Source organism: Sapajus apella, unplaced genomic scaffold (assembly GCF_009761245.1).
Source record: "Sapajus apella isolate SASKATOON/1434 unplaced genomic scaffold, GSC_monkey_1.0 scaffold14, whole genome shotgun sequence".
Taxonomy (NCBI): Eukaryota; Metazoa; Chordata; class Mammalia; order Primates; family Cebidae; genus Sapajus; species Sapajus apella.
In genome coordinates, this window is record NW_022436954.1 from 6095187 (window position 1) to 6160847 (window position 65661).

The 65661-nt window shown below is 52.0% G+C and overlaps 5 protein-coding genes across 9 annotated transcripts in view; 2 read left to right on the forward strand and 3 right to left on the reverse strand.

Moving 5' to 3' along the window:
* The window catches only part of CDCA5 (cell division cycle associated 5), a 6808-nt gene extending 6107 nt beyond the window's left edge, over positions 1-701 (forward strand). Inside the window, exon 6 of the mRNA XM_032282885.1 lies at positions 1-701. This exon is cut by the window's left edge and continues 1064 nt beyond it. The gene's annotated coding sequence lies outside the window, so the exon portion shown is untranslated.
* A 16693-nt stretch (positions 702-17394) lies between these two features.
* Positions 17395-28502, forward strand: NAALADL1 (N-acetylated alpha-linked acidic dipeptidase like 1). The gene is made up of 18 exons (XM_032282888.1): positions 17395-17602; positions 17689-17861; positions 17955-18076; positions 18452-18574; positions 21088-21371; positions 21473-21577; positions 22237-22322; positions 22482-22601; positions 24939-25024; positions 25109-25172; positions 25276-25343; positions 25617-25708; positions 25790-25880; positions 26853-26934; positions 27017-27190; positions 27266-27353; positions 27464-27556; positions 27903-28502. The coding sequence occupies exons 1-18, from the start codon at positions 17418-17420 to the stop codon at positions 28087-28089; spliced, it is 2223 nt and encodes a 740-aa protein (XP_032138779.1). The 5' UTR covers positions 17395-17417; the 3' UTR covers positions 28090-28502.
* On the reverse strand, positions 28489-32514 carry SAC3D1 (SAC3 domain containing 1). 4 transcript variants are annotated; one of them, XM_032282890.1, is made up of 3 exons: positions 32046-32228; positions 31272-31852; positions 28489-29093 (listed from the first exon to the last, which is right to left on the reverse strand). In XM_032282890.1, the coding sequence occupies exons 2-3, from the start codon at positions 31843-31845 to the stop codon at positions 28579-28581; spliced, it is 1089 nt and encodes a 362-aa protein (XP_032138781.1). In that variant the 5' UTR covers positions 31846-31852; positions 32046-32228; the 3' UTR covers positions 28489-28578. The 4 variants fall into 4 exon arrangements, with proteins under 4 accessions (XP_032138781.1, XP_032138780.1, XP_032138782.1 ...); XM_032282889.1 differs by having other exon boundaries at positions 31272-31924; XM_032282891.1 differs by having other exon boundaries at positions 29010-29093; positions 31210-32514.
* A 70-nt stretch (positions 32515-32584) lies between these two features.
* Positions 32585-49112, reverse strand: SNX15 (sorting nexin 15). Of its 2 annotated transcripts, none has more exons than XM_032282893.1 (8): positions 48539-49112; positions 41108-41143; positions 40775-40895; positions 38331-38446; positions 38082-38229; positions 37630-37773; positions 33761-34018; positions 32585-33434 (listed from the first exon to the last, which is right to left on the reverse strand). In XM_032282893.1, exons 1-8 carry the CDS (start codon positions 48635-48637, stop codon positions 33328-33330), a joined length of 1029 nt encoding a protein of 342 aa, XP_032138784.1. In that variant the 5' UTR covers positions 48638-49112; the 3' UTR covers positions 32585-33327. The 2 variants fall into 2 exon arrangements, with proteins under 2 accessions (XP_032138784.1, XP_032138785.1); XM_032282894.1 differs by having other exon boundaries at positions 32585-33445.
* Positions 49113-53537: 4425 nt separating this feature from the next.
* ARL2 (ADP ribosylation factor like GTPase 2) lies at positions 53538-60618 on the reverse strand. The gene is made up of 5 exons (XM_032282895.1): positions 60014-60618; positions 56531-56641; positions 56272-56434; positions 54768-54848; positions 53538-53985 (listed from the first exon to the last, which is right to left on the reverse strand). The coding sequence occupies exons 1-5, from the start codon at positions 60076-60078 to the stop codon at positions 53851-53853; spliced, it is 555 nt and encodes a 184-aa protein (XP_032138786.1). The 5' UTR covers positions 60079-60618; the 3' UTR covers positions 53538-53850.
* Between the last annotated feature and the right edge of the window lie 5043 nt (positions 60619-65661).

The window sequence follows — 65661 nt, forward strand, 5'->3', positions numbered from 1 at the left end:
GCTTTCCTAGCGTGCCAGAGAGTGGCAGGGGTTTACAGCAGCTTGTTTTTGGCCTCCCTACCCTCTCACATGAGAACACTGCCTGGGATACATCTTATGATCTCTGGACAATTTCCCCACTTTCTCTTCTTTCAATACTGGTAGAAGGTGTGGTTTCGGAGGCTGCCCTGCCCCCCACTCTCCTGCTGCATTCCGGGACGTTGGACCTTTTGATGTTTACAAGTTCATGGAATTAGAAGCTGAGGTGTACAGAAGAGCTAGTGGATAACAGAGAATGCCAGGGAAGATGAGCACCGGGTTAGGGTACTTGGATGAAATGGCATAGGCTAGGCGGGCCTCAATGAAACCTTCTGCCGGGCCTGGGACTCCCAGGCCATCTGTTCAGCGCTCCGTGCTTTGTCAGACCTACAAGCAAGCCTAGGTGTCTTTGAGCTGAGCCGTACTGAAGAACTCTTGTCCTCACTGGCTGATGGGGCAGAACTCTTGGGAAATGTCTTAGTCCTACAAAATTGGGATCACCAGATGATGTGGAGTTGAGATAATCATTGCAAACTTCTCTGTTCCTGAGGAACTGAGCTTAAGGGGGAAATGGGGTTTTGTTTTAGAGTTGGAAAAAACTCTGGTTAAAGAGTTTCTGGCCGGGTGTGGTGGCCCACACCGATAATCCCAGCACTTTGGGAGGCTGAGGCAGGTGGATCACAAGGTCAGGAGTTCAAGACCAGCCCTGGCCAACATAGTGAAACCTTGTGTCTAAAAATACAAAAACAAATAGCTGGGCATGGTGGCGGGCACCTATAGTCCCAGCTACTTGGGAGGCTGAGGTAGGAGAATCGCTTGAACTGGGGAGGCAAAGGTTGTAATGAGCTGAGATTGCACCATTGCACTCCAGCCTGGGTGACACAGCAAGACTCTGTCTAAAAATAAAATAAAAGTTTCTGCCTGTTCATGGACTGTGTTTCTTTTAATGGGTCAAAGGCAGAGCCGAGGGTAAGGTCAGGCCTCCTTTGGGCGGCATCACCAGGGTTGTCCTTTTGCCCAGGGGCTCCCAGCCCTGCTTCCCGCCATTGGCCCCATGGTAGATCACTGTCCTGCCCCATGTCTTATTTCTGTCCAGTCCCCCATCTGCTCCTCTTCCAAGAGGAAGAAAGTTGGGTCTGGGGCGAGGGTGCTAAGAGCTCCCCCAGTGCCCGGGGGAGATGCCTAGGAAGGAAACACCCTCCCAAGTCCAGCCCTTGTTCCCCCTTCCCTTTCAGGCTCCTTTGAAGGAGCCTGAGTTGCTCACTCGGTGGTCCAGACTGGACGTTGTGTAGCAGCAGGTGCTGCAGGACCCCTGGGGAGCTGGTCAGTGATGGTGATGCCTGAAAATTCTCCCACTTGGCCTTAGGTAAGGCTAGGAACCTATAGGCAGAGGGCATAGAACAGCCTCCCTTCCATCCCATCCTCCACACTCGCACTTGCCTCCTAGTCATCCAAACAAATCAAGGCCATTAAGTTCTCCCCAGACTTAATCCACTTTAACCTCCTTCCCCTACCCAGAGGAGATGGGTCCCCTCTTCAAGGCTAGCCTTTCCATTTTGGCTTTTGATCCAATAATCTTGTCTCTAAAACCTTGTTCCTCTTTTTCTTCCAAGTCCTAAAGCTTTTATTTGCTTTGTTGTTTAAAATTGACAACCAGGCTGGGCACAGTGGCTCACACCTGTAATCCTAGCACTTTGGTTGAGGCAGGAGATCCTTGAGTTCGAGACCAGCCTGGGCAACATAGGGAGACCCTGGCAACATAGGGAGACGCCAGACTACAGACTGGCGCATGTCTGTAGTCCTAGCTACTCAGAAGGCTGAGGTGGGAGGATCATCTGAGCCCAGGAGGTCAGGGCTGCAGTGAGCCATGATAATGACATTACACTCCAGTCTGGGTGACAGAGTAAAGACCCTGTCTTAAAAGACAAAAGTCTTGACCAGCATCTGTTGTTAGCTACTACCATTACTCCTTCCTTTTAAGCTTGAAGAAACGTTCAAGTTGCTGTTTACTTGAACCGGGGACCAACTGCAGCTCCTTCCTGCACCCTATCCGGACAGCCCCATCCCCCTCAACATCCCCCCACCCCACAGCCACTACAACTGCACTAACCTCCTGTGGGTCTCCTTCCCTTTAACTGCCTGTCTCCACACTGTCCAAACTGCAGCTAGAACACATTTCCTAAGACACACTGATCCTGTTTCTCCCTTCAATTTTTTATTTATTTATTTTTTTTTTCTTCTCTTTTTTTTTTTTTTTTTTTATAAAGACGGGGTTTCACCATGTTGGTGAGGCTGGTCTTGAATTCCCGACCTCAGATGATCCGCCCACCTTGGCCTCCAAAGTGCTTGGATTACAGGCATGAGCCACCATCGATTTTTTTAAATTTTATTTTTGAGATGCAGTTTCAATCTTGTCACCCAGGCTGGAATGCAGTGGCGATATCTCAGCTCATTGCAACCTTCGCCTCCTGAGTTCAAGCGATTCTCCAGCCTCGGCCTCCCAAGTAGCTGGGATTACAGGCACCCGCCACCACACCTGGCTAATTTTTGTATTTTTAGTAGAGACGGGGTTTTGTCATGTTGGCCAGGCTGGTCTTGAACTCCTGACCTCAGGTAATCCCACCTCAGCCTCCCAAAGTGCTGGGATTACAGGCCTGAGCCACCATGGCTGGTGCACTTGGCCTATTTCTCCCCTCCTTAAAACTCCCCCCTTTTTTTTCTTTTTTTGGGACAGTCTGGCTCTATCACCCAGGCTGCACTGCAATGGTGTGATCTGGGCTCACTGCAACCTCCACCTCCCAGGCTCAAGCCATCCTCCCACCTCAGCTGTCCAAGTAGCTAAGATTACAGGCGCTTGCCACCATGCCCAGCCTTTAAAACCTTTTAATACAATTCCACAACTGAGTGTAAGACCAGAGAAAGTTGAAAGCAGTGTTTGGAATAGATTTGTACACCCATGTTCCTAGCAGCATTATTCAACAATAACCAAAAACCCGGAAACAACACAAATGCCTACCAGCAGCTAAATGGATAAAGTGCGACCTATCCATACAGTGGAATATCATTCAGCCTTAAAAAGGAGGAAATTATGGCCAGACACAATGGCTCACGCCTGGAATTCTAGCACTTGCTGGGCGCGGTGGCTCACACCTGTAATCCTAGCATTTCGGGAGGCTGAGGTGGGTGGATTGCCTGAGCTCAGGAGTTTGAGACCAGCCTGGGCAATGTGGTGAAACCTTGTCTTTACTAAAATACAAAAAATTAGCTGGGCATGGTGGCATGTGCCTGTAGTCCCAGCTACTCGGGAGGCTGAGATGGGAGAATTGCTTGAACCTGGGAGGTGGAGGTTGCAGTGAGCCAAGATCGCGCTGCTATACTCCAGCCTGGGCAACAGGATGAGACTCTGTCTCAAAAAAAAGGAAATTCTGACACATGCTACACATGGATGAACCTGAAGACATTATGCTATGTGAAAAGAGCCAGTCACAACAGAAGAAACCATGTATGATTCCATTTATATGAGGTACCTAAAATAGTCAAACTCACAGAGTCAAAACTGAGAATGGTGGTTTCCAGGGGCTGGGGAGAGGGGTGAATAGAGTTTATGTTGAATAGGTACAGAGTTTCAGTTGAGGAAGATGAAATAGTTCTGGAGCTGGTGGTGATGGTTGCATAACGATATACATGTACTTAATGCCGCTGAACTGTACACTTAAAATTGTTAAAATGGTACATTCTCACGTCTGTAATCCCAGCACTTGGGGTGGCTGAGGTGGGCGGAGTACGAGGTCAAGAGATCGAGACCATCCCGGCCAACATGGTGAAACCCTGTCTCTACTAAAAATACAAAAATTAACTGGGCGTGGTGGTGCGCACCTATAATCCCAGCTACTTGGGAGGCTGAGGCAGGAGAATTGCTTGAACCCAGGAGGTGGAGGTTGCAAGTGAGCTGAAATTGCACCACTGCATTCCAGCCTCTCGACAGACCAAGACTTCGTCTCAAAAAGGAAAAATGCCATTAGAATATGGATAGCAAAAAAGAAAAAAAAAAGGTACATTCTGTGTTACGTATCTTACCACAATAAAACAGAAATCTTCATTGACTTCATATGCTCCGTGCAGCAGTGTAATGGATGGTCGCTGGTGCCTGGCTGCCCAGCAGCGTCTCAGCCTCCAGGCATGGGCTATCTACAGGACCCCAGCCCCCTGTGGGAGTGAATATCAGATGCTTGCTCTCCCTGATCCTGGCAACCAGGACTTAAGCTGATCAGATTCTCCACCTGGAGTGACGGGTGTGAAGAGGAATGAAGGCACCACCTGTCCAGCAGTGTCTGGTGTGAGGAATGCGAGTTTGCTTGTCTGCAGGCCCTCCCCATATCCTGATTCTGGCAGTCAGCACCCCACAGTGTCTGCCCTTCAAAGTCTCTTCTTCCCACGAGTTCTGTGACTCCTCAGCATCCTGCCAATAAACTCCTTTTCACTCAAATCAACCAGCATTGTTTCCTGTTTGCACCCCAGAACCCTGGCTGCTCTAGGGGCCCTTGACACCTTAGTGGGGCTTATGAAAACTCCAAGCCAAGGTGGACGTCCAGGCTTCAGCCCACAGACCCACCGAAGGCCACTAGCTGTTCAGAGGTCCCTGCCTCTGAACCTTCACTTAGACTGCTCTCTGCGTCTTATCTTTCCCCACTCCGGGGTCACCTGGGGAGCCCCGCGTCCTTAAGTCTGGCTCACATGTCACCCCTGCTGAGCCTTTCCTCCCCACCTGCCCCACCACAGTGGAAGCAAAGAGCACAGGTTCTGGAATCCAACTGGGTTCGAAGCCTAGCTCTGCCAGTTGCTAGCTGTATGACCCCAGGCAAGTGATAATAATTAGCCTCTGCTGTGCCTGTTCCCTTATCTGTAAAATGGGGACAATAATAATACCTATGCCATAGTGTTTAAAAATGAGATAGCTGGGCATGGTGGCACGTGCCTGTAGTCCCAGCTACTTGGGAGGCTGAGGTGGAAGGATCACTTGAGCCCAGGAGTTCTGGGCTGTAGTGTGCTATGCCGATCAGGTGTCTGCACTAAGTTCGGCATCAATATGGTGACCTCCTGGGACCACCAGTTTGCCTAAGGAGGGGTGAACTGGCCCAGGTCGGAAACAGAGCAGGTCGAAACTCCCATACTGATCAGTAGTGGGATCGTGCCTGTGAATAACCACTGCACTCCAGCCTGGGCAACATAGCGAGACCCAGTCTCTTAAAAAAAAAAAAACAGAAGCCGGGCGCGGTGGCTCACGCCTGTAATCCCAGCACTTTGGGAGGCCGAGGCGGGTGGATCACGAGGTCAAGAGATCGAGACCATCCTGGTCAACATGGTGAAACCCCGTCTCTACTAAAAATACAAAAAATTAGCTGGGCATGGTGGTGCGTGCCTGTAATCCCAGCTACTCAGGAGGCTGAGGCAGGAGAATTGCCTGAACCCAGGAAGTGGAGGTTGCGGTGAGCCGAGACGGTGCCATTGCACTCCAGCCTGGGTAACAAGAGCAATACTCCGACTCAAAAAAAAAAAAAAAAAAAAAAAAAAAGAATGCGATAGCTGGCCGGGTGCAATGGCTCACACCTGTAATCCCAGCACTTTGGGATGCCGAGGTGGGTGGATCACCTGAGGTCAGGAGTTCAAGACCAGCCTGGCCAACATGGCGAAACCCCATCTCTACTAAAAATACAAAAATTAGCCAGGCATGGTGGCAGATGCCTGTAATACCAGCTACTTGGGAGGCTGAGGCAGAAGAATTGGTTGAACCTGGAGCAGGGGCAGGGGCGGGTGGAGGTAGCAGTGAGCCAAGATCATGATGCTACACTCCAGTCTGGGCGAAAGAGCAAAACTCTGTCTCAAAAAAAAAAAAAAGAAGATACTACAAGTAAAGTACTTAGTGCATGGTCAGTGCTCAATGAACAATTTTCAAGTCGAACTGACCATTCCTTCCATTTTTAAGTCCCAGAAGCCCACACAGACCTCCATCATGGCGCCTTCAAGCTCCATTCTGTCTGCTCCACATACATGTTCACAGAGTAGCTGTGAGCTCCCTCAGGCTGGAGACAAGGTCATATTTGTCTCTGTCCCCGCAGTGTCCAAGCATGTCATGAAGTAAGTGGCTGTGGTGGTTTCCCACCAGGCTGCGCAGTTGTGCCCCTCCAGTTGGAGCTGGGGACAGAGGCTTCAGAGAGCCTCTGAGTGCCTGGTTGGAGGGGCACAGGTGGAGTGGAGTGATGGCGCCTGCCAGCCTTCCTCAGGCATGACCTCCCACAGATACAAATTCTGGTCCCACCAGCATGCATGTGAGAACTGAAGCCAGCCCCATGGCTCACAGCTGTCCCCACTTCTTGGAGAGTGGACTTCACCTTCCCTCTCCACAGGGCACTTCCCCAAACAGCCTACGGACCCCTGCCTCCTCACCTGGGTCCTCAGCCCGGTAGCCCACCACCTCTTTAGATGAGGCCTTGGCTCAGGCCTGGTGGTTCTCCCAACATGTGAGCCTAGACCAGGCTGCCTTCCCCTCCACAGCGTGGCTGACACCTTGGCAGGCTCTCTGACAGACACCTGCTTGAGGATCAGTCCACCCCCAGCTATGACTCTTCTCCAGCCACGGTTTTCTCTTCTGAAAAGTGGGGCCAATTCCATCCCTCTAACGGAGTTGGTTGGGGGTTGTTTTCCAGGTTGATGGTCGCATGCAAAGCAGCTAGCTGAGTTCCTCGTCATGAATTGCTGGTAGCATTTTGCGCAGCCCTGTGATTAACCTCTTAAAGGAGGAGATTCATTTTTGTACCTTCTCAACATTCAGGGAAGGACCGTGAACAAAGTTAGGGCTCAATCAGTATTTGTGGAGTTGAATTCCCGTTATACAGAGTAGGAAGCTGAGCCTGAGTTCCTGCAGTTGCCCCATCTATGAGCAGCAGAGCAGGACTCAAATCTGCGTCCTGAGCTATCTTCTGTCCATGTCTGAGTAAGCACTTGTCTGTGCTTGGCTGGTGGGACCCTGAGGGGACCCCAGTCCTGTCTGACTGTCTATCTGCTCATCCTCATGTAGCAACTGGTAACCATGGAGCTTTTCATGCTTCCCAGTGTCCTCTGATGGGCACTAACATGTGGGCATGGTGTTAAGAGTTGCTAGATTGAGCAAAAAACTACAGGATGCCCAGTTAAGCCGGAATCTTGGATAAACAATACAATTTTTTCAGAATAAGCGTGTCCCTGGCCGGGTGCATTGGCTCACACCTGTAATCCCAGCACTTTGGGAGATTAAGGTGCGTGGATCAGGAGGTCAGGAGTTCAAGACCAGCCTGGCCAAGATGGTGAAACCCTGTCTCTACTAAAAATACAAAAAATTAGCTGGGCATGGTGGCGGGCACCTGTAATCCCAGCTACTCGGAAGGCTGAGGCAGGGAATTGCTTTAATTCAGGAGGCAGAGGTAGCAGTGAGCCTTGATTGAGCCACTGCACTCCAGCCTGGGTGACAGTGAGAGTCTGTCTCAATCAATCAATCAATAAGCGTGTCCCTGCCAGGCGTGGTGGCTCATACCTGTAGTCCCAGCACTTTGGGAGGCCAAGGTGGGTGGATCATGAGGTCAGGAGATCGAGACTATCCTGGCTAACACAGTGAAAATCCGTCTCTACTAAAAATACAAAAAATTAGCCAGGCATGGTGGTACACACCTGTAGTCTGAACTACTCAGGAGGCTGAGGCAGGAGAATTGCTTGAATCCAGGAGGCGGAAGTTGTAGTGAGCCAAGATCAGCGCCACTGTGCTCCAGCCTGGGTGACAAAGCAAGACTTGTCTCAAAAAAAAAAAAAAAAAAGAATAAGCATGTCCCAAATTAGAGAAATAACAGTTTTCTAGGACAAGTATGTCCCATGCCACATATGGGATATGCATATGTGGGTTGAGTATCCCTAATCTGAAAATCCAAAATCCCAAACTGAGCACTGCCATGATATTCACTGTAGTATTTTGGATTCTGGATTTTCGGATTAGGGATGCATAACTGGTATAATGCTAATATTCCAAAATCCTAAGAAATCTGAAATCCAAAACACTTCTAGATAGGCATTTCGGATAAGAAATTCTCTTCAAGGTGAAATTCAGGTGAGGACATTAAAAATAAAAAATTTTAAAAATTTTAAAAAAGAAATGCTCGACTTGGCTGGGCATAGTGGCGTATGCCTGTAATCCCAGCACTTTGGGAGGCCAAAACAGGAGGACTGCTTGAGCCCAGGAGTTCGAGACCAGTTTGGGCAACATGGTGAAAACCTGTCTCTACAAAAAATACACAAATTAGCTGGGTATGGTGGCAGGTCTACAGTTATAGCTACTCGGGAGGCTGAGGTGGGAGAATCACGTGAGCCTGGGAAGTCGAGGCTGCAGTGAGCTATGAGGGCGCCACTGCACTCCAGCCTGGGCGACAGAGTGAAACCCTGCCTCAAAAGTAAATACATAATAAAGTCTAAAAAAAATTCATTATCTGAGGTTCCAGTTTAACCTGGCATTCTGTGTTTTATTTGGCAACCCTACGTGGGTACACTGGTACCCGGCTCATTCTATAGTAAGACCTGCTTTTGTGGTGTGTCAGGGTCTCATGCACACCTTCTCCAGGATTAACACAGTTTAGACACTTGTCACATGCAGCCACCAACTTCTTCATTTCCAAGACCCTTGGCAATCCTCCCCTCAGTGTCTCCCTCCTTCACCCACCCTCTGAACTGTGGCCAAACAGCCCACATAGACAGACACGCAGAGATCCCCATACCTCCTCATCCCCAGAGGGCTACAGCCCAGGCCCTGCTGTGGGCCCTTCGCAGGACCCCACAGCTCTTGCTTACACTGTTCCCTCTCTGGATTCCCCTGCGTCCTTGTTTGAGTCCAGGTAGCACATCCTCCATGCAGTCTTTCTGGAGCTCCAAAGCAGAGGTCATGACTTCCTCCTCTTGCAGCCTCTCTGTACAGACCTGTCTGTGGCTCATCCCCATGCGCTGTGGTCATCTGCAAACCTGAGCCTCCCCCATCCTCCAGGAACTTCTCCTGGGCAGAACCAGGTTGCGTCCATCTATATGTTCCCAGGGCCTATGCCATAGGCAACGTGCCTGTAAGCACCGGAGCGAATGTATCCTAGCATGTGAATAAGTCTTTGTTTCCTTACCGTTTCTTATATTTGGGCCTTTAAGGCCACTTCCAGTTTTTCTTCATGGTGCAAATCCGCTATTGTGGTCGTCCGTGTGAGTTACTTTTATTTGGAGTTGTTTCTTTTTTTTTTTTTTTTTTTTTTTTTTTTGGGACGGAGTTTCACTCATGTTACCCAGGCTGGAGTGCAATGGCGCGATCTCGGCTCACCGCAACCTCTGCCTCCTGGGTTCAGGCAATTCTCCTGCCTCAGCCTTCTGAGTAGCTGGGATTACAGGCACGCACCACCATGCCCAGCTAATTTTTTGTATTTTTAGTAGAGACGGGGTTTCACCGTGTTGACCAGGATGGTCTCAATCTCTTGACCTCGTGATCCACCCGCCTCAGCCTCCCAAAGTGCTGGGATTACAGGCTTGAGCCACCGCGCCTGGCCTGGAGTTGTTTCTTTAAGCCTAGTTTGCAAAGTGAGTTTCTCAGAGGCATGACTCTCGATCTTTCCGCAGCCAGGTTCCCCTGGCTGACAGCTGCGCTGGACTCAAGGACTTTCTGGGGTTACAGGGCCCTCTGCAGAGTGTCAGTTTATATCACGTGGTCAGGAATTGTGTAATTTTAGGCTGCCTAGAAAGGTACAATATAACACAGCCACAAGCCCATGGCACAAGTCCATGGGGATCTAGAGGCGCAGGGGGGCTCAGTGTGAAGAAGAACCATGTCTGTGTTTACTTGGCCAGAGGATGCACAGGATTCTGAAAAATACCAGGGTGAAAAATGGCAACAATTCTACTAACTTCAGCTTTTTTTTTTTTTTCTGAGAGTCTTACTCTGAAGCCCAGACTGGAGTTCAGTGGTACAAACACAGCTGTGTATAGCCTTGACTTCCTGGGCTCAAGTGATCCTCCCAGCTCAGCCTCCCAAGTAGCTGAGACTACAGGCACATGCCACCATGCCCAGCCAATTCTAATTTTTTTTTGTAGAGATGGGGTCTTGCTATGTTGCCCAGGCTGATCTCTAACTCCTGGGCTCAAGCAATCCTTCCTCCTGCCTTGGCCTCCAAAAGTGCTGGGATTACAGGCGTGAGCCACTGCACTCAGCCTCAAAATATTTTTAGCATGTAGTTTGGTAGGATTGCCAGATAAAATACCGGACACCTAGTTAAATTTGAATTTCAAATGAACAGTGTTCATTTGTTAGTATAAGTATATCCCAAACATTGTGTGAAACAGATAATGATAAAGTATCCATTTTAAGCTGAAATTCAGATTTCACTGGGCAGCCTGTATTGTATTTGCTAAATCTGGCAACTTTCACTTTGGGGGGTCTGGCTTGCTGGACAGAGCTGGTGGTAGGCACTCCCCAGGCTGGAAGCTGCCCCACAAAAACCAGACCAGTCCAGAAAGGGTTTGGGGGTATGGTGGATGTGGGCTTCTGTTTCTCTCAGTCACTTAGGGGCGGACAAAGAGCCTACTTCAAGCTGGTCAAGAAGCCAGTGGTGCAGCCTGTTGAGAAGCAGGAACCCAAGGACCCTCAGGCTTCCGAGGAACAGAACACAGAGGTGACAGGAAGCCCCAGGGCCTCCCAAGGCAGTGGCCAGGGGAGGCAGGAGAGCAGGAGAAATTCTTCCTGTGCCCGAATGGAGGCCTGAACCCCCCGTTGTCATACCCAGCCTCCAGCTGTCAGTGTCCAGGCCTGGCTCCTGGGCTCAGGGCTGAGGAACGGGTCCAGGGGAGTTCAGCAGTGGAGGGCCTCCTAGACAGCTCCCATTCACATCTCCGACCACACTTTCTCTACAGGATGGGGATACAGATGACAGGGCCCCTGAAAAGCAGGGAGATGGCAAGGATGGGGGCATGGGAGGACCCAGGCTCTTGGGTGAGCAGCCTCGTCCCTCCATCACCTTGTCACCTTCTCTGCAAAGCCACTTTCCTCAGAACAACTGGAACCTACCATCACATTCCTGTTTACACTCCTGAACACGTCTGAGCCCACTGAGCCCCAAGATCCTGAATCGTAAGGCTGCATGACAGAGAGTGTGTGTGAGAGTATGTGTGTGTGTGTGTGCACGTGCAGGTGCATGCAGGCATGTGAAAAACTGGGGGAGGCGGATGGTGCTTCTCCCAACCCCATACCCAGAAACGTTCAAACCTGGGCCAGGACTCAGCCTTGGGCTGTGCAGAGAGGAAGCCCAGAGAGGCCTGATGGGGCCTGGGCCTTCAGCTGGGTGCCCTCACACTGCCCACCCACCTCCGCCATCCCCTAGAGCCTCTGGCCTGACCTTCACTGCCCACTTGCTCCAGGGACTCAGAGACCCAGGAGTACTGTTTCCTAGATCAGGAAGACTGGGGCCCCCAGCGGACCACAAAGGAGATCAGGCATTTGCAGAATGACTGCATGAGGTGAGTTGGTCAGGCAAGTGGGGGCAGGTAGGGTGACAGGGCTTCCCCCAACCGAGGCAAGGCCTGGCTTTCAGGTAAGGGCCCACGTGCTTGGTGCGCGGGTATTCAGGAACCCCCATCTTTAATTGTCCAAGAACTTAAGTGGTTCAGTCTTGGGGAGGGGCTTGTTCCCTGAATGTTAGGGTCTGGAGCTGGGGTCTGCACAATCCCATGGCCGCTCACCCCTCTGGGGTAATGCCGGGATCAGAGCCCCACCTGTCAGCAGAGGTGCTGGGTGGGGGTGGGGCATGGCAGAGGCTTCCAGGCCACGGACCTAAGTGACCAGCTCTCCCATTCATATACAGCTGACTTGGAGCACGTAGGCAGGGCTGGTTCCAGTGCTGACCCGGTCACTGGCCTGGAGCTATAGAGAATCCTGTTTCGACCCTGTCTACAGCCCAAAGGGACGGCTAGCCCTATACCATCCACCCTTCCAAGGGGAGCCTCAGAGGGTTTCTAGCCCAGCTCTTTCTAGCAGCCTGCCCTGCTCTTGCAAAGGAAGACAAAAAGCATAATTAGTCTCTGTCTGGGTCCCCTGCTACCAATCACTCAGAATAATTCCCATCCCACCTGTGGTTTTGCCGGGACAGGAAGACTGGTGACCCTGGTCCTAGGTGGCTATAGGACCAGGTGGCTGATGCAGGAGGTTGGGGTGGTGCTGCCTGGAACAAGAGCCTGGGGGCTGAGGTGGAAGGGGTCTCTTTCTCAACCCAAGGCTTCGGGAGTCACTGAAAGCTACCCAAGCGCACAACCTGGCCCTGGGGGAGAAGCTGCAAAACCTGGTGAGCCCCTGAGCCGGGACCCCCTTTCTTTGTCTTGCCGCCTCCCTGCCTCCCAGCCCAGCTCTGCTAGAGGGGTCTCAGGTTGTCCTGCAGGCTGGCTACCCACCTCGGGCCCTGCAACCCTTTGTCCAGCCCACCTTGTTGTATCAGAGCCTGAAGGAGGGAGCCCAGGCGATCCAGGAGGAGGCCCAGGCCATCCAGGATGAAGTGAAGGCCTTGCGGGAGGAAACCCAGGCCCTGCTGAAGGTGGCTCTGCTCAGGTGTGTGGGCAGCCGTAGGGCAGGGAGGGAGGAGGCGGCTGCCCCAGGCTGCTCACTTGAGCTGTCTCTGCCTGCAGTGACCCAAACCCTGAGAAGGCAGATCTCTTCATGCTGCCTGACCTGCCCCACGACCACAGGGACCAGGGTCAGGCCTGGCTGGACCCCAGGCCAGAGGTCGGACACCTCTTCGGGAGGCCCCTCCATCAGCCAGCTCCTCCCTAGATCCCGGCAATAAACTTGGAAGCTGAACTTCAGCTCCACCACCTGTCTGTGGGTCCTGGGCCTCAGATGGGGAGCAGGAGATCACCAAGTCGGCACTGAGCTCAGCCCCTCAGCCACCCTCTGACATTACTTCCACTCCCTCAGTTCACCCATCCTGGATCTACCCACTCCCCAACATGGCCCTGCCCTCCCCGCCACCCTTCACAGACGGTTCCAGGGCTGGTTTTTGTCAGCCTTGAGATGAGAGCTCAAGGGTGATGTTCCTTGCCCTCCATAAGCACTGGGGCGGGGCTGGAAAGGGGCCACAGCCGCTCCCCAGAGGATCCAGGCACTTTGCTCTAACTCCAAAGTGCAGAAGAATACTGGGGTGGGGGTGGGGGAGGGATGGGGGAAGGTAACCATCTGGTTACCTTGGAAAAGCCCCTTCCCCTTCGTAAGTCATGGGGTTGGGGGCAAGAGAGAGGTGGTGGCAACTCCTCAAGGGCCGGAATCCTACACCCCTTAGGCCTAGAGATACAGATCAATTTTGAGTTTCACCCCCCACCCAGGAGCCCTCTGGCCCCAGGACCCCTGGGAGCCCCCAACCCCTCTCCACCAATGGGGCTACAAAAAAGAAGAACACAGAAAACTGACACATACATAGTCAAGGGGAGAAAGGAATCTTTTTTTTTCCTTTATTATTATTATTTTTTATTTTCCTTTTTGCTATTTTTTATTTTCCTCTTTTTTTCTTTAGTTTTTTTTTTTTTCTTTTGAATCACATTAAATGGAAAAGGAAGGAATCTTGATAGAAGATTGCTAAATTACATACAAAAGTGGTTAATATTCTATAGGGCATTTATTTTTTAAATCCCATAACCTGGGCTGAGCATAGTGGCTCACACCTGTAATCCCAGCATTTTGGGAGGCTAAGGTGGGCGGATCACCTGAGGTCAGGAGTTCGAGACCAGCATGGCCAACATCGCGAAACCTGGTCTCTATTAAAAATATAAAAAGTAGCCAGGTGTGGTGGCGTGGGCCTATAATCCCAGCTATTTGGGAGGCTGAGGCACGAGAATCACTTGAATCCAGGGGCGGAGGTTTCAGTGCACCAAGATGACACCACTGCACTCCGGCCTGGGTAACAGAGCGAGACTCGGTCTCCAAAAAAAAAATTAGGTGGGTGTAGTGGCAAATGCCTGTAATCCAGCTACTCAGGAGGCTGAGGCAGAAAAATCACTTGAATCCAGGAGGCGGAGGTTGTGGTGAGTGGAGATCACACCATTGCACGCCAGTCTGGGTGACAAGAGCAAAACTCTGTCTCAAAAAAAGGAGGCTGGGCGCGGTGGCTCACACCTGTAATTGCAGCACTTTGGGAGGCTGAGGCAGGTGGATCACGAGGTCAAGAGATCGAGACCATCCTGGCCAACATGGTGAAAGCCCGTCTCTACTAAAAATACAAAAATTAGCTGGGCATGGTGGCGCGCGCCTATACTCCCAGCTACTCGGGAGGCTGAGGCAGGAGAATTGCTTGAACCCAGGAGGCGGAGGTTTCATTGAGCCGAGATCGTGCCACTGCGCTCCAGCCTGGCGCCTGACGATGGAGCAAGACTCTGTCAAAAAAAAAAAAAAAAAAAAAAAAGTGTAGCCTGTAGGAGGAGGAGGTGTGAGGAGGAAGATTGGGAACTAAGCTTTGGGTATGCTAAGTCTGAAATGCCTTTTGATCACCCAAGTGTGAATGTAAATTGGGCAGCTGGAAATACAAGAGTTCAGGGGAAAGGTTTGTATGGGAGACATATACTTGTGGCTTTCTGGTTTATATTTGGTCATTTGTATTGGTTCTCTATTTTGCTGTGTTACAAATTACTCCAAAACCCAGCAGCCTAAAACCATAAACATGTGTTTTCTCACACAGTGTCCACAGGTTAGGAATTTCAAAGTGGCTTGGTTCGGTGGTACTGGCTTAGGGTGTCTCGTGAGGCTGCAGTCAAGATTCCAGCAGGGGCTGCCGTATTCTGAAGGCTTGGCTGGTGTTGGAGGACCCATTTCCATGGTGGCTTATTCACAGGGCTAGCAAGTTGGTGCTGAGTGTTGGCAGGAGGCTTCAGCGCCTCACCATGAGGCCTGTCCATAGTGTTTCTTGAGTGTCCTCACAACATGGCGTCTGGGAGGCCACGTGGCTCTGCAAGCACATCCAGGGGCAAGAGTGCAGGTATAGAGGAGGCAGAGAGTGAGTCAGATGTAACCAGGATGGGGTTTTCCCAGTGGATGTGAGCAAAGCAGAGAGGATCGGGGGTTGAGAGGGCTTCCATGGCTCCAACTGGGCAAGGTGAGTACATGTGGGAGGCGAAGGAGGGTGGAACCAAGGTGAGTGTGTGGGGCAGGTGGAGAGTGGGAGGGAGTCAGCAGCAGTGCATTGCTGGTCCTGGAGGATTAAAGACCCCTTGGAGCCAGAGCCATTGGGGGAATAAGGTGGGAAAATGAAAGGTGGTCACATGCCCTAACTACCTTAAGTGATTTCCAGCAACTCCCACAATCCAGAATATTCTGGGAGGGGCCATACCACCCATCCAGCAAAGATGGAGGAAGAAAATTAACCAAGTTAATGTCTGGTGCCTACAGCCATGTAGACACCATGGATTCCAACAGCCTGACTGGATCTCTTGGGTGTCACACACACAGCTGTTTGCACACTCTCTGACACAAACCACTCTCACAGGTGTCATCCACTTAGATGTCACACACTCTTGTCCAGGCGTTCTGTTAGTGTTGTTACATGATCGAGGGGTTAACTCCTTCCAGGAATGGTTGGGGAAGGACCATGGGGTTGCTGCTTCAGTCCTTCAACTCATCAGCTGACCTTGGCGTCCCACTTTCCACCTGGTGGTGACTGTCCTGTGTCCTCATAAGGAAGGTTTATGCTCCCTGCACTGATGGGCTTCTGATAAGATCCAAGGTCATATTCTGGGCGTCGATAATCACCTTGCCAAGAACTGTGGCTTCCTGGTGCACCTCCCAGAAGTCACTGATCACACGACACCCCCTCCCAGCCACCCCAGTCCTCCCATGCTGACCCTCCTGACCAGCAGCACAAGAGATGGTGGTGCCGGCAAAATGGGGTTGTGAGCAGTAGGAGGCTGCTCTGAGATGGGGCTGTGAAATCACACACACACACACACACACACACACACACACACACTCACACACACTCACTCTGCCCTGGCCCAGCCCCCAAGCTCTGCAGGCATCTTTGAGCCCATCCATGGGCTGCATCTGGCCAGGCAGGGTCAAGGCAGGACAGGCCATGAGAGGGTGGGAGAAGTCCCAGCTCAAGACCTAGGGGCCCTCCCAGCCCTGCCTGGCTCTCTGTGAGATCTGGAAGAGGCTCAGTATGTGTATGGCATACTTGGGGTCTCATTGCCCTCTCTGCCCTTGCACATACTGGAATACCTTCTCAGCCTTGGAGGACCCCCTCAAATGTTCCCTCCTAGACGGAATTCCTCACTCTCTCACTGGGAGCGTGGTGGTCCTCCCTCTACAGGGCACTCGCCACATGGCTGAGCCTGGAGTCTGTCTGCCTCGCCTGCTGGACTTTGCTTCCCCACAGCTTTCCATGGCTCTAGCGTAGTGCAGAATGAATAAACAGTGCTTGCATGTATAGGGAAGGAGTGAATAGGTGGATGGAGGGAATGGGTGGATGGACAAATAGGAGAGTGGATGACGGAGTCCAGGCAGGGCCAGGGAATGGAAGAGGAGTCACCTTGCTAAGGAAGCATGGGCTTCCCTGGCTGCGTCCTCTGGGACAGCTTCCCTTCCCAGGACTCCCACTCCTCGCATAGCTGGGCCCCTTTCAGGATAGATGCAGAGAATTCTTCTGGGTCCCCCTTCTTCCTTTGGCTCTAGGCCTTATGTCTTAGGGGGTCAGATGAAGGATGAGTAGCTAAAATGAATGAGCTCCCGCTACATGCCAGCCACTGCTCCAGCCATGTCTATAGATGCCATCTTGTTGAATGAAAATGGCGCCACAGGGTTGTGAAGCAGGTTTTATCATCCCCACCATGCAGCTGAGAAAACAGAGAGAAGCTGAGTGAATTGCCCAAGGTCACACAGCTTACATCCAGCAAGGAGGAGGTCTCAACTCAAAATCTGCTCAGGCAGGCAGGGCTGGGTGTTCTGCAGATCAGCTGCCTCGGAGGGAGGCAGAGGCAGTGAGGGTGGGCAGTGGGCACGGCCCTGCTGTGAATGCAGGAGCTCTGAGTTCTAGTCAGTCCTGGCTTGGCCTCTGTTTTACTGGGATACCGTGGGTGAGACCCTTCCGTCTGGGCCTCAGTGCCCCTGGGTGGCCTTGCTGCCCTTGGAGGGCCATTCCAGATAAACGATGCAGAATGTGGTGGATGTGGATGGCTCCTGGCTCTCACTGTGGGATGTTCCTCACTCTCCCTGCCAGCTGGGAGCCAAAGGGCAGTGACACCCATGGAGTAATGGTTAACCAGGCCCAACACCCCCTCTATAGGGAATTACCTATAGACCAGGTCCACCCCAGTGGCCGAGAGTCCACAGGATGCAGTGGACAAAGGTGCTGGGGCTGGGGCTAGGGGCTGCTGCCTTCTTGGGGCTGGGGATCATCCTGGGCCACTTTGCCATCCCCAAGGAAGCCAGCGTCTCAGCCCCCCAGGACCTGGACCTGCAGATCCTGGAGACCGTCATGGGGCAGCTGAGTGCCAGCAGGATTCGGGACAACCTCAGGTGAGAGGTGGGGGTGTCTGCTCCTCCGTTTGCCAGAGGCCCCCTCCCTGATGCTGGCCTTGCCCCTCCCTCTGTCCACCCTGCAGAGAACTCTCCAGGGATCCGCACCTTGCCACCAGCCCTCGGGATGAAGACCTGGTGCAGCTGCTACTGCAGCGCTGGAGGGACCCAGAGTCGGGACTGGACTCGGCCGAGGCCTCCAAGTACGAGGTGCTGCTGTCCTTCCCCAGCCAGGAGCAGCCTAACCTTGTACACGTTGGTGAGGTCCTGCCCAGTCTTGGGAATGCCCCAGAGGGTTCCTAGTCGGGGAGCTGCTGGGCCAGCCATGACACTGCCACCCACCCCCCAACAGTGGGCCCCACTGGGGACATCATCTACTCCTGCCGCCAGACCGAGGAGAATCTGACCGGGGAGCAAGGGGGGCCAGATGTGGTACAACCCTACGCCGCCTATGCTCCCCCTGGAACCCCACAGGTGGGCCCAGAACCCCACTACTGCCCCAGCCCAGCTTCCTTGGTTCCACCCAGGCTTCTCCCACCCTGACCCAGGGAATATGCCTCACTGGGGCAAAGCGCCCCCTCCCAAATTTACTCACCTGTACACTTCACCACTGCTCCTTTCCTCCGTCAGTCATTCAACAAACACTAGTGGCTCTGCTCAAGGCCAGGCCTGTTAACAGGGCACCCAGACATGGAGGAAACCAGGGGTGACTGTCCTTGGGGAGTTTATAAGCTCTGGGCGAGGTGGGGGGACAGAATCCAAATTCTTCCTCCTGCTACCCAGCTTTCCAGCCCCCTGCCCCCTCCTTCGCTGGGCCCAGCTCTAAGGAACACCCCCTCCTGGGACTAGGGCCTCCTCGTCTATGCCAACCGGGGCTCGGAAGAAGACTTTAAGGAGCTACAGACTCAGGGCATCAACCTCGAAGGCACCATCGCCCTGACTCGCTATGGGGGTGTAGGGCGTGGGGCCAAGGTGAGTGGCAGTCCCCCAGTACAGGGGGCCTGGGCCAGGAAGGGGCCGGAGAGTGGACTGAAGAAAGTGTGGGGAAGGGGAAGGAGAAGGGGCAGTGCTGAGTGGGGAGCCAAGCCCCAGGCTGGGGCAGGAAAGGTGAGCTGTTTTCAGGTTGTCCCACCAATGGGTGATGTGGCCTTGGATGCTTCCCTGACCCTCTCTGAGTCTTAGGACACAAAGGGGTTGAGTACAGTTTTCAGGTTTGGTATTCCAGAGTCTAAGTACTTCTGTGAAGTATTTCTGAATATTCAACTGAAATCCTTCCTGTTGGCCCTCTTCCTGCCATTTCTTTTCCATCAAAAATTTGGACTAGGGGCTGGGTGCAGTGGCTAACGCCTGTAATCCTAGCATTTTGGGAAGCCAAGGCGGGCGGATCACCTGAGGTCAGGAGTTTGAGACCAGCCTGGCCAACATGGTGAATCCCCACCTCTACTAAAAATACAAAATTAGCTGGGTGTGGTGGCATATGCCTCCTGTAATCCCAGCTACTCGGGAGGCTCAGGTAGATGAACTACTTGAACCTGGGAGACGGAGATGGTAGTCAGGCGAGATCACGCAACTGTACTCCAGACTGGGCAAAAAAGAGTGAAACTCGGTCTCAAAAAATTTGAACACTCCCCCAGGTTCAAGCAATTCTCCTTCCTCAGCTTCTTGAGTAGCTGGGATTATAGGCATGTGCCACCACACCCAGCTAATTTTGTATTTTTAATAGAGACGGGGTTTCTCCATGTTGGTCAGGCTGGTCTTGAACTCCTGACCTCAGGTGATCTGCCAGCCTTAGTTAGCCTCCCAAAGTACTGGGATTACAGGTATGAGCCATCCTGCCTGGCAAAAAAAAAAAAAAAAAAAAAAAAAAAAAAAAAAAAAAAAAAAAAAATCTGACTATGTATTACATGTCCCTGGTTCAAAAAACTTAGAAAAAATTTTAATATAAAAAGTGTAGAATGAGAGAGGGGAAGGGAAAGTTAATATTTAATGGGGACAGAGTTTCAGATTTGTCGACGTAAAGAGTTCTAGCAGTGAGCGGTGGCGATGGCTGGGCAATATGAACGTACTCAGTGCCACTGACCTGCACACTCCACATGCTAAGTTCATGTTATGTGTATTTTACCACAATTTTTAAAAAAGTGTCCATAATAAGAGCTGGGAAAAGAGAAGGAAAGAAGGGAGGCGGGGAGAAAGAAAGGAAGAAAAGAAAGAGAAAAAAGAAAAAGAAAAAGAAAGGGGAACAGGTAGCGTAGAAATACACAGAATATTAGTTAACCATCACCACCATCCATTTCCAGAACTTTTTCATCATTTCAAACAGAAACTTTATTTAACAATAACTCCCCATGTCCCTGCCCCAGCCCCTACTCTGTTTTCTTTAACCTCAATTCTACTTTCTGTCTCTATGAATTTGCCTATTCTAGGTACCTCGCCTAAGTGGAAGTATAAGATATTTGTCTTTTTGTGTCTGGCTTATTTCACGTAATATAATATCTTCAAGACTCATTGATGTATCAGAACTTTATTTATTTTTAGTCTGAATAATATTCCATTGTTTTTTTTTTTTTTCTGAGACAGAGTCTCGCTTTGTTGCCCAGGCTGGAGTGTAATGGCACGATCTCAGCTCACTGCAATCTCCACTTCCTGGGTTCAGGCGACTCTCATGCCTCAGCCCCCCAAGTAGCTGGGACTACAGGTGTGTGCCACCACACCTGGTACAAAAAAGTAATTTTTGTACTTTTAGTAGAGACAAGGTTTCACCATGTTGGCCAGGCTGGTCTTGACCTCAGGTGATCTGCCTGCCTTGGCCTCCCAAAGTGCTGGGATTACAGGTGTGAGCCACCATGCCCCGCCTCTATTGTATGTTACAGCCCACATTTGGTTTAGCCATTCATCTGTTGATGGACACTTGGGCTGTTTCCTCCTTTTGGCCATTGAGAATAGCGCTGTTGTGGACACAAGTACACAACCGTGTTATTTTATTTTACTTTTTTTGAGACAGAGTCTGGCTCTGTTGCTCAGGCTGGAGTGCAGTGGCCCGATCTCGGCTCACTGCAACCTCTGCCTCCCCAGCTCAAGTGATTCTCCTGCCTCAGCCTCCTGAGTAGCTGGGCTTACAGGCACCTGCCACCACACCCAGCTAATTTTTGTACTTTTAGTAGAGATGGGATTTCACCATGTTGCCCAGTGTGGTCTCAAACTTCTGACCTATCCCTTTGCCTCAGCGTCTCAAAGTGCTGGGATTACAGGTGTGAGCCACCACACCCGGCCCACAACTGTGTTATTTTACACAACTTCATGGTATTCCACTGTAGGATGTCCCTGATATTCAACCAGACTCCACTGATAGGCACTGGCTTGGCTGTGCCGAACCGGCCTTTGCTGTTGCAAGCAGCACTGCCATAAATGACTTGTGCAAACAGTCATTTTTGGACACACCCGGTCCCTGTCCCTCCCTTACACACAACCTCCTCTGCCCGCTGCAGGCTGTGAACGCTGCCAAGCACGGGGTGGCCGGGGTGCTGGTGTACACAGATCCCGCCGACATCAACGACGGGCTGAGCTCATCCAGCGAAACCTTTCCCAACTCCTGGTACCTGCCCCCCTCAGGAGTGGAGCGAGGCTCCTACTACGAGTATTTTGGGGACCCTCTGACTCCCTACCTTCCAGCCATTCCCTCTTCCTTCCGCCTGGACCTTGCCAACGTCTCCGGATTTCCCCCAATTCCTACACAGCCCATTGGCTTCCAGGATGCAAGAGACCTGCTCTGGTGAGTCTGTGCCCTGGGGTGTCCTGCCCAGCACGCAGTGGCCTCCAAACTTCAAGCCCCACACTCACATTTACCCTGAAGGGTCTCTGCCTCCTTCCCAGCAACCTCAGCGGAACTTTGGCCCCAACCACCTGGCAGGGAGCACTGGGCTGCAGCTACAGGTTGGGTCCGGGCTTCCGACCTGACGGAGGCTTCCCAGCAGACAGGTGAGGCGCAGACCCCTTCTCCCTCAGCCGCCCTCTCCCCCAACTCACCTCTCCCTTTCCCTCATGATTGCATTCCCTCTTTCCACTTCAAAGCCGGACCTTCCCCTTTCTTCTCTCTCCCAGACCCTCTCATGACCCCAAAATATCTGTCTTGTCTTTGGGGAAGTTTGTGAAACAGCTGCAGCTGTGTCCTGTGGGGATTCCCCTGCCCCTCCCACCTCATCTCATCTGCACCCCATGACTCCCTCTCTTGAAGATGCCAAGCTCCTTCCCAAGTCAGGGCCTCTGCCACTCCCGACCTGTACCACCCTCCCTCCCTGCAGCACCCCCTGGCCTCCAAGTGCCCTCCCCTCCCAGGCCCCTTCACTCAGCTCTTCCTGTCCTTGTGGTGTGTCTCGCCCGGGAGAGGGAGGCCCCACAAGCACCAGGTACACATCTGTGGCAGTCATCGCCCAGAGCCTAGTCAGGGTCTAAGTACCCAGTAAGCGCCTATCCAGTGAGTGAGCAGGAGGGCGGGCTTCAGCCCTGCTGCCTCTCTTGGTACCTCTGGCCCAATGACCTTGAAGTTGCTTTCCAGCTCTGGGCAGCGTTGTCTCCTGCACTGGGTGGGGGGCAGTGGGCAAGGCCAAGGGTCTTCTCACACCCTTCACCCCCCCCAGTCAGGTGAATGTCAGTGTCCACAACCGTCTGGAGCTGCGGAACTCCTCCAACGTCCTGGGTATCATCCGCGGGGCTGTGGAGCCTGGTGAGCCTTCCTGTCACTCACCGCGCCCCAGGCTCCTGCTCTGCTCTGGGTGCCGCTGCCACTGCACCCTCATCCAGCCCTGCCCTCGCCACCCCTACCCCAGCTGCCCTGCCCACCTCTCCATCTTCTCTGGTTCTCTGCCTTTCTTCCTCTGGCCAGATCGATACGTGCTGTATGGGAACCACCGGGACAGCTGGGTGCACGGGGCTGTGGACCCCAGCAGTGGCACCGCTGTCCTCCTGGAGCTCTCCCGAGTCCTGGGGACCCTGCTGAAGAAGGGTGAGGAGGCCCCCTCCCCTGGCTCAGGGACTCTTGCCCCTGGAGGTCACCTTCCTGTTCCACCTCCTCTCCCTCACCCTGCAGTGTTCTCTCTGCCAAGCCTGAGGGCCCTGGGGGCAGAAATGCATGACACCAGCCTTAAGGAAGACGGGAATTCAGGTCTTCCCATGTTGATTTCTTGTTTCTGCTTTAGTTTTAGTTATTTATTTATTTTTATAGAGATGAGGGTCTCACTATGTTGCCTAGGCTGGTCTTGAACTCCAGGACTCAATGATCCACAGGCGTGAGTTCCCATGTCAGGCCCTCTTTCTTTAGTTTCAAAAACTCGTGGTAAAATATACATAACACAATTCACCAGTTTTACATTTGTAAGTATTTGACTCAGTGGCATTAAGTACATTTCTGAAGTTGTGTGGCCATCACTGCCATCAGCTCCAGAACTTCATCTTCCCTTACATATAACATCCGAGAGTTCTAAGCGTGGCATCTGAACCGATCCCCACTCAGCTGTAATTGCACAGGAACACTCCACTCCTGTCAAGCTCCATCCCCCTCCTTGTATGATATTGAAGTCACAGTTCAGAAAAGAGACTTGAAGCCTGGCCACAGTGGTTCATGCCTGTTAACCCAGCGCTTTGGGAGGCTGAGGTGGGCAGACTGCTTGAGTCCAGGAGTTCAAGACCTACCTGGGCAACATAGTGAGACCTTGTCTCTATAAAAAATAAACATAAGAAAGGCCGGGCGCGGTGGCTCAAGCCTGTATTCCCAGCACTTTGGGAGGCCGAGGCGGGTGGATCACGAGGTCAAGAGATCGAGACCATCCTGGTCAACATGGTGAAACCCCATCTCTACTAAAAACTACAAAAAATTAGCTGGGCATGGTGGCACGTGCCTGTAATCCCAGCTACTCAGGAGGCTGAGGCAGGAGAATTGCCTGAACCCAGGAGGCGGAGGTTGCGGTGAGCCGAGATCGCGCCATTGCACTCCAGCCTGGGTAACAAGAGTGAAACTCCGTCTCAAAAAAATAAATAAATAAAATAAAAAATAAACATAAAAAAATAACCAGGCATGGTGACATGTGCCTGTGGTCCCAGCTACTTCAAAGGCTGTGTAGGAGGAACGCTTGAGCCTGGGAGGTCGAGGCTGCAGTGAGCCGTGATCACGCTCCAATCCAGGATCACACTAGTGATCTGGTCACTAGTTTCCTTTCATCTATAATAATTGTTGAGCTGTTTGTTACTCTTTCATGATCCTTTTGTTTTTATCCTGCTATTATTATGTCAAATACCCCTCAAATTGGGTTTGTCTCTTTTGATTTAGATTATATATTTTTGGCAGAAAAAAGTGTAAACATTTGTTATTGGAAGCATGTAATCACATCACACTGAAAAATTCTTCATTTGCTGGTTGCAGTGGCTCATGCCTATAATCCCAGCACTTTGAGAGGCTGAGGTGGGTGTATTGCTTTAGCTCAGGAGTTCAGGACTGGCTGGGTAACATGGAGAAACCCCATCTCTACCAAAAATGCATAATAAGCCAGGCATGGTGGTATGTGCCTGTGGTCTCAGGGAAGGTTGAGGTGAGAGGATCACTGGACTCCAGGAAGTTGAGGTTGCAGTGAGCCGAGATTGCACCACTGCACTCCAGCCTGGGCCACAGAGTGAGACTCTTTCATCCAGGCTGGATGCAGTGGCGCGATCTCGACTCCCTGCAACCTTTGCCTCCCAGGCTCAAGCGATTCTGCTGCCTGAACCCGGGAGCGGAGCACCCTGCAGCCTGGCTTCTACCTCTAGTCCCTATGCCCGCTGTAGCACAGTGTGGAGCCAAATATCTGATTTGAAACTGGCTCTGCTGCCTACCAGCTGTGTGACCCTGGAAAAGTCATGTAGCTTCTCTGTCTCAGTTTCTTCAACTGTGAAATGGAAATAATAATATTTCCTCCTTCAAGGCATTGTTGTAAGGATTGGTACAACGTGGATAAGGCCCTAACAGGAAACGTTCTTGTGCTATCACCAAGTGAAGGAGGCTGTGGAGTTTGGCCTGGAGGCAGGGGTTGAGGGTGGAGGGTCGGAAGTCTTCCCGGAGCATGCCCACAGAGAGAGGGGCGGCGGATATTCTGGCAAAGGGACCACCTGACCCTTTGGGGAGCTTGGAATTGGGGTCAGTGTTTGGTGCGGGAGCTCCTGGAAGGCCTGGCTGCAGAGTGCCACAACCTGCTGTCCCGAGCTGTCCTAGCTTTTCCAGCTCTCCCGCCCTCCCCACGCCTGCAGCCTTTCTCCTAAGGCACCCCAGGATCAGGAGGACCCCGTTTTCCAACCCTCTATCCCCGCTTCCCAGGCACCTGGCGTCCCCGCAGATCAATCGTGTTTGCGAGCTGGGGGGCTGAGGAGTTTGGGCTCATTGGCTCCACGGAGTTCACAGAAGTGAGTGGCCCTACCCTGTAGAGGATTGAAAGGGGTTCCCAGGGCAGCACGGCGCGGTGCTGACGTCGCCCCTCGCACCCGCAGGAGTTCTTCAACAAGCTGCAGGAGCGCACGGTGGCCTACATCAATGTGGACATCTCGGTGTTTGGTATGGGGGTGGCGGGGCGGGAAAGGGGAGGGGACGGCCTGACGACGGGGTGGATAAATGAAGGTGCTGGGGCCCAAACAGTCTTTCTCCCCTCCTCCCACAGCCAACGCTACCCTCAGGGTACAGGGGACGCCCCCTGTTCAGAGTGTCGTCTTCTCTGCAACCAAAGAGGTGGAAGTGGGCGGGCCCAGCGGGGCTGAGCTAGCGGGGCCGGGACCGCGCGGTGGGCGGCCGTGTGTGGTGGGCGGGGCCGTGTGTGGTGGGCGGGGCCACGTGGGTGGGCGGGGCTGGGAGTGGTACTCTAGATCTGCTGGGGCTGAACTGAGGCTGGGGCGAGCCTCGTAAGGACTGGACCGTGGGTGGGCTGGAGACCGGCGGAGGACACCCCTTGTTGTTGGGGCTAGGGTGGGCCCTGCACTGAGACTAAATTCTCCCTTCTGCCAGATCCGCTCACCAGGCCCTGGCGACCTGAGCATCTACGACAATTGGATCCGGTACTTCAACCGCAGCAGCCCGGTGTACGGCCTGGTCCCCAGGTAAGCCCAGGTTCGGAAGAGGTCCCGGGGCTCGGCGGTCCAGCCCAGTGCTCTTTATCCCGGCCCCGTTCCTTCCCGCAGCCTGGGTTCACTGGGTGCTGGCAGCGACTATGCACCTTTCATTCACTTCCTGGGCATCTCCTCCATGGACCTCGCCTACACCTATGACCGGGTGAGCAGGAACCCCTCTGCCTCTGCCCCGGTACCTTGCTGCACGCACCACACCTCCTCTTCCTGGGGCTGTTCTGGTATAGACTGAACCCTTCTCCTTTACTCGTTGCTACTTCTGCCAAGTTTCTTAACTACACACACACACACGCACACACGCGCACACGCACGCACATATTATATGTAGATGGAGTCTTGCTTTGTTGCCAGGCTGGTTTTGAACTCCTGGGCTCAAGCCATCCTCCCACCTCAGCCTCCCGAAGTGCTGGGATTACAGGCATGAGACTCAACTCCCGGCCTCTGCCAAGTTTTGTAACCTTTTCAAGCATCTCTTTATGCTCATCTATGTTATTTTATCAAATGTAAGATACTACTGATTATAAGATGTGCCATTATGCTATGCAATATTCAGGGGAAAAAAACACCACTTCCAACGAGTTGTAGGATGACATTGCCTGTAAGAAGTAACCTGTTCTAGAGATCTTAAAATGTAAGGGGAAAAAGTTAATTTCAGCATTAATTAACTCAGAGTATGAAGCAGGGATGACCCATACCATTGGTGTGAGCGTTGGGGTAAAGGCAAAACAAGACAAGAGGTGCAGAGTGACCAGCTGGAATCTCCATTTCATGCTCCAAAAAGTGCATTCTGCACTTCACAGCCACAGCGATTCTCAGTAGTAGAGATGGGATTTCAATCTCTTTATCTGACTCCAAAGCCCCAGGTTCTTCTTCCTGTGAAACAAAGCTGGCACCAGACCCACCTCTGCCACTGATTAGCTGTGTGATGTCAGGCAGGTTAACCTCTCTGAGCTTCAGTTTCCTTTTCTGTGGAAATTCTAGAACCCACCTCACCTAGAACCCACCTTGGATGACCAGGATCCAGTGGAGATAATGCCCACATTTTGCAGCTCCCTGGAGGTATACCTTCTCCCACTTCTTATCCCAAGCCTCTCACCTCTGGGCCTTGTTCCCCCAGAGCAAGACTTCAGCCAGGATCTACCCCACCTATCACACAGCCTTTGACACCTTTGACTATGTGGACAAGTTTTTGGACCCAGGTGAGGAGGGGTCTATGGGCATCCTGAGACCGGGACAAGAGAGGCTGAAGACTGAGCCCTGGACTTGTGACCCTTGCTGCAGGCTTCAGCAGCCATCAGGCTGTGGCCCAGACAGCAGGGAGTGTGATTCTCCGGCTCAGTGACAGCTTCTTCCTGCCCCTCAACGTCAGTGACTACAGTGAGACACTCCGCAGCTTCCTGCAGGCAGCCCAGCAAGAACTCGAGGCCCTGCTGGAGCAGCACAGCATCAGCCTGGGTATGCACAGCCCCTGACGCTGAGGCATGGGGAGCCCTGCACCCCCAGGACTAAGCCACTGCTCGTTCCTCACAGGGCCTCTGGTGACTGCAGTGGAGAAGTTTGATGCAGAAGCTGCAGCCTTGGGCGAACACATATCAACACTGCAGAAGGGCAGCCCTGAGTGAGCAAGGGCAGCAGGCAGGGTCTGGGAGGGCAGTGTCCAGGGAAGGATACCAGGCTGGTAGCTGGGCTGCTGGCTCCAGGGTGACCGGCAGGTCCTGCCTCCACCAGCCCCCTGCAGGTCCGGATGCTCAATGACCAGCTGATGCTCTTGGAACGGACCTTCCTGAACCCTCGAGCCTTCCCAGAGGAACGCTACTACAGGTGAGTCTGTCCCAAAGTCCTGGGAGGTGCCTCCAGGTGGGGCCGGGCAAGGCCCCCGACCTGAGAGAGGAGGTGGGTAGTTTCTCTGCCCTTTACAGCACAACCCAGCCCCTGACGTTGGGAATGTGAGGCTCAGGGAGGGGAGGAAAGTTGCTTGAGGGTCCCTCTGGGAGCTGGGACTAGAACCCACATTTCCTTCTCCACTGCCACTGCTGTAAGAGCCGCCTGGCTTTCAGAGACAAATGGAGGGAGATGCTTTTCTGCCTAGCTGCGTACAGGAGCTGAGCCAGTTCCAGACCCAGGCTGCTCTTTCCTGACCCTGATCCTGTCTCATTTCTCCCGCCAGCCATGTGCTCTGGGCGCCTCGCACAGGCTCTGTAGCCACATTCCCGGGCCTATCCAATGCCTGCTCCAGGGCCAGGGACACAGCCCCTGGATCTGAAGCTTGGGCTGAGGTGCAGAGACAGATAAGCATTGTGGTGATGGCCCTAGAGGGTGCAGCAGCCACCCTGAGGCCTGTGGCTGACCTCTGACCCCAGCCCTCCCTTTACCCCCACCCTTTCCTGCCTGCTTTCCTGGATCCTTGTCTTCCTTGGTGCCCGGGGAGGGTACAACCACAGGACCCTCTCAAGCTTCTCAGGCAACAGCTTGGGGTCCCTGAGGGGAGTGGCAAGCCCTGATGCAACTCACCCTCACCCTGGCACAGGTGGCAGAGGGGACAGGGATGGTGGGAATGGCAAAACCACCAACTGCTCTTGCTGGAGGGTGGGTGAAGATGGGATGCACGCCAACTCAGATCACCAAGGCCAACGACCAGTGGAGAAACTGAGGCACGGGGTTCCTTGGGCCTTGCCTAGTCTGTGTTTCTCTCCCTGCATGCTGGGTGTCCTAACTCCCTACAACAGCTCCCCAAATAAATCAAGTCTAGTGATTGGTACCAACAAAACAAGTTCCTTTTATTAGCTGGGAACCACGGAAAAAGAAACCTAAGTGCTCTGACCCAGTCCGGGGCTCTGGGAGATTCATGTTCCCTGCTCAGGTAGGGATCCAGGTCTGTCCATGTCCTCATCTTCTTCCTCTGCCATGACCACCTCCTCCAGGGTGCGTCCTCGAAGTTTGCTCTCCACTAACATCTTGCATGTACCGGCAGGTGGTAGCCCTTCCTCCAAGTAGCGACCCCTCAGGAACACAACTCTCTCCTCTCCGTCCAAGGGCAGCCCGTGGGCCTGGCACAGGTCCTGTGCTTCCTTGAGTCCATCCAGGGCCAGCAGGTTAACCATAAAGCCCAGAGGCAAGGTCTGGCCCTTGGGGGTGCTAAAGGCACGAGCGAGGCGGGCCAGGGCTTCCCGGCGTGCATGGCTCACATGGCACTGCACAGCACAACTTGGCAGGTAGGGCAGGGTCTGGAGTAGGCGGAACAGGCGGGCAGCATTGCCCTCTCGGAAGGCAGCATCTACTGCCAAGGCCCTGCGGAGGGGCGGGCAGGTACGCAGAGCAGCAGGTAGCTGTAGAACCTCGCGCAGGGCCTCCACCGAGCCTGTGAGGGTGGGAAGCCAGAATCAGGATGCCAGGTCCTTACAGGATCAGGACCATCTCCCTCCCAAATGCTCATTCTTCCTTGCCACGCCCACCTCCTCTGGCCCAAGCTCAGCTCTGGACCTCCCTCCCACCTACCTCCTCAACCACGCCTCTTCTCAAGGCCTAGCCCACCTTCCCTCTTCCCTCTAAGGTCCAGCCATTGGCTCCTTCCCTGACCCATATTTGAACGAGTTGCCTCAGGCTCTGGACCTCCTGCAGTCCGGATCCTTACTTACAACACTGAAGTAGCCAGGGTATACGGCTTTGGGAAGCTGGCCCAGATAATTTAATGACTCGTCTGAGAGTGGTGACCCCAATCCAGGTTTTCTGACTTGGATTTCCCACTACCCTGGCTTTCCTGCGCCCACAGTTTTGGAAGCCAATTCTGCCTCACCTTCCCCTGACCACCTGGGAAGGCCACTTCTTCAGGAAACTATGCTCCTACTTCCCTTCCAGAAGAGTTTCAGGCACTGGAACTTTGGGCCAGTTAACTGGGGCTTCTGAATAATTAGTAGGTTGTGAAATCAACAGCATTTTGTTACAACTGTATAGAATAGTCTTTTTTTTTTTTTGAGACCACTTGCTCTGTCACCTGGGCTGAAGTATAGTGGGTCACTGCAACCTCCACCACCTCCCAGGTTCATGTGCCACATGCCCAAATAATTTCTGCATTTTTAGTAGAGAGGGCCCGGCCAGAACAGAGCTTATTAGAGAGCTGGGCACAGTGGCTCATGCCTGTAATCCTAGCACTCTGGGGGACCAAGGTGGTAGGATCAGTTTAGCCCAGGAGTTTAAGATCATCCTAGTTAACATGGCAAGACTCCAATCTCTATATAAAAATAAATTTTAAAAAATTAAAAGAGAGGCCGGGCGCGGTGGCTCAAGCCTGTAATCCCTGCACTTTGGGAGGCCGAGGCGGGTGGATCACGAGGTCAAGAGATCGAGACCATCCTGGTCAACATGGTGAAACCCCGTCTCTACTAAAAATACAAAAAATTAGCTGGGCATGGTGGTGCGTGCCTGTAATCCCAGCTACTCAGGAGGCTGAGGTAGGAGAATTGCCTGAACCCAGGAGGCGGAGGTTGCGGTGAGCCGAGATGGCGCCATTGCACTCCAGCCTGGGTAACAAGAGCAAAACTCCGTCTCAAAAAAAAAGCAGACAACAAAAAAAAAATTAAAAGAAAATCATGGTCCTACCTCTGCTACTGTTAACCAGTGCTGTGTCAAGAGGCAAGTCACCACCCTGGGCTTCGGTTTCTTCCCCCACTAGACCAGGGATAATTACTATGTCTTTTTCACAGTGTGAACAAAGATAAACCATTAACTGGGCATAATGGCAGGCACCCAGATACTTGGGAAGGTGGGGCTGGAGAATCACTTGAGCCCAGGAACTCGAGTGGCAACAAGCGAGACCCCATCTCTACAAAAAATTTTTTTTAAGTTAGCCAGGTTGTGCACATCTGTGGTGCCAGCTGCTCAGAAGGCGATGAGGGAGGAGGATCCTTTAAGCCCAGAAGGTTGAGGCTGCAGTAAGCTATGATCAAGCCAGCCTGGGCAACAAAGTGAGACCCTTTCTCAAAAAACACCAACAGGCTGGGTGTGGTGGCTCATGCTTATAATCCCAGAATTTTGGGAGGCAGAGGTGAGTGGATCATTTGAGGTCAGGAGTTTGAGACCAGCCTGGCCAACATGGTGAAACCCTATCTCTACTAAAAATACAAAAATTAGTCTGGCACGGTGGCGTGCACCTGTAGTCGCAGCTCCTCGGGAGGCTGAGGCAGGAGAGTCGCCTGAACCCAAGAGGCGGAGGTTGCAGTGAGCCAAGATCATGCCACTGTACTCCAGCCTGTATGACAGAGCAACAATTTGTCTAAAAAAAAAAAAAAAAAGTTAAAAATCACGATCACGATTTAGGCCAACCCTCCCATTCCATCCTCGCCCCCTCCACTTTTATTCCTGAGGCAACTAAGACTCAGAGACGGGCCCGAGGTCCTACGTCGGGGCTGGGTGGATCTTGTGCTGTCCTGGGGGGGAGCTAATGGTGAGATGTTAAAGCTAATCCTTCCTTTCCCTACCCCCACTGTCATGGAGGGCTCCTGTCCCCACGCTCTGCCCAGCTGCTGGGACCCCGACTCACCCAGGTTATAGAGCAGAAAGAGGCCCTGGAAGGCGGGCTGGCGGGGGTGCGGTCCGGCGCCCCGAGCGTAGCAGCGCCGCAGCGAGCCAAAACCCTCCTGCACCTGGGCCTGCAGCAGCACCGGGTCCGCGGGTCCCCGCGCCGCGTCGGGTCCGAGCCGCGCCACCACGGCCAGCAGCGTGGCCAGCGCCGCCTCGAGCACCACTGCTGCCTCGGCGTCGCCCGCGTCCTGCAGGGCCAGGTCCAGGCGCACGGCTCGCAAGCGGTCCACCACGAAGCTGGCCACCTCTGCGCGGGCGGCGTCTGCGCTCTCCGCCACCTCACCGGCCAGGTAGCGCACGGTGGCCAGCAGCACAGAGGGCGGACGCAACTGGCTGGGCGGGGGCCGGGGCTTGCCGGCGGCTGGTCGGCTGTACTCCTTCACCGCGCGCTGCGGGTCGGCGCGCGGCGGGTCCTGGCGACACCCCGGCGCCACCTCCAATCGGTGCAGGCGGCGCTCCCTTTCGCGCTGGGCGCGCTCGGCTGCCGGACACATGTCCGGGCAGGTGCCCACGGGCAGCTCACAGCCGGGCATGAGGAGGCTGCGAGGAGACGGTGGGGGCTCAGCATCTCGGGGACAGCGGTGCCGCGGAAGGGCACGAGAGGCCGGCTGGCTATGGGGAGCAACGCATTGGGGCTGAACCTGGCTGGGCCCGCCTGCCCGCCATGATCTCCGGCCTCCTGGTCGCCCGTCGGGCCATCGCCGTCCGCCCCTGCCCACCTCCGTCCTCTCACCCGGTCCCGTCGAATCGGCCTCCCCAGATGCACTGCGCTGTAGTCCTGCAACGCCCCTGTGGTTCCTGCGCGGCAAAAAGTCCCCATCAAGCGCCAAGCTCAGCTTTGCGCGCTCCCCTTGGATTTTTTAAGAGTGTAGTTCGGGCCGCTCCCATGATACACCGGTGTAATCCCTGCCGCAACCAATCGCTTTGTGGTGAGGCGAGGCGGGGGCGGGGCGGAACCGAGGCCACGCCCCCCAGTCCTGCCGGGCTCCAGCCGGCTGAGCAATCGGTGTTTGGCTTTGGGGGCCTCTGAGACAGGTACCCCCGCTTTGGGTTCCTCTCCTCCATCCCTTCCACCCTATAAAACGGCTCCATCCATTGTCATTTTCTGTTTCCCTGGAGACTATGCTCCCTATTTTCTAGCTCAGGGATCAGCAAATGTATTCTACAAAGGGCCGCGTTTTGGGATTTGCAGGCGGCAAAGACAACTCTGCAACTGTTCAGTTGCCAGTGTAGCGCGAACGCAGCCATCACAATACTAAATGAATCAGCCTGTTTGTGTTCCAACAAGTTTTATTAATAGACTCTTAAATGTCATATAATTTTCACCTGTCACAGAGTATTAGATTTTTTTAATTAAAAAAAAAATGTAAAAACCACTGTAGTTTACAGGCCTTACATTAAAAAGGAGGTGGGCCGGATCTGTCTGCAGGTGGGAGTTTGCAGACCCGTTCTAGAAGGGTAAGCTAATGGTTTAATGACCATAGCTGCTGCTCACACATCAAGACAGACAGGCAGGGGCCAGGCACGGTGACTCATGCCTGTAACCTCAGGACTTTGGGAGGCCGAGGCAGGCGGATCATTTGAGGTTAGGAGTTCCAGAGCAGCCTGGCCACATGGTGAAATCCCGTCTCTACTAAAAATACAAAATATTAGCTGGGCGTGGTGGCGAGTGCCTACAATCCCAGCTACTGGGGAGGCTGAGACAGGAGAATCGCTTAAACCTGGGAGGCAAAGGTTGCAGTAAGCTGTGATCACATCACTGCACTCCAGCCTGGGTGACAGAGTGAGACTCCATCTCAAAAAAAAAAAGAGACAGGGTCAGAAGTGTGAGTCCTTGATTCCAAGGTGGTAGGTGTAGTTAGAGCTGAGATTCATTATTTTTCTCATTCTTGGTCCAGTTATCTTCAGAAATGGCCCCTGGGGTTATAAGACCAGGAGGTAGGGCCAGGCCCTGGGGAGAGGACAAGGGGCTGGCAGTGCTGGAGCGAGAGTCCCAGAGAAGGACCCACTCCCCATCAGGGTGGGAGCTGGGGCAGGTGCAGGTGCAGAATCTCCTCTGCCCGCTTCAGGTACTCGGCTGCCTTCCTCTTCACACCTTCCTGGCGGGCAGGCGATGGGTCACCTGTGGAGAGACTGCTCAGCTGAGGCACCTGGGCACCACTGGTCTAGTCGGAACCCCTAGTCTGGTCCTTTACAATTCACAGAGCATCACCATGTGCTCTTCCCACCTGCCAGGGGCCCAGCATCCATTCTCCCCATTCCACAAATAAGAAACCTAAGGGCACAAGAGGTTAAAAGAAGAAACAGAAATAAAACTCTGCCTAAGGTTCCACAGCTGGTCAGTGAGGAGCAAGAGCTCCTGATTCTTGAAGTGCTTGTTTTTTGCTCCCTTCCTCACTGCCCCATCTGGGACCCAGGTCTGACCTTCCACCCTCAGTCCCTACTCACTGGGCACTCCCTGGAGTAAGACGTGCACACCGTCTCGGTAGCCCTGGAGCGCGGAAGCGTAGGCGCCTGCCTTCTCATCACGGAGGGCCTGGGTGATGAGCTCTGTGGCCTGGCTTAGATAGGCAGGGGTGGGCCCTCCTTCCCCGTCCTCTTCCTCCTCCTGCCCTCCTGGTTCCCAGGGTTCCTGGTCCAGCCTTCCCGACTCCACCTCCATCGTTGCCAGCTCAGCCACGTGGGTGGGGCTGGGGGTTGCACCTTCTGCAATCAGAGAGGACTCAGACCAGACAAGCCCTTCCTTTCCCAAGGCCCTCTGCCCAACTCCCAGACCTCTCTTGTCCATCAGGGTATCAGCTTGTCCCCAGTGGAGGGGACCAATGCCAGAGCAATCCAGACATCGCCTGTGGATCAAAAACTAGCCATGATCTATTTGATTGATAGGGTTCATGTGCTTTTGTGAAAATAGCCTTACCTTCCTTTTTTTTTTTTTTTTTTTTTTTGAGACAGAGTTTCATTCTTGTTGCCCAGGCTGGAATGCAATGGCCTGATCTCGGCTCACCGCAACCTCCCATATGCTGAGTGAATGTCTTACAGGAGCTGTCTGTGAAGGGCCTTGAAAAGATCCTGGCTGGACACAGTGGCTCATGCCTATAATCCAGCACTTTGGGAGACTGAGGTGGGAGGACTACTTGAACCCAGGAGTTTGAGACCAGCCTGGGCAACACAGTGAGCTCTCGTCTCTACAAAAATTAAAAAACTTAGCTGGGCATGATGGTGAATGCCTGTGGCTCTGTCCTAGCTATTCAGGAGGCTGAGGTGGGAGGATCACTTGAGCCTCGGAGGTAGAGACTGCAATGACCTGTGATTGCACCACTGCTCTCCAGCCTGGTGACAGAGCAAGACCCTGTCTCAAAAAAAAAAAAAAAAAAAAGAGAAAATAGTAAAGCTCCTGCCCAGCAGGGCCTCAGCTGGCAGAAGGGCAGGGCACCTGGATGCCTGCCACCCAGAGGCCAGGCACAACAGCCCCGGGACACCAATGCTGTCTTTCCCTCCCATTTCTTTGTCCCACTCCCCAATACTGGAGAGGCAGGAGCAGGGAAGGGAGGAAGTAGAACAGGAAAAGTAAAGAGCCAGGCGCCATGGCTCACACCTGTAATCTCAGCACTCTGGGAGGCTGAGGCAGGTGGATCACTTGAGGGCAGGAGTTCAAGACCAGCCTGACCAACATGGGAAGACCCTATCTCTACTAAAAATACAAAAATCAGCCAGGTGGCACACGTCTATAGTTCCAGCTACTCAGGAGGCTGAGGCAGGAGAATTGCTTGAATTCAGCAGGCGGAGGTTGGAGTGAGGTGACATCGTGCCACTGCACTCCAGCCTGGGCAATCCAAAGCAAGACTCGATCTCAAAAAAAAAAAAAAAAAAAAAAAGCTAGGCACAGTGGCTCACACCTGTAATCCCAACACCCTGGGTGGCCGAGGCGGGTGGATCACCTGAGGTTGGGAGTTGGAGACCAGCCTAACCAACAAGGAGAAACCTCGTCTCTACTAAAACTGCAAAATTAGCTGGGCGTGGTGGCGCATGCCTGTAATCCCAGCTACTTAGGAGGCTGAGGCAGCAGAATCGCTTGAACCAAGGAGGCGGAGGTTGCTGTGAGTGATCCTGCCATTGAATGCCAGCCTGGGCAACAAGAACAAAACTCTGTTTCAAAAAAAAAAAAGTGAAAGGAGATTCCTCAGTGCCACAGGTCACTGGTCAGGCTTGAGCCGGGTGGAGTGGGGAGGCTGAGACCGGGAGACTGCGGTCCTAATTCAGACAGGACTAGACTTTTTTTTTATTTTTCTGAGACGGAATCTCACTCTGTCGCCCAGGTTGGAGTGCTGTGGTGCGATCTCGGCTCACTGCAACCTGCGCCTCCTGGGTTCAAATGATTTTCCTGTCTCAGCCTCCCGAGTAGCTGGGACTACAGGCATGCGCCACTACGTCCGACTAATTTTTTGTATTTTTAGTAGTGATGGGGTTTCACTCTTGACCTTGTGATCCACCCAACTCGGACTCCCTAGGTGCTGGGATTACAGGCATGAACCACTGCGCCCCGCCAGGACTAGACTTTTTCTTGCCTGAGGGAGAGAGCTCACTTGCCTTAAACTGACCAGAAAGCCACGGGTCTGTCTGCCCAGGAGGTCACCAAAGGGTGAAGAAGGGACACCAACAAAACAGGTTTAAAACCGCTAAGGAATCAAAATGGAAATTCTCCCATGATTATCCCGGAGTGAGATCAGCCACTCCACACCATGCCAGCAGTGACGTCATAAACTTGGCAATTTTTTTCTTTTCCTTATATTTTTAAAATGGTTTTGCTTTGTTGGTTTCTTTTTGAGATGGAGTCTTGCTCTGCTGCCCAGGCTGGAGTGCAATGGCATTATGTCGGCTCACTGCAACAGCCCCACCTCCCCAGTTCAAGTGATTCTCCTGTCTCAGCCTCCCTTGTAGCTGGACTACAGGCATGCGCCACCATGCCTGGCCTTATGTAAGTTTTTAATTTTAATTTTTGTATTTATTTATCTTTCTGAGACAGAGTCTTGCTCTGTCACCAGGCTGGAGTACAGTGGCACAATCTCGGCTCACTGCAACCTCCACCTCCCAGATTCAAGCGATTCTCCTGCCTCAGCCTCCCAAGTAGCTGGGATTACAGGCGCGTGCCAGCACGTCCACGTAATTTTTGTATTTTTAGTAGAGACAGGTTTCACCATGTTGGCCAGGATGGTCTCAATGTCTTGACCTCATGATCTGCCTGCCTTGGCTTCCCAAAGTGCTGGAGTTACAGGTGTGAGCCACCATGCCTGGCCTTATATAAGTTTTTAATTCTGAGAATAACAGACTGGGTGCCGTGGCTCATGCCCATCATTCCAGCGCTTTAGGAGGCTGAGCCGGGCAGACCACTTGAGGTCAGGAGTTCAAGACCAGCCTCACCACATGGTGAAACCTCTTCTCTACTAAAAATACAAAAATTAGTCAGGCACTGTGGCGTGCGCCTGTAGTCCCAGCTACTCGGGAGGCTGAGGCAGAAGAATGGCTTGAACCCAAGAGGTTGCAGTGAGCAGAGATTGCGTCACTGAGCTCCAGACTGGGTGACAGGGTGAGATTCCATCTCAAAAAAAAGAATAACAGACATGAGGTCTCATTGTATTGCCCAGGCTGATCTTGAATTCCTGGGCTTAAGCGATCTTCCTGCCTCAGCCTCCCAAAGTGTTGAGATTACAGGTGTAAGTCACTGTGCCAGGCCTTGCCAAATCTTAGAATGAAAAACTCGTGTCTCAGAACTTGGGACTGTCAAGTCCCAGGATCTCAGAGCAAGAAGGTGCCCAGGACCCTGACCTCCATCGGGGGGGCCCTTCTATCTCTGGCGTCCCCAAATGCCAGTGGCTCCAGGCCCCCAGAGGCGTTTCCCTTTTTGGCTTCTCTTTGAGCTCAGACCTCACCCCCATTGACCAGCAGGCCTCTTGCCTTCAAGATCTGTAGCCAGACCCTGAAATCCCACCATGAGCTTTCAGGGAAGGAACTAAAATGTCCCAGGGCAGTGTGACCTGGATCTTTCTAAAGCCTTCTCAGTGAGATGGCCCCAACGTGGGAAGTGCACCTTTTCCTTCCTCGTGGCTACTCGCTGCACAGGGGCATCCAGCATACCACGCACGAGCCCTGGCACAGGGCTTCTAATTCTCAATGATGCTGCTATTGGCCCGAAGGGCAGCATTGCGGAGGGGGCATCTTTCTCAGATCTGCGCAGGCACTGAGCAGGCCGAGGCTCTGCCTTCCTCCCTGTCCCAAGGATATCCTGCCCTGGCTCCTTCCTGGCTGTCCCAGCTCATTACCTTCCTTGGAGAAGGGGTCAAAGAGCGCAAGCTCAGCCTCGGTGAGGGGGCCTCGGGCAGGGGAACCGGACGCCTCCTCGGTGCTCCCACAGTTAAAGAGGAGATCCAGGGCCTCCTGGGCAGGGCTGGATGGTGGGGGGTCCGCTGAGGAAGAGATAATTGGGGACATGAATACCTGCATTTATTTCTCAGCTTTCAAAATGGAATTACTCTCTCCCTAAACCCTTGCAGCAACCACGGGCATAGACAAGCCTATTATTAGGGTTTGTGCCCATTTTATAGATTAAGAAACTGTAGTGCAGAGAAGGAAAAGGACCTGCCCAAAGTTCCTCAGCCAGTGACAGACCCAGGACACACACACATATCTCACTAAGATCGCTGAGGAGGGAGCGTGGGCTCCCTCCCCACGCTGCACCCTCCCGCCCTGGTTCCCTCCTCCCACCCCGACGTACCTGGCACCTCCAATTCCTCAAAGCCCCTCCTTTCTGCAGGGAGCGGCTGGGGTAGCCGGGGGTCATCAGGGGGCGGGGTGGGGATCAAAGGGGGTGGCAGGATATGCAGGTCCCTGGACGCTTCTGAGGGTCGGGTCACCTCCCCACCCTGCAGGACAGAAAGACCAGCCTTGGGGAGTCATGGGGTACAATCTGGTGGCAGGTACGTGGCCCAGGTTCTGGGAAGGGGGAAGGACCAGGCACACATACCCGGAAAAACTCCTTGAGCTGGGGGCTGTTGTTGAGCGCAGGTATGTGCACTGTGAAGCGAAGCAGGTCCTCTGCCCCCTTTCGCCGCTCCTCGATCACTGAGGCTTCAAACCGGCCTACAGCCCCCACGACAAGGAAGAGGGGAGAGTGGTGGTGACCCACGGAGACTTCTGCCCCAAAGCCACTTTTCCCGGTCTTGCCAGAGATGCTCTGAGCAACTCACTGCCCTCCTACCCATCTTCCCAGCAGTCTTCCCCGGCTCCTCCTGGGGTGAGGTAGGGGCTTCCAGGAGGGATCAGTCTCCCTATTCATTCATTCGCAAGATGTTTACTGAGCACCTACTATATGCTAGGCTCAGAAGGTGTACAGGTGAGACACAAGTCTCTGCCCTTGTGAATATCATATTCTACACAGGGAGAGCTAGGTAGTTAACAAGAAACAAAAGCATTTCTGATGGCTTTGATCTAATGAGGAGAAAAGTAAGGCTCAGAGAGGTAAAGTGACTTGCCCAAGGTCACACAGCAAGTAGCCTCCCTGTTTATTTTTTGAGAGAGGGCCTGGCTCTGTTACCCAGGCCGGTGGGTGTACGGTGGCACAATCTCAGCTCACTGAAACCTCTACCTCCTGGGATCAACCTGTCTTTCCCACCTCAGCCTCCCAAATAGCTGGGACTATAGGCGCACACCTCCATGCCTGGCTAACTTTTGTATTTTTTGTAGAGATGGGGTTTTGCCATGTTTCCCAGGCTGGTCTTGAACTTCTGAGCTCAACTGATTCACCTGCCTTGGCCTCCCAAAGTGCTGAGATTACAGGTTTGAGCCACAGTTTCCTTGTTCTGTCCTAGGTATTAAGCAGAGCAGGCTAACTCTGGTCCAGTCACTGTGTGGCCAGTCTGCAGCACTCCCACTGGCCTGACAGCAGCGATCCTTCACCTTGCTTCAAAAGAACATCTCGGCCAGGCACAGTGGCTCATGCCTGTAATCCCAGCACTTTGGGAGGCCGAGGCAGATGGATCACTTGAGGTCAGGAGTTCAAGACCAGCATGGCAGACGGATCACTTGAGGTCAGGAGTTCAAGACCAGCATGGCCAACATGGTGAAACCCTGTCTCTACTAAAAATATAAAAATTAGCTAGGCACAGTGGCGTGCTCTACAGTCCCAGCTACTCTCATCCCAAGTGCTCCTCAGCCACACAGGGCTCATGGCTACCGTTTTGGAAGACACAGGTCTACAGGAAATCCCAGCTGTGCAGCTGTGGCAAGGAATCCTGGTTCTGCCGCCTACAGGCCAAGACCCTTCACCTCACTGAGCCTCAGCTCCCTTTCCTTGAAAATGGAGCTAATAGGCTGGGTGCAGTGGCTCACACCTGTAATCCTAGAACTTTGGGAGGCCGAGGCAGATCACTTGAGGTCAGGCATTCGAGACCAGCCTGCCAACATGGTGAAACACTGTCTCTACTAAAAATACAAAAATTAGCCAGGTGGGGTGGTACATGCCTGTAATCCCAGCTACTCGGGAGGCTGAGGCAGGGGAATCGCTTGAACCTGGAAGGTGGAAATTGCAGTGAGCCAAGATAGCGCCACTGTACTCCAGCCTGGGCAACAAAGTGAGGCTATCAACAATAACAAAAAAGAAAAAGAAAATGGAGCTAATAAAGACAGGAATTTTTTTTTTTTTTTTGAGACGAAGTTTCGCTTTTGTTGCTCAGGCTGGAGTGCAGTGGTGTGATCTTGGCTCACTGCAACCTCCGCCTCCCGGGTTCAAGTGAGTCTCCTCCCTCAGGCTCCCGAGTAGCTGGGATTACAGGCATGTGCCACCACGCCTGGCTAATTTTTTGTACTTTTGGTAGAAATAGGGTTTTACCATGTTGGTCAGGCTGGTCTCGAACTACTGACCTCAGGTGATCCACCCACCTTGGCCTCCCAAAGCCCTGGGATTACAGGCGTGAGCCACTGCACCTGGCCTGCCAGGAATGTTAAAAGGCACAATATCCCAGCACTTTGAGAGGCTGAGGCGGGCGGATCACGAGGTCAGGGGTTCGAGATCAGCCTGACCAACATGGTGAAACCTCGTCTCTACTTAAAAAATTAGCTGGCATGGTGGCGTGCACCTGTAGTCCCAGCTACTTGGGAGGCTGAGGCAGGAGAATTGCTTGAACCCGGGAGGCGGCGGTTGCAGGGAGCCGAGATCATGCCATTGCACTCTAGCCTGGATGATACAGTGAGATTCCGTCTCAAAAAAGAAAAAAAAAGTGCAATGTACAGGGTTAGGCTGCTCTGAGCCTCAGTTTCCTCATCTGTCAAATAAGGTCATCCCTAAAGGCCCTTCCAAATGTGTATCTGCCCAGAGATTCAGTCCCTCTTTATCCAGCCCCCACTGGCAGATGTCCCCTTTGCCCAGCGCTCCCTCTATCTTCGGCCTGAGTGCCCGGGTCTAACACTCACCAAACACCTGGGCCCGGGGGAAAGCAGGGAACTCCTCCAGGCGGCGGAAGAGGTTGCGGTGGGTGTAGGCCAGGTCTCCATGCAGCTTGCGGAAGTCGCTGTACCGCTTCCAGACCACCACCTACGAGGGACACGAGACTTGCCTGGGACTGGCAATGGTGGGAGGCAGCCACCTCCATGCCCAGTCTGCCCCCAGGGGGTGTGAGGATCAGGATGCAACACTGCCATGCCCAGGGCTGGGGAGGAAGGAGGGCTGGTGTTCAAACAGAGTTACCAACTGCCCCTTGTCAGTTTCCAGATCTGGAACTTCCCTCTTCCTCCCAGGAGCCTCACCTCTTTGACATCCTCTGGGTCCTTCTTTGAGATGAACTGAGAAAGAAAGGCAAGAGCCAGTTGAGACCAGAGACCGCCAACTGATACCTTCTCACCCTGTCATGCCCAGGTGCCTCCTAGTCCCCCGCAAGGGGCAGTGTCCTTTGGCCACTGGGATCTGGCATCAAGGCACCCTGGCTTTAAGCCTTTGAGTGTAACGTCAGCAATTTTTCCACTATGCACCTCAGTTTCTCCATCTGTCAAACAGGAGGACCCCTAAAGGCCCATTTGGACTACTCCAACCTCAGCCCAACCATTTTATTTCTGAGACAGAGACTTGCCCTGTAGGCTGGAGTGCAACAGCGTGATATTGGCTCACTGAAACCTCCACCTCCCCAGTTCAAGCCATTTTCCTGCCTCAGCCTCCCGAGTAGCTGGGATTATAGGCACGCACTATAAAACCTGGCTAATTTTTTGTATCTTTAGTAGAGACAGGGTTTCACCTTGTTGGCCAGACTGGTCTCGAACTCCTGACCTCAAGTGATCTACCTACCTTGGCCTCCGAAAGTGCTGGGATTACGGGCGTGAGCCACTGCGCATGGCCATCAGCCCAATTTTTACCCCAGTTCCTTGAACAGGCCAAGTCCCTGCATCTCCTTCTGAAACCAAATAACCCCAAATCTCCAAAGAAGGGAGGTTCTGCCTCAGGAACACCCTTCCTTAAGGAGAGAAAGTCCTGTGCTTCAGCACCCTGGACACAGAAGGAACCATCGCTGGAGCTAAAGTCCCCTGGAAGGGCAGACTTGGGTTTGAGGTGAAAACAGGATTCAGTTTTCATCATGTTATATTCATAATAATTTTAAAATAATGTCCTATGGTTTAGGGTATTTGATGGTTTAATAACATCTTCTATGCTGGGCACAGTGGTTCATGCCTGTAATACCAACACTTTAGGGGGCCCAGCTGGGCAGATCACTTGAGTCCAAGAGTTTGAGACCAGCCTGGGCAACATAGTGACACCCAGTCTCTGCAAAAAATACAAAAAGTTAGCTGGGTGTGGTGGCGTGGCACACCTGTAGTCCCAGCTACTTGGAAGGCTGAGGTGGGAGGCAGAGGTTGCAGTGAGCTGAGACCACGCCACCACACTCCAGCCTGGAGAGAGTGAGACCGTCTTTCACACACTGAATAAATAAAAACATCTCCTATTCCTTATCCTAGACCCCACTGAGGCAGACATAATTAACATGCCCACTTAAAAGATGAGGAAATGGAGGCTCTGAGAGGCGTGGCCATAAAAGGTCACACACCAAGTAAGAAGGACGGCTGGGACTCAAAACCTGGCCTTGGCTTATGACAACAGAGAACTGCCTAAAACATTCTGGTAAAAGAAACTACTTAAAAATCATTGAGTGCTGGGCGAGGTGGCTCACGCCTGTAATCCCGGCACTTTGGGAGACCGAGACAGGCGGATCACGAGGTCAGGAGATTGAGACCATCCTGGCTATTATAGTGAAACCCCGTCTCTACTAAAAATAAAAAAAAAATTAGGGGCCGGGCGCGGTGGCTCAAGCCTGTAATCCCAGCACTGTGGGAGGCCAAGGCGGGTGGATCATGAGGTCAAGAGATCGAGACCATCCTGGTCAACATGGTGAAACCCCGTCTCTACTAAAAATCCAAAAAAATTAGCTGGGCATGGTGGCGCGTGCCTGTGATCCCAGCGACTCAGGAGGCTGAGGCAGGAGAATTGCCTGAACCCAGGAGGCGGAGGTTGCGGTGAGCCGAGATTGCGCCATTGCACTCCAGCCTGGGTAACAAGAGTGAAACTCAGTCTCAAAAAAAAAAAAAAAATTAGCTGGACATGGTGGTGGACACCTGTAGTCCCAGCTACTTGGGAGGCTGAGGCAGGAGAATCGATTGAACTTGGGAGGCTGAGGTTGCAGTGAGCCACGACTGCACCACTGCATTCCAGCCTGGGTGACAGAGCAAGACTCTGTCTCAAAAAAAAAAAAAAAAAAAAAATTGAGTAGCCAGGTGTGGTGGCTCACACCTGTAATCTCAGCACTTTGAAAGGCTGAGGTGGGTGAATTGCTGGAGCTCAGGAGTTTGAGACCAGCCTGGGCAACATGGTGAAACTCTGTGTCTACCAAAAAATTCAAAAATGGCTGGGTGTGGTGGCTCATGCCTGTAATCCAGCACTTTGGGAGGCTGAGGATGGGCAAATCACTTGAGGTCAAGAGTTCAAGATCAGCCTGGCCAACATGGTGAAACCCACTCTCTACTAAAAATACAAATTAGCCAGGCATGGTGGCGCATGCCTATAGTCCCAGCTACTCGGGAGGCTGAAGCAGGAGAATCGCTTGAACCTGGGAGGCGGAGTTTGCAGTGAGCCAAGATCGTGCCACTGCACTCCAGCCTGGGCAACAGAGCAAGACTCTGTCTCAAAAAAAAAAAAAAAAAAAAAAATTAGCTGGGTGTGGTGGCGTGAGCCTGTGGTCCCAGCTATTCAGAAGACTGAGGTGGGAGGAGGATGGCTGTTGCCCAGGAATTTGAGGCTGCTGGGAGCCGTGATCACGCCACCACACTCTAGCCTGGGCAGTAGAGCAAGACCTATCTCAAAAAAAATAAAATGAAAGAAAATAAAAACAACATATACGAATGTAGACCTGATAAAGGACTCATATCCAGAACTGATCAAGCTCTCCTACAGATCAATATTAAGACAAATGAATTTTTAAAATGGGCAAAATACAGCTGGACACAGTGGCTCACACCTGTAATCCCAGCACTTTGGGAGGCCAAGGCGGGCAGGATCATCTGAGATCAGGAGTTTGAGACCAGCATGGCCAACAGGGTGAAACTCCATCTCTACCAAAAATACAAAAATCAGCCACGTGTTGTGGCACAAGTCTGTAATCCTAGCTACTCAGAAGGCAGAAGCAGAAGAATCAGCTTGAACTCAGGAGGTGGAGGTTGCAGTGAGCCAAAATCACGCCACTGCACTCCAACCTGGGCAACAGAGTGAGACTCCATCTCAAAAAAAAAAAAAAAAAGGCCAAAATACTTGAACCGGCACCTCCCACAAAAGAAAAAGTGTAAATGGCCAAGAAGACTCTGAAAATATGCTCAAGATCATTTTAGTCATCAGAGAAATATAAATTAACACTCCAATTAGACACTACACAACCCAGCAAGAATGGCTGAAATGAAAAGGAAAGATACTGATGACAGCAAGTGCTGCTGAGAATGAAGTATAAAATGGTACAATCACTTTGGAAAACTGTTGGCAATTTCTTTTTTCTCTTTGAAGATTCCAGAAGTGATTGCAATTTCCAGTAAAGCTATATATATATAGCTTTATATATATATATATATACACCTTTCCTGTGATCCACCAATTCCATTCCTAGGTATATACCAAGGAGAAATGAGTGTATAAGGCCATAAAAAATTTGTATATGAATGTTTGTACAACTTTATGACTCAGATTTTTTTTCTAAACAACCCAAATGTCCAACAGGAGAATAAATGAAGAAATAGTGACAAATTCATACAATGGAATACTACACATCAATAACAATGAATAAACTTCTCCAGCCTGGACAGCATGGCAAAACCCTGTCTCTGCAAAAAAAATACAAAAATCAGCTGGGCTTGGTGGCTCACAGCTGTGGTCCCAGCTACTGGGGAGGATAAGGAAGGAGGATAGCTTCAGCCAGGAAGGTGGAGGCTGCAAGATCACACCACTGCCCTCCAGCCGGGGAGACAGAGTAAGACCCTGTCTCAAACAAACAAAACCCCCCAAAATCCCCAAACTACCGAAATATGCAACAGCATGGATAAATTCCAAAAACATTATAGTGAGTAAAAAAAGTAAAACACGGCCAGGCATGGTGGCTCACGCCCATAATCCTAGCACTTTGGGAGGCTGAGGCAGGCAGATCACCTGAGGTCAGGAGATGGAGACCAGCCTGACCAACATGGTGAAACCCTGTCTCTACTAAAAATATAAAAATTAGCTGGGCGTGGTGGCGTGCACCTGTAGTCCCAGCTACTTGGGAGGCTCAGGCAGGAGAATCACTGGAACCTGGGAGGCAGAGGTTGCAGTGAGCTGAGATCACGCCATTGCACTCCAGCCTGGGCAGCAGAGAGAGACTCCGTCTCAAAAAACAACAACAAAAAAGTAAAACGCAAAAGAGTACTTATTGTATGACTCCATTCATATGAGATTCAAGAGCAGACAAAGCTAATCCATGCTGACAGAGTCAGGACAGTGGCTGCCTTGATGAGAGAGCAACCGTTTGAAAAGATCCAGAGAAACATTCTGGGAAATTGGAAGTGTCTGTATTTTGATCTGAGTGATGTTTGTACACACGTAAATACATAAAATTTGATTAAGCTGTATGTTTAAAATATGCTCACATTTATATAAATTATGCTTTTGTTTTTAACAATTTATTTATGTATTTATTTATTTTTTGAGACAGAGCCTTGCTCTGTCACCCAAGCTGGAGTGCAATGGCGTGATCTTGGCTCACTGCAACCTCTGCCTCCTCGCTTCAGGTAATTCTCCTGCCTCAGCCTCCCGAGTATCTGGGATTACAGACATGTGCCACCACGCCCGGCTAATTTTTGTATTTTTAGTAGAGAAGGGGTTTCACCATGTTGGTCAGGCTGGTCTTGAACTCCTGACCTCGTGATCTGCCCACCTCAGCCTCCCAAAGTGCTAGGATTACAGGTGTGAGTCACCACACCAGGCTTATTTTTTTATTTTTCAGATGGAGTCTCGCTCTGTTGCCCAGGCTGGAGTGCAATGGCGCGATCTCAGCTCACTGCAACCTACATCTCCCAGGTTCCAGGGATTCTCCTGCCTCAGCCTCCCAGATAGCTGAGATTATAGGTGTGTACCACCATGCCTGGCTAATTTTTATATTTTTAGTAGAGATGGGGTTTCACCATGTTGGCCAGGCTGGTCTCAACTCCTGACCTCAGGTGATCCCCCTGCCTTGGCCTCCCAAAGTACCGGGATTACAGGTGTAAGCCACCTGCACCAGGCCCATTTAAAAAATTTTAAAAGTGAGACAAAAACCAAGACTATTAAAGAATATCAGCAAGTGAAAAAAAGCAAGATACAGATGCCACTGTGTATAAATAATAAAGTGGATACATGTATTTGCTGGGGATGTACAGTTTGTCTGAAAGGATAAGTAAGACACTAGCAGAGGCTGGGCAGAGTGGCTCAGGCCTGTTATCCCAGCACTTGGGAGGCAGAGGCAGGAGGATTACTTCAGCTCACAAGTTTAAGACCAGCTTTAGTAACATAGCAAGACCTCGTCTCTACTAAAAACGAAAGGGGAAAAAAATAGCCAGGTGCAGTGGTTCACACCTGTAATCCCAGAACTTTGGGAGGCCAAGGTGGGTGGATCACTTGAGGTCAGGAGTTCCAGATCAGCCTGGCTAACATGGTGAAACCCTGTCTCTGCCAAAAAATGTGAAAAGTAGCTAGGCATAATGGCATGTGCCTGTAGTCCCAGCTACTTGGGAGGTTAAGGTTGGGAGAATCTGAACCCAGGAGGCAGAGGTTTGCAGCGAGCTGAGATGGAGCCGCTTCACTCCAGTCTAGGCAACAGAGTAAGACTCTATCTCAAGAACAAAACAAAGCAAGCAATGACACAAAAAAGCCACTGGGAAGACTTACAAGAAAAGGTTACAGTTCTAGCCAGGCAAGATGGCTCATGCCTATAATCCTAGCACTCTGGGAGGCCAAGGCAGGCAGATCACTTGAGGCCACAAGTTCAAGACTAGCCTGGCTAAGATGGTGAAATCCTGTCTACACTAAAAATAAAAATAAAAATAAATTAACCAGACATGGTGGCATGCGCCTGTAGTCTCAGCTGCTCAGGAGGCTGAGGCTGAGGCTGAACCCAGGAGGCAGAAGTTGCAGTGAGCTGAGATTGTGCCACTGCACTCTAGCCTGTGTGACAGAACAAGACTCTGTCTCAAAAAAGAAAAGGAAAGGAAAGGAAAAAAGAAAAAGTTCACATACCAATCCCACCTCCAGTCTGTCTTCCCAGGGACAATCTTTTTATTTGCATTAAAAAAAAAATTTTTTTTTAAGTTGTGTGTGTGTGTGTGTTTCAATATTGAGTCGGGGTCTCACTATGTTGCCCAGGTTTGTCTCAAACTCCTGAGCTCAAACGATCCATCTGCCTCAGCCTCCCAAAGTGCTGGGATTTACAGGTGTAAGCCACTGAGCCTGGCCTTATTTGCATTTATTTAGGCATGGAAAAGACATAAACGATTTGGGGAAAGCATAAACGCTAAGATTCTGCACTTAGATCACTTTGGAAGTGTCCTTATGTGCTTGCTTTGCTTTTATAGTTAACTAATATACCAGCTTAATATTCACCTAGTTGGCCAGGCACCGTGCCTCACGCCTATAATCCCAGCACTTTGGGACGCAAGGTAGGCAGAGCATGAGGTCAGGAGATCGAGACCATCCTGGCTAACCACGGCGAAAACCTGTCTCTACTAAAAATACAAAAAATTAGTTGTGGTGGCATGCGCCTGTCCCAGCTACTTGGGAAGCTGAGGCAGGAGAATCGCTTGAACCTGGGAAGCGGAAGTTGCAGTAAGCTGAGATCGCGCCACTGCACTCCAGCCGGGGACAAAACGAGACTCCAACTCAAAAAAAAAAGTCAAAAGTCGACTAGTTGAAAATTCTAAAAGTACAAAAAATTTACAGTAAAAAGTCTTCTCCTAACTCCTGTCCCCGGTGACCTAGTTCCTCCTCCTGGGGACCTTCCTTGTTACCAATTCTTCTATATCATTCTACAGGTGTCCTGTTTTACTGTTTTAATTATTTTGATGGTTTCCTCCATGTCTCTATAAAATGTGCTTACGATGTTGCTATTGCTTCACATATCAACTCCAGCCTATTGACTTCCTGCTGTGACCTTGATATGGCGACTTGCTCCTTAAGTCCGTCTGAGCTGCATGAATTTTCTTCAACCATTGACCAGTATTATTTTTTGAAAAATTAAAAATGGTTAGACTCGTTAAAGGGATTTTATGTAAGATCAAACAAACCGATAAACAAAATTTACTCTACGAGATTGGAATACTAACTAATATTTGGGTTAAACCAGAGTTTTCATGTTAATTTAGAGGAATTCACAGCTTGATGCCTAGACACTACACACCGAGCGTGGGCACACTCGCCATGCCTACCCGCGAACGGCCGTCCACGCCCTTTTAAAAAAGACAGCACCCACCTAGGGCTCCGCCCCCTTATGGTTACAGAAGTAAACGAAATCTCGTACCGCAACCTCCCCTTAAAGGGGAAACTCATTTCTGGCGTCTAAATAGGGAGCAGAGGCTGCAGCGCCTTTCTTAAGGTAAAACTCGGCGCCCCTCTACTTAAAAGGGTAAAGGAGGCCCTGGGCCCCACCTCACCTGTGCGGTTACTTTGTACTCGGTGTAGCCTTTAGGGTGCGTCCTGGGGTCCGACACTGTGTAGTGCCGCAGGAAGTCATCCTTCGCCTGGCGGGACATGAAACCGAGCTGGAGCTGAACGGAGCGGAGCGCCGGCCTCCACCGCCTCGCCGTCCCCACCCCTCCAGCCCGGCCTCCACCCGCCGCCGCTTCTCCCGGGCCTGCGCCCTTCTTCCTTCGGCCCAGGGATTTGGTCGCAAGTGACAGCGCTGTTCTGGTCGCGGGCGCTCGGCTAAGGGAGCGTCTAAAAAGTTCCCTCTCTGTGGTGAAGCGTAAACCTAGGTAGTTGGAAAGATTGGCTGGGGAGGTTGTGATTACTTGTCCCTTTTCTGCCGGGTGATCAAGCCCACCCTATCCGAGCGTAATCCCTTGTCACAGACCTCCAAACGACTTCTCCCCTACTTCACAAATCCCTCCTTTCATTCATCCACCCAACTCTTATTGTGTCTAGTATGTGCAAGACAATGTCAAATTATTTCCCTGTCTCCCTCCACAGGATTCCACAATTCATATTTTCTGGAAAGTAGAGGAAGCAAAGAACGCTGGAGAAGCAGGATGGTGTCATGGGCTCTGAGTCACGACTCTTATTAGCTGTAGGACTTTCCCTTAACTACGCAGCCTCAGTTTCTTATCTGTCGAAAGGAAATGTTTATAATATAACCTACCTAGGGCAGTGGAGCTTTTTTGCAGTGGGTTTGCTGCCAGAACACAGATGTCATGAAAATCTCCGTTAAATCAAAGTCAAAATGCGGCTCCGGCGTGGTGGCTCATGCCTGTAATCCCACTTTGGGCAGTGGAGGAAGGTGGATCACTTGAGGTCAGGAGGTTGAGACCAGCCAGGCCAACAAGGTGAAACCCCTTTCTACTAAAAATACAAAAATTAGCTGGACGTGGTGGTGCACACCTGTAATTCCAGCTACTCTGGAGGCTGAGCTGGGTGGATGGCTTGAATCCAGGAGGTTGGGACTGCAGTGAGCTGTGATCGGGCCACTGCACTCCAGCCTGGGCAACAGAGTGAGACTCCATCTCAAAAAAAGTGAAGCAGGGGGAAAAGTTCAACCTTGTCATCTGATTTGGGCAAGTCCACCACTACTGGCCATCTGATCTACAAACGTGGTGCAATCCACAAAAGAACTCATGAAAAATTTGAGGAGGCTGCTGAGATGGGAAAGTGCTCCTTCAAGCATACCTGGGTCTTGGGTAAACTGAAAGCTGAACGTGAGAGTGGTATCACCACGGACACCTCCCTGCCGGCAATTGAGACCAGCAAGTACTATGTGACCATCATCAATGCCCCAGGATGCAGAGACCTTATCAAAAAACTGATTACAGGCACATCTCAGGCTGATTATGCTGCCCTAATTGTTGCTGCTGGTGTTGGTGAATTTGAAGCTGGTATTTCCAAGAATGGGCAAATGCGTGAGCCCTTCTGGCTTCCATTGTTGGTGTTAACAAAATGGATCCCACTGAGCCACCCTAAAGAGGAGAGATGGGGGAAATCATTAAGGAAATCAGCACGTACATTAGGAAATTGTCTACAGCCCTGACGGTAGTATTTGTGCCAATATCTGGTTGGAATGGTGACAATAGGTGGGAGCCAAGAGCTCACATGCCTTGGCTCAAGGGATGGAAAGTCACCTGTAAAGATGGCAATGTTGTGGAACTATGCTGCTCAGAAGCTCTGGCACTCATCCTACCACCAACTCACAAGCTCTTGGTTCTGCCTCTCCAGGACAGCTACAGAATTGGTGGTATTGGTACTGTCCCTGTGGGCCACATGGAGACTGGTGTCCTCAAACCCGGCCTGGTGGTCGCCTTTGCTCCAGTAAGTGTTAGAATTGAAGTGAAAATCTGTCGAAATGCAGCATGAAGGTGGGAGGCTTAAATATGATACATAGTGTTTTGTGCAGAGAAACCACTGTGAATAGCCACTCTTGTTCCAGAACTCAGATGTACAGGCAAGGTGTCTTGGTCTTCAGAAAGAAGCAAAGCGTGGCATGGGGCTCATGCCTGTAATCCCAGCACTTTGGGAGGCCAAGGTGAGAGGATAACTTGAGGCCAGGAGTTTGAGACCAGCCTGGGCAACATAGTGAGACCCTGACTCCATGAAAAATTTAAAACTTAGGTAGGGGCCAGGCACGGTGGCTCACGCCTGTAATCTCAGCAGTTTGGGAGGTCGAAGCAGGTGGATCACTTGAGGTCAGGAGTTCAAGACCACCCTGGCCAACATGGTGAAACCCTGTCTCTACTAAAAATATACAAATTAGCCAGATGTGATGGTGGGTGCCTGTAATCCTATCTACTTGGGAGGATGGGGCAGGAGAATCCCTTGAACCGGAGAGACAGAGGTTGTAGTGAGCTGAGATTGTGCCATTGTACTCCAGCCTGGGTGACAAGAGCAAAAAAAAAAAAAAAAATTAGCTGGGCATGGTGGCATGGGTCTGTACACCCAGTTATTCCAGAGGCTGAGGCAGGAGGATGGCTTGAATCCGGGAGTTTGAGGTTACAGTGAGCTCTGGAGTCACTGGGATCGAGCTATGATCATGCCGCTGCACTACAGCCTGGGCAACACAGTGGGATGCTGTCTCAAAAAAAAAAAAAAAAAAAAGCAGACTCCAGATCAGATGCTGGTGGTTCTGAACTGGGTGGTTCACCTAGCAGGTGTTCAGGAGGAGGCCAGGGATAGGGGATGTCCCCCCACTCAACACACACCAGGACTCCTCTGAAGACCCCTTCAGACATCGCTCCCCTCTCCAAAGTTCCCTCAGCAGGGCTGTTGCCTCAGTTTCCTTCTCACCCATCTTCCCTCCCTCTCTGGCCCAGCATCTCCCACATTCTTCCCTTTCCCCTTCTTTCTTCCTGTCCCCTCCAAGCCCTTTTTCATCTAGAGCAATTTAGCCCCTGGCCTTCTCCAGATCTCCCACCCCACCAGCTCCCTCACCAGGAGGAGCAAACAGAAGGTGGCAGTAGGGGCCAGGCGCGGTGGCTCACACCTGTAATCCCAGGACTTTGGGAGGCCAAGGCGGGCGGATCACCTGAGGTCAGGAGTTCGAGACCAGCCTGACCAACATGGAGAAACCCCATCTCTACTAAAAATACAAAATTAGGCATGGTGGCACATGCCTATAATCCCAGCTACTTGGGAGGCTGAGGTAGGAGCAATTGCTTGAACCTGGGAGGCGGAGGTTGCAGTGAGCTGAGATCACACCATCACACTCCAGCCTGGGCAATAAGAGTGAAACTCTATCTCAAAAAAAAAAAAAAAAAAAAAAATTCAGTAAAAGGGGGATGGGAAAATAAAAAATTTAAAAATTAAAAAAAAAAAAAATAAGACGGCTGTGGAGCCGGAGAGGCTGCAGGGGCACCACACTGGGCTGCCCGCCACACTCCCTCAGGGGATGCTACCCGAGCTCGCCCAGGGAATGCTTGACCATGTGGTGGAGACCTCTGTGATGAATATCACTTTGTTATTTTCATATTTGTCTCTAACTATGAATAATCGACCTTTTCTTTCTTTTTTGACAGAGTCTCACTCTGTTGTCCAGGCTGGAGTGCAGTGGTGTGATCTCAGCTCACTGCACTCCAGTGGGTAGCTGGGATTTCAGGCGCACACCACCATGTCCGAATTTTTGTATTTTTAGTAGAGACAGGGTTCTACCATGTTGGTAAGGCTGGTCGTGAACTCCTGACCTCAGGTGATTCTCCCACTTTGGCCTCCCAAAGTGCTGAGATTACAGGCATGAGCCACCACGCCTGGCCTAATTCACCTTTTCAAGAAGAGCATTATCTCCTCAGGGCCTTTGGGAGGACATCAACACTGGGGTGACACCTGTGTCAGTGGGTGACTGACTTCACATTAGTTGAATTTGCTTATAGGCCTACTGGTTCAAATAATGACAATTGTAGCTGACACTTACACAGTGCTTATGGCATACAAGACACCAACCGGGCCAAGCACGGTGGCTCATGCCTATAATCCCAGCAATTTAGGAGGCTGAGGCAGACAGATGACCTGAGGTCAGGAGTTTTGAGAACAGCCTGGCCAACATGGTGAAAGTCCGTCTCTACTGAAAATACAGTAATTACCTGGGCATAGTGGTGTGCACCTGTAGTCCCAGCTACTCGGGAGGCTGAGGCAGGAGAATCACTTGAACCCGGGAGGCAGAGGTTGCAGTGAGCTGAGATCGTGCCACTGCACTCCAGCCTGGGTGACAGAGTGAGTGTCCATCTCAAAAAAAAGACACCAACCTGTTTGGTCCTCATTCCAACACTAGGAGGAAAACTGAGGCACAGAGAGGCTAGGCAAGTTGCTCAGCATCAACCAGCAAGTGGTAGAGCCAGGGTTTGGCTCCAGGGCCCAGGTTTGAGTCCTTTTTTCTAATACCAGGTCTATCTTGCGAGGAGGACAGTGCAGCGGCTCTAATTCTGTACACTGAAGGGCAGTTTGTTCATGTTCTAGGCTTGTCCACCCAACATTAACTTCCCTTCTTCCACTCTTAAGGAAACCCAGGCCGGGCATGGTGGCTTACGCCTGTAATCCCAACACTTTGGGAGGCCAAGGTGGGAGGATCACCTGGCTGCCACTGAGGGTTGGGAGCTGAATTTCAGCCCACATTCCATGCAAAAAGCTGGAGCCCTGGTCTGGAGCTGTGTCTCTTTTCCTAATTCATACCTGAGGGCTGGAGTTCCCCTGGTGAACTGTCTTCCCCTTCCTCTACCTGGAAAACGACTCAGGCTTTACTCCCAGCTTTAATGTAACCTCCTCTAGGAAGCCTGCCTGGGCCCCTTTAGATGGAGTTAGCTGCACCGTATCCCATGCTCTGTAACTTTTTCTGCATCCCTTTGATGTAGCCATAGTTCACCATCAGTTCCAATGATCTGTTCCTTTCTGTCCCCTGCTGGACTGTGGGTCCCAGGTGGTCGCTAACGCTGTTGAATCAACAAATAACTCAGGCAGGAATCAGGACAAGGAGCGGTTTATTTCACAGCTGAGCGAAGGATGAGGCCCACAGCCTCGGTAGCAGCAGAGGCAGCTTCTGCCCGCCTAGCCCTCTCTTCTTGGTATGGCAGCCCAAGGCCAGGTCAGGAGCGAGGGAGACAGCCAGGGCACAGCCCTCCCGCCACAGAGCGGCAGCGGGCAGCAGTAGCAGCAGCAGGTTAGGTGTGGAGAAGGGGGAGTGTTAGTCTGGCCGGCTGACTCCCATCCCCCTGTGGATAGTGTTTGGTGAGGGCTGGGGGACCTAGACTGCTAGGTGGGGGGCATCTGGAGTGGCTCATTCAGCTGTGAAGATGCGGCTGGAAATGTCATCCAGGAGCCAGTCGATGCCCTGCAGCAGGTTCTCCCCGGTGACGGCGCTGCAGCCCTGGATGCACCAGTGGTGGCTGCGGATGGAGTCCAGCTCCAGGGCCTGGAGGACAAAGGCGCGGGTGGTGATGGCCAGTGACCACAGCCCCCGCCTGCCCTCAGCCCCTTCCCTCCCCAGCCCAGGGAGCTCCGCACCTCCCTCAAGGCCCTGTTCTACGTCATCCCATCCAGGAAGCCCCGCTGGCCCCTGGGAGAGTTTGTCAGCCCCCAGGGGCACCTGGGCTCTCTGTCCAGCGCCACGCCAGTCCAGTGCTGCCCCTTAGTGATGTAAATGCAACATGGGCTCCTGAGCGCCCACCAGGATCTAGGCATCATGCTAGGAGTCCCACACGTCCTCTCTCTCATTCCCCTCAAGCCCTCATGAGCCAGGGATTGTGTCGGCCATTTCACGAAGGAGGAAACCAAAGTTCAGACAGGCTTGTCTATTTAGTGGCTGTGTGACCTGGGGCAAGTTACCTAACCTCTCTGAGCTTGCTTCACCATCTGTAAAATAATAGTCCTCACTTCATGAGGTTGCTGTGAGAATGAAATGAGTTAATCCATATGAGGAGCAGAGCACACCAAAAGCACTGACTGTGTGCTGGCTGCTGTTACCCCATGACAGCACATGTGCAGCTCTGCCTTCCCCAGGCTGTGGCCACTCCACGCCTTATTAATCACTGGCTCCCCAGTGCCCTGCATAGGTCCTGCCACCTAGCAGGGGCTAATAAATGCTTTTATTATTCTTCTTTTTAAACTTCTTTTGTTATTTTTAATGAAGGCTTTTAAAATAAAGAAATGTGTGCCCCTTTCCCTCAGTGAGCCTGTCCCAGGGCCTGGACTCACCTCGCGGATGGCGTTAGAGGACAGTGCTCCAGGCAGGTCCTGCTTGTTGGCAAAGATGAGGAGGGTTGCTCCGGCCAGGCGCTGGGGGAGACAAGATAGAGGGGTGAGGTGGGGACTCGAGGACAGACTGACGCCTCCTCTAATGGCCCAGAGCATCTGGGGTGAAGTACCGACCTGGAAGATCAAGGTAAGGCCTGTGGTGGTGGGAGAGGCCCAGGAGGAGTGAGGTGGTGGACAGAGCCATCAAGGCTGACCCACGTGGGCAGAGGCAGCCCTGGGCCGGGGTTCTGGTTACCGCCAACCACCACCCAGGGGACACTGTCCCCCATGCTCCAACTTCCTCTTCCATAAACAGGAGGGGTGTTGGATAAGATGATCCCTGAGCTCTCTGTGGTTCTAGACTGCTCCAATCTGATGACCAGACATGCACAGAGAATGTGAGCATCCCAGAGGCCCATGGGGGTCTGCTGGAAGTGACCTCTCTCTCTTCTGAGTTTGTCCTTTTACCATTTTCACTCCCAACAGGCCTACTGTCCACCTCTGATTCTAGTTGTTTCCACATATGTGTCTGTGACTGGGAGAGATGTGGGTGGGTGGGTCTAACCCTTGGGTCTGGACCTGCCTTCACAAGCATTCAATGGCCCTGATCTTGTCTGGCCTGCCCCAGCCCCACAGGAGGAGTGTGCGGTGTGCCCAGGACAATCCCCTCTGCCTCAGAATCATTAATGACCCCTTCGCTCTCACAAGGATCCTCATTTTCAACTAAATGCAATGTTGTAGCCTGAATCAAACAGTGGAAAGCAAAAAATATGTTAGTGGAAAAACTGATGAAATTGAAGTAAAATCTGTAATTAAGATACGAGTAATTCACCAATGGTGATTTTTTAGTTTGGACTGACCACGGTCAGGTGAGATGGGGAAGCAAGGTAAAGGGTATATGGGGAACCTCTGTACTATCTTTGCAAGTTTTCCTTCTTTTATTTTTATTTATGTTTTTTGAGACAGGGTTTCCCTCTATCGCCCAGGAGGCTGGAGTGCAGTGGCATGATCACAGCTCACAGCACCTTCGACCTCCCAGGGTCAACTGATCCTCCTGTCTGAGCCTCCAGAGTAGCTAAGACTACAGGTACACGCCACCACACCTGGCTGAGGTCACATAGTGAAGAGTCAGACTCCTGAGCCAGGCTGCATGGCCTCTCAAAGCTTCATGCTGGCCTTAGGTCATCCTCCCTAAAGCCCGGTGAGGTGGGTGTCATCATCACCATTTCAAGGCACAGAAACTGATGCTCAGGGTAGTGATGCAGTCACACCACAGGGACATTAACTCAGTCTCAGTCCACAACAGGTGTCCTTCCTCCGGCGCCGTGGGCCTCCCATGGTGGAGGCCCAGTGAAGGAATAGATCCTGCCTCTAGGTTTCCTTCTGGGACCATGGACTCCTCTGGGCATCTGCCGAGAAGGCGGCTACATATCCACATGCGTGCACAAAGGGTAGAAGTGCCCACCTCCTCCAGCAGCAGGCTCTGGAGCTCTCGCTGGCAGTCCTGCATGCGCTGGCGGTCCGCGCTGTCCACCACCCAGATGAGGCCGTCGGTGCTCTCAAAGTAGTTCCGCCAGTAGGACCGCAGGGACTTCTGGCCGCCCACATCCCAGATGTTCAGCTTGAATCTGGGCAAGGAGCAGGCGGCAGGAGGGTCAGCTGGGCCCCTCTCCCACCTTCCCTGCCCTGCTCTGGGCTGGCCCACCCATGGGGACCCTGCTCACCCTCGGTGCTCCAGAGTCTTGATGTTGAAGCCCAGTGTCGGGGAGATGGCGTCGATGTCCTCCCCGTTGAACTTCTTCAGGATGGTTGTCTTCCCAGCATTATCCAGGCCACTAGGCGCAGCAGGTTAAGAAGAAGTCCCTGTGCTCTGCCAGGTGGCGACATCGTCACAGAGCCCCTCTTAGGGGACTCATCATTTCCCACCACGGATCAAACTGAGTTGAGCACAGGCCTGGCCTTAACTGGCCCATGATAAATGTGAAAGTACCAAGATACAAATATCATCTCTACTGACCAAAAGCTCCTTAGTTTGTTGAACACCTACTATGTGCCAGACCTTCTTCTGGGTGCTGGAGGACAAAGCCCTGCCCTTAGGAAGCTTACACTCTAGTGGGAAGACAGTCAACAGAGAACAAACAAATGAGAAAAGAAGGCCCTGCCATATCCTGGCTAGCGCCATCAACACAACAGAGAGGCTTTCTGAGAGGGCCGTCAGAGGAGGTGCTTTTAGCTTGGGTGTCAGGAAAGGCCTCTCTGAGGTGTCTGGAGCTGAGACCCAAAATACAAGGAGCAAGCTTTCTGAAGAACTAAGGGAAGAACAAATATCTGGAGGCAGCCTCCCTCATCTGTTTCTGGAATATTCCAGACCTGCTACTGCAGAGTGCAAAGTAATGGGTGTGCCTACCTGTGTGAGAGAACCCTCCTCCTCTGTCCTCCCAACACTGCAGCTTGCTGGGGCATGGTGGGGTGGGCAGGTCCTGGACTTGGCCACCTCTCCCTGCTCATCAGAGCTGGGGCGAGTGACCCAGGCCCAGGAGAGGGGTGAGGAGAGGACCTTCCCTGAGGCCAGCCTTAGCCCCTGGAACCTGGCTGCTGCTAAGCCCCTGCCCTCAAGCCATCATCCATGTTTCCTTCCCCTCTTGATCATCCCCACTGGCTGATGAGCTTTCCGTTCTTCCTCCTACCTTAAAAAGAGCAAACAAAGCCCTTGATCTCTCTGCCCCATCTATTTATTCATTTATGTCTTTCCTTGTTCCAGGAAATCTCAGAATAGTTGTTTGTGCTCACCCCTGTTTCTGCCTTTTTGCTCTTTCTAGAACACACTCCCATCAGGCTTTTGCTTCTGCTGCGCCCAAAACTGCTCTTACCAAGGTCAGTCCCCAAAGACCTCCCTCCAGCCCTCCAGTGCCGGAGCAGCCCTCAATCATCCGCTCCCCACTCAGCACCTGTCGGAGGGGCTCACCCTTCTCCCCAGCACATGTGCTGTCCTCAGCACGGGGACATACCCCCACCTGGTTCTCCTCCTCACCTCTCTGACTTTATCCTGGTATAACTGGGTTCTCTTCTCGGGCAAGGCTCATCCCTAGGTGACCTCATCCAGGATCACAGCTTCCAACACCATCTCTGTCCTGACAACACCCAAATGTGTACCTCCCACACACGACATCAGTGCCTACATCCAGCTGTCTGCCTGACACTTCTGGGCTGTCCAGAGGCATCTCACATGGCACATACAGGGTTCCCATCTCCCCTCTGAACGTGCTCCTTCCGCGGTCTTCTCCAGCTCAGCAAATGGCTCCTCACCCTTCTAATTGTTCAGGCCAGAAACTTCCATGACCTCACTACTTCCATCCTGGTCCAAGCCACCATCCTATCTCGCCTGCATCACTGCAGTGGCCTAACTGGTCTGATTCCTCGTCTCCTCTGCACTTCTCATCAAAAGGGAAAACCAAGAACCAAAACGCCCTAGGTTTCCAGTCAGCTCTCCTCAGACACACTGCCCGCCTTGCCATTTCTCCGAACACGCGTTAGTCCTCCCAGGGCCTTCGCTTTAAAGTACCCCCCAACCCCAGATCGCTGCATGGTTCAACCCTCACCTCCCTCATGTACTCAATTTTTGAGGGAGGTTTTTGTTTGTTTGTTTGTTTTTGACACCGGGTTTCGTTCTTGAAGCCCAGGCTGGAGTGCAGTGGTGTGATCTTGACTCACTACAATCTCTGCCTCTCAGGTTCTAGTGATTCTCCTGCTTCAGCCTCCTAGGTAGCTGGGATTAAAGACGCACGCCACCCCACCCAGCTGATTTTTGTATTTTTAGTAGAGATGGGATTTCACCATGTTGCCCAGGCTGGTCTGGAATTCCTGACCTCAGGTGATCCACCTGCCTCAACCTCCCAAAGTGCTGGGATAACGGGTATGAACCACCGAGTCCAGCCATCATACAGTGGCTTTCTTCGACCACTGGAAATTGCATTCTTCTCCACACACATATACATATATATGTACTGGGAGTTCATCCTGCGGCAGGATAAGGCCCTGTTCCCCAGAAACATGGTCCAAAGCATGGCCCATATATATGCAGTATATATGGAGAAGTATATATGTATAAATAGAGACAGGGTCTCACTATGTTGCCCAGGCTGATAAACTCCTGAGCTCAATCGTTCCTCCCACCTCACCTTCCAAAGTGCTGGGGTTACCGGTGTGCGCCACTGTACCCAGCCCATATCACATATTTTACTTACTTCCTGTGTTGTCATCTTTCTACCCCCCTGCATTACAGAATTTCCACAAAGGCAAGATTTTTTTGTTTTGCAGTGAGCCGAGATTGCACCATTGCACTCCAGCCTGGGGAACAAGGCGAACTCCATCTCAAAAAAATTAAAATGAAACAGACATGGGCCGGACTCCGTAGCTCATGCCTATAATCCCAGAGTTTTGGGAGGCTGAGGCGTGAGGATCACTTGAGCCTAGAAGCTTAAGGCTGCAGTGAGCCTTGACTGCACTCTGGCCAGGGCAACAGAGCAAGACCCTGTCTCAAAAACTAAAACAGTCATGAAGTGATTGTCAAGTTAGATGTGCATGTAAGCGTCTTTTCTCCCCTGCCATGCCCCCGCGGGGCCTGGCACAGAGCAGGGGGAACAGGTGCAGGCGCCTAACTGGACTCAGAAGGCGCACGGGGCACTCGGGTCCACACATCCTCAGCCGCAGGGACATCCACGGGCCGCGTAGCAGCAGAGACAAAGAGACGGACTGTTGGATCCACGCTGGAAAGGATCCAAGGAGCCCACACCCGCCACCCCGCACGCCCCCGGAATTAGGAGCTCGAGGACGGAGCCGGGGCCTGGAACCCTCGGGCTGCAGGGCGGAGATTAGAGCTGGGAGGGCAGCGGCCTCACGCTCCGGCCAGGCCGCCGGGTGGTGGCGTCCGAGTCACCTCCGGGTCCCACAACCCCTGACACTCGGGCCGCCCGGTCCCGCCGCTGCGCCTGCAGGCCCGTTTCAGCAGCCCTCTGAGCTGGCCCCAGCTCCAGGCCGGGGGTACAGTTCCCCCCGGCCCTCCGGGGCAATTGGTGGGGCCCGCATGGTGACGCCAGGGGCAGTTGGGAAGCGCCGGCCGCCGCGCTCCGCTCCCGGCAGGGGGCGCCCGGCACCGCCCGCCCGGCGGGGCCCCGCTACCCGCGCGGCTCCGGCGCTGGGGAGGATACAGCATGAGCAGTCGCACCTCCCGCTCTTTCTGCTTCATCTTCTTCAGAATGGCCAGGAGCCCCATCGTCCCCGGAGCCCCCTCCCGGCCACCGTTTCTTTCCAGTCCCGGGACCCCGCTCCCGGCTCCTATTGGCTATCACGCCCGGCGACGGCACAGCCGATTGGCCGGCCGCTGGTTCGGTCCCGCCCTCGCCGCACGTGACCAGAAGGCCGGCCCGCGCCGCTGCTGCCAGAGTCCCTCTAGTGGCGCAGGGGGCTTCAGCGCGGCCGCCCGCCCTGACGCTGCGCCTCCCGAGGGCTGAGGCTGGGGGAGCGAGGACGACACCCCCACGCTTTCCCCTGCTGGACCCGGGCGCTCGGCCGTAGCGGAAACCTTGAAGTTCTTGAGTTGTATCTTGGCTGCGTCTGACCCGAGAGTCAGAACGCAGGGCCCCAGGGACGGACGGACTCATCCTGGGGCCAGTGTAGGCCCCAGTTCCCAGAAACACGGTCCACATCCTTCTCATCTGGGCCATCGGCATCATCCTCAGTCGGCCAATGACAGAGCAGAAAGTTGAGCCTTCCCATACCCCGCTCCGATGGCTCTCAATTCAGGGCGGCAGTGCCCCCTGGAGGCCGTTCGGAAACGTGCGGGGCGCCCTTGGCTTCCAATGAAGGAATCGTAGTCCGCCCCGAAGGCTGCCGGTCCCCAGAGGCCCAGAGGTTCCTAGTTGAAAAGTACAATTTCTACTTTTGCGGATGGGAGAACTGAGGCCCAGATGATGCTTAGCACAGTGGCGGGCACGTAGTAGGTGCTCAATAAATATTTGTTGTTGAATGAATGGCTTTGTCCAAGAGTGTCGTTCTTTACCTTGGCGCTCAAGAAGTCCAACGTTTACTTGGTGAAAAAGAACAAATTAAAAAAAGAAGAAAAAAAGAAGTCCAACTTGAGGAAACTGAGGCCTGGGACCAAGCCGATTGTAAACTCAGGAGAACCTTATTGTCTTAATTCGGGTCCCAGCAGGGTAAATGTGAATAGGCAGCACGGAGGAGCCTTTCATGCTTGGGAAAGACCTGTCAGGACCAGCTGAAGACAATGGCTAACTCCGGTGTAACTGTTTGCAACGTACTCCATGTGTTCAGCTTCATCCTCCCTGCAACCCTGAGAGGTTTATATTCTTTTGGTAGCTGTGATAATGGAAACCAGAGAGTTTAAGGAGCATGGGTGACATTCAAACTCAGGTCTGGTCAATGGTAAAGCATACTGTCTTCAGGCCTCCATGAAGTTTGCCTAGAGAGAGGCCTGGAAAGGGCTGGGTGCGGTGGCTCACTTGCCTCTAATCCCAGCACTTTGGGAAGCAGAGGCGGGCTAAACACCTGAGGTCGGGAGTTCGAGACCAGTCTGACCAACATGAAGAAACCCGATCTCTACTAAAATAAAAAATTAGCCGGGTGTGGTGGCGCATGCCTGTAATCCCAGCTACTTGGAGGCTGAGGCAGGAGAATCGCTTGAACCCGGAAGGTGGAGGTTGTGGTGAGCTGAGATAGTGCCACTGCACTGCAGTCTGAGCAACGACAGTGAAACTCTGTCTCAAAAAAGAGAGAGAGAGAGGTCTGGAAGAAACCAGAGCTTCCCATCTTGCAGAAAGGGGCTTGTTGTCAGAGGAGGGCTGGACAGATAGGGTGCCTGAGTGGGACCCTTCAGTCGGCACCATTTACTCTCCATCAGACACTCGCAAAGGAAGAAACTGAGCACAGCCCTTACCCAGAGGCCTTTAAACGCAGCTAAGATCAATGGTAAGTGCCTAGATGGTAGGCACTGCTGCTTTGAGGAGCTTGCACCATAGAAACTCTGGCATTGCACAAGAACGTTTATGACAAGGAAGTTCACTGTGGCATGGTTTGGAACAGCAAGAAGTTGGAAAAAACAAGTGCCTCCAGTGAGGGCAGGTTATCTAAGCCGGGTTAGGTGCATGTGGATTCCATGAAGCCCTTAAAACAGGGAAGTGGGCCAGGCACAGTGGCTCATGCCTGTAATCCCAGCGCTTTGGGAGGCCAAGGTGGGTGGATTGCTTGAGCCTAGGAGTTCAACACCAACCTGGCCAACATAGGGAGACTACAAAAATTAGCCAGATGTGCTCACTTGAACCCAGGAGACGAAGGTTCCAGTGAGATTGTGCCACTGCACTCCAGCCTGGGTGACAGAGTCTGTCTCAAAAAAAAAAAAAAAAGCCAGGTGTGGTGGTGCACATCTGTAGTCCCAGCTACCTAGGAAGCTGAGGTGGGATCCCAGGAGGATGAGGCTGCTGTGAGCCGTGATCATGCCACTGCACTCCAGCTTCCATGACAGTTAGATCCTTTCTCAAAGAAACAGAAAACAGCGGGCCAGGCGCTGTGGCTCATGCCTGTAATCCCAGCGCTTTGGGAGGCCAAGTCGTGTGGATCATGAGGTCAAGAAATTGAGACCAGCCTGTCCAACATGGTGAAACCCCATTTCTACTAAAAATACAAAAATTAGCTGGGCGTGGTGGCAGAGGCCTATAATCCCAGCTGCTCGGGAGGCTGAGTCAGGAGAATCACTTGAACCTGGGACGCAGAGGTTGCAGTGAATTGAGATCGTGCCATTGCACTCTATCCTGGGCGACAGAGCAAGACTCCATCTCAAAAAAAAATAATTAAAAAAACATTAACTGGAAACATGCCCACTTAGCAACATTTTTCAGTCTATGGGATGTTTTCCATTAAGGAAGTGGATTGTAAAATGAGTGTCACAAATAGGTTGAACCATATGAAATTGCCCATATTTGACAGTTCTCACTACACAGACCTGTTTCATATGATTCAACGTAGTAGCATTAACAAAAATGAAATAGAATGAGCAGAACAGAAAACATTACTACCTTTACCCATGTAGTAAAGGTAAGTAGTGTTTGGCAAAACATTTGTTTCAGATATTTATACAGATATGTGTACTTCTCAGTGCGAGTCACAGTCACAAAAGTTTGAAAATCACTGTAACCCAGCTGTTAACTGTGCAGTAAGTTTGGGGGAACATAAAATTATTACTTTGGGTGTTTCTAGATTTTTTTTTTTTTGGACAAGAGTCTGGCTCTGTCGCCCAGGCTGGAGTGCAGTAGCACAATCCCGGCTCGCTGCAACCTCTGCCTGCCAGGTTCAAGTGATTCTCCTGCGTCAGCCTCCTGAGTAGCTGGGATTACAGACACCCAGCCACCATCCTGGTGAATTTTTGTATTTTTAGTAAAGACAGGGTTTCACCGTGTTGGCCAGGCTAGTCTCAAACTCCTGACTTCAAGAGATCCACCTTCCTCAGTCTCCCAAAGTGCTGGGATTACAGGCGTGAGCTACTGCACCCAGCCTTGGATTTTTTTTTTTTTTTTTTTTTTTTTGAGGCAGAGTTTCACTTTTGTTACCCAGGCTAGAGTGCAGTGGCACAATCTCGGCTCACTGCAACCTCCACCTCCCAGGTTCAAATGATTCTCCTGCCTCAGTCTCCTGAGTAGCTGAGATTACAAGCATGTGTCACCACACCCGGCTAATTTTGTATTTCTAGTAGAGATGGGGTTTCTCCATGTTGGTCAGGCTGGTCTCGAACTCCCAACCTTAGGTGATCCACCCACCTCAGCCTCCCAAAGTGCTGGGATTACAGGCATGAGCCACCACGCCCAGCTGGATTGTTATTTATTTCCTACCACTAGTACTGAAAGAACTTGTTCAAATGTCTAGCTTAAAGTCATGCCTGTCCATGCAGTCATAACTCCCTAGGGGCCACGTAGTAGAATTTCAGTGAATAGCAATTAAAAAAAAAGAAGAAAGAAAATCCAAGCTCTGTGAAAAAGGGGGAGTTCAGAAAGTAACTGTGTTTAACTTTAAAAAAATTTTTTAGAGACAGGGTCTCTTTAACCCAGGCTGGTGTGCAATGGCACAGTCATGGCTCACTGCAGCCTCCAGCAGTCCGCCCACTTCAGTCTCCTGAGTAGCTGGGACTACAGGTGCATGCCATCAAGCCCGGCCAATGTTTTAAATTTTGTGTGGAGACGAATGTCTAGCCATGTTGCCCAGGCTGGTCTCAAACTCCTGTACTTAGGTGATCCTCTCACCTCTGCTTTCCAAAGTGCTGGGATGACAGGCGTGATCCACCCCACTTGGTCTGTGTTTAACTTTTGAAGAATTGACTGTAGCTAGAAATTGGGTGGAGAGGCATTTAAAGACAAGTGACGGGAATCATTAAAAGCTATGTTTTCATTTGCCTCATGGAAATTAGAAAAGAGAGCTCTTTTTTTTCCCCTTGTTTTTGAGACAAAGTTTCCGCTCTTGTTGCCCAGGCTGGAGTGCAATGGCGCGATCTGAACTCACTGCAACCTCAGCCTCCCAGGTTCAAGCGATTCTCCTGCCTCAGCCTCCCAAGTAGCTGGGATTACAGGTGTATGCCACCACACCTGGCTAATTTTGTATTTTTAGTAGAGATGGGGTTTCACTGTGTTGGTCAGGCTGGTCTCGAACTCCTGACCTCAAGTGATCCACCTACCTCGGGCTCCCAAAGTGCTGGGATTAGAGGTGTGAGCCACCACACCTGGCTTTTTTTCTTTTCTTTTTTTTCCACTTTCAAGCAGAGGAACAGAAGAGAGCTCTGAAATAAAATATTTGAGAAATACCTTTGGAAGAAAACTAGGAAAGAAGATGTATAGAGTTGTAGTTATATATAACCGTGAATATGAATATATATGTATGGGTTTTTTTTTTTTTTTTTTTTCACAAGAAAGAATCATGAAATTAAAATACCCAAATCGTGACATCCGTGAAACCTGCTTTTGAAGGGAAAACTTCTTAGGGCTAAGTGGCTTGTGACTTGAGGATAGAGATCTAGAGCCTTTTAACAAGGCACGTTTACCCAACATCTGGAAAGGAAAACTTGGCATTATTATTATTATTATTATTTTTCAAGATGAGGTCTCTGTCACCCAGGCTGAAGTGCAGTGAGTGGTACAGTCATGGTGCATGGCAGCCTTGATCTCCCTGGGCTCAGGTGATCCTTCCACCTCAGCCTCCCGAGTAGCTGGGACTAAAGATATGTGCCACCACATGCAGCTAATTTTTATTTTTTGTAGAGACTGGATTTTGCTCTGTTGCCCAGACTGGTCTCACACTCTGGGCCTCAAGTGATCCTCTCATCTCGACTTCCCAAAGTGCTGGGATTACAGTGGTGACCTATCATGCCGAGCCTGAAAATTTGGCATTATAGTTTTAATTTTAAAATGTAAATGTCATGATATTTCACATATTACCTTTATAGCAGTAAGAAAAATAACCAAACTCAATATAATTCTTTTTTTTTTTTTTTTTTTTGGGACGGAGTTTCGCTCTTGTTACCTAGGCTGGAGTGCAATGGCACGATCTCGGCTCACCACAACCTTCGCCTCCTGGGTTCAGGCAATTCTCCTGCCTCAGCCTCCTGAGTAGCTGGGATTACAGGCATGTGCCACCATGCCCAGCTAATTTTTTGTATTTTTAGTGGAGACGGGGTTTCACCGTGTTGACCAGGATGGTCTTGATCTCTTGACCTCATGATCCACCCGCCTCGGCCTCCCAAAGTGCTGGGATTACAGGCGTGAGCCACTGCGCCCGGCCTTTTTTTTTTTTTTTTTTGAGA

Excerpts from the sequence above, each read along its gene's own strand:
- ARL2 (XM_032282895.1), bottom strand. The coding sequence starts at position 60,078 with ATGGGGCTCCTGGCCATTCTGAAGAAGATGAAGCAGAAAGAGCGGGAG. Across the intron at positions 56,435-56,530 it reads AAGACTCTGGAGCACCGAGG|ATTCAAGCTGAACATCTGGG; the intron begins GTGAGCAGGGTC and ends CTCCTTGCCCAG. Across the intron at positions 53,986-54,767 it reads CCTCTAACGCCATCCGCGAG|GCCCTGGAGCTGGACTCCAT; the intron begins GTGAGTCCAGGC and ends TTTGTCCTCCAG.
- SAC3D1 (XM_032282890.1), bottom strand. The coding sequence starts at position 31,845 with ATGCCCGGCTGTGAGCTGCCCGTGGGCACCTGCCCGGACATGTGTCCG. Across the intron at positions 29,094-31,271 it reads CTTTCTGCTCTATAACCTGG|GCTCGGTGGAGGCCCTGCGC; the intron begins GTGAGTCGGGGT and ends CCACCCTCACAG.
- NAALADL1 (XM_032282888.1), top strand. The coding sequence starts at position 17,418 with ATGCAGTGGACAAAGGTGCTGGGGCTGGGGCTAGGGGCTGCTGCCTTC. Across the intron at positions 18,575-21,087 it reads GTGTAGGGCGTGGGGCCAAG|GCTGTGAACGCTGCCAAGCA; the intron begins GTGAGTGGCAGT and ends TGCCCGCTGCAG. Across the intron at positions 26,935-27,016 it reads GGACAAGTTTTTGGACCCAG|GCTTCAGCAGCCATCAGGCT; the intron begins GTGAGGAGGGGT and ends CCCTTGCTGCAG.
- SNX15 (XM_032282893.1), bottom strand. The coding sequence starts at position 48,637 with ATGTCCCGCCAGGCGAAGGATGACTTCCTGCGGCACTACACAGTGTCG. Across the intron at positions 40,896-41,107 it reads ACCCAGAGGATGTCAAAGAG|GTGGTGGTCTGGAAGCGGTA; the intron begins GTGAGGCTCCTG and ends TGTCCCTCGTAG. Across the intron at positions 34,019-37,629 it reads TGACCCCTTCTCCAAGGAAG|AAGGTGCAACCCCCAGCCCC; the intron begins GTAATGAGCTGG and ends CTCTGATTGCAG.